At 47.4% G+C, this 72,089-nt stretch overlaps 1 long non-coding RNA gene across 1 annotated transcript; it reads left to right on the forward strand.

The window, feature by feature from the left end:
* The first annotated feature begins 11,356 nt into the window (after positions 1–11,356).
* LOC122458211 lies at positions 11,357–40,451 on the forward strand. The gene is made up of 3 exons (XR_006278126.1): positions 11,357–11,368; positions 17,934–17,938; positions 40,251–40,451. It is a non-coding gene; the product is annotated as an uncharacterized LOC122458211 (long non-coding RNA).
* Positions 40,452–72,089: the final 31,638 nt, after the last annotated feature.

Here is a 72,089-nt window from a genome sequence, read left to right on the forward strand (position 1 = left end):
CTGCATTTACCTTGCCTTGATTCTGATTCTCATTCACGACCACCTTCCTGATGAAATCGGGATTGAATATCGTATGGCTGGCCAACTCCTCCATCTTTGACATCTCCAAACAAAATCTAAGATCAAGAGAATTGGCATCACTGACCTTCAGTATGCAGATGACTGTCATTCTTGCACACACTGAGGCCGACCTGCAAAGCACCTTAAATCTTTTTGCAGATGCCAATCACAGCCTGGGTCTTTCTCTCAACATCGGGAAAACCAAGGTACTCTACAAGCCCTCACCTGCACAAACTACTCTCCGCACTCCACAAATCACCATCATCAGAGAACCCCTGGAATGTGAACCATTTTCCATGCATTGCCAGCCACGTCTCCCAAACAGCCAGCATTGACACAGAAATTGAATACAGGATCCGCTGTGCCAGCACATCTTTTGGAAGACTACTCAAATGAGTCTTCAATTATAGGGATCTACTAACAGGTACCAAGATCGTGGTTTACTAGGCAATTGTCATCCTCACCCTTCTCTATGGGTGTGAGACCTGAGTAACTTACAGATGACATCTCAAGCGGCTGGAATGGTTCCAGCAGCGCTGCCTCAGGAGGATTCTCAGGATCAGCTGGGAAGACCGACGCACTAACATCAGCATTCTCTCTGCAGCCAACATTAGCAGTATAGAAACACAGGTCATGAAATGCCAACTTTGCTGGGCTGGTCACTGTGTATGTATGCCTGACACTCACCTCCCGAAACAAGTGTTCTTCTCTCAGTTAAGTCAGGGAAGAAGGGATCACGGAGGGCAGCGGAAGCGTTTCAAAAACACACTGAAAGTACATCTTAAAAAGGAAGACATCAACCCAACAAACAGGGAGGATTCGGCACGGAACAGAACACAGTGGCACTACACTATACACCACACTGGCACCACAGCTCACTTTGAGGAGAACAGATGTGCTAATGAGACAGAGAAGCAACAAAGGAGGAAAGAAAGGGCACAACACTCCAGCCAACAATTACGTCTTCTCCCAAATTACACCTGTCACTTCTGTAGGAAAATCTGCAGGGTAAGAATTGGGCTCCTCAGCCACTTAAAAACTCACCAATGAACCCCCTTGGCAGATATCATCTTTGCATTGAGGGATAGACAAAGAAGACACCAGGAGAGAAATCTAGTTGCTGTTAGTTTTTGCTACCCTAGGCATCTGAAAAATGTATTTCCCTCAACAGAAACATGCAGCTGTTGCTGTCCATATTCCTGAAATGGTGTTGGCAAACAATTTGAGGAAGGGACAGTCTTGGTTCTGTTTGTACAGCACCTAGCATAACAGAATCCTGGTGTATGATTGGCTCTTAGGTGTTACTGCAATACAAGTAATTAATGTTAGCAACAGATGGGGTCTCTTCAGAAAGAATCTTAGTGCATGAAAGGCTGTAATGGGCAAGAAATGTTCTTAAATATCCTTCCTAGTAAAGCTATTATGTGGCTTCCCAAACTGGTTATAACTGGATGTGATGGGGTTTAAACCCTACACAGGACTGGAAGGGGTTAAGGTGGCCAGATAGGCCTATTAATTCCACAGGCTGCATGTAAAGCGGGAGCCAGGGTGTAGGGAACTGATTGAAAGCAGGTTCAGCTGGGCAGGAAAAGGCAGGGCTTATAAAGCCAGGTATCTGGCAGCTGAAGTAGGATACAGGGAAGTAGGCTGCAGTCATTTCCTGAGAAGAGGGAGTTGACAGGCTGGTGAGCCCAGAGACAGGGGGAAGCCAGGAATGTAGGAGAAGGCTTGGGGGAAAGCAGCAAGGTAGGACAGTGCAGGCCTTGGCTACTGACCAGAGAGCCTCTGAGCTGAAACCCAGAGTAGAGGATGGGATTGGATTCCCCTACCAGCTATTGGGCACATGGCACAGGCTAGGCAGAGGACAGCAGACAGCCTGGTAGTCCTGGAAAGACTTTCTTACACCTACCCCTGCCAGAGTGCTGGGTTACGAAGAAGAGGCTGCAGTTTCTAGAGTGAGATGGGTCCACAAGGAGAAAGGATGACCAGAAGGACACCACTAGAGGAGAATGCAATGCCTGGTGAAAGCTAATCCCCAGAGTGACCAAGAGGAGGAACCCCATGACATTGGGTTTTAAGTAGAGCTAGTCAAGATTTTTCCCTTGGTGTGTTTGAGAGAAAATGGTTTTTTGACAAAACAGGAATTTTTTCCCAAAAAATTTCCTTTGAAACTTTAGGTTTTCATAGAAAAAACAAATATTTTGGTTTTAAGCTGAAAATCCAAATTTTGGAGGAAAACCTCACCCCAAAAAGCCCATTTGTCAAATTTTTTCAGGGGGAATCATTTCCTGACAAGGTCTAGTTGTAAGACATTTGATCATAGATACAAATCATGTTCCAAATGGGTTTGTATAGTACTGGGGACACTGAAGCCTTGGTCCATGACCAGGGTAGAGTTGCCAACTCTGACTGAAGCTATTCCAGGAGATTTATTTTTTCCCAACATGACATAATGTGATTTTCTTAAAATATCCTATTAAAGTCTCTTGGATTGCTTTCAATAGTCACCAGGAGTGTGTGTGTGTTTGGTTGGTTGGTTGGTTCCAGGAGACTCCAGGCCAATCCTGGAGGGTTAACAACCCTAGATCTAGGTGCTGCCATAATAGAAATAGCAAACTGTCTGTAAAAGGCTTCAAACCTGGTTATAAGTACTAGTGTGGTCATGGGTTGAAGGTGTAGGTAAGAGATGACAAGGGCCCTATTCTGCCCTCAGGAGTGCAAATCCCATTGACTTTAGATGAATCTGCAAGCAGAGTTGAGCTCTGGGACTTCCAATCATGATGAGTTGAGATTGGATAAATTGATCGTGTTAACTAATTGAAACAGAAGTGCAAACAGCTATGTGGCAGTTCAGAGGCAGATGTGCCAGTCCACTTGGTTAGCAGTTGGGTCGCAGTGATGAGACCTGGTTGATCTACTGAAACTGGAAATCCAAACAAGAACATACCAACATTCGTGGCAAAACCACTTTAGCCTGCTTCCAAAACCACAGCTGTCAGATGCTGGAGATCAACCAAATTAATCTCCACCAATTTGTAGATCACTGTCTGATGTGGATGAAAAATTTCAGATTACCTCTAGGCTGTTGGCTCAAAGCCAATGCAGTAATGGAAAGCTGCGCTACCTGACATCTTCCAGACGCATATTTTCAACAAAGAAGAGCACCGTTTGCCTTCTTGCAGGCATAGTTTGGGCCTACAAAACTTACTCCCATATTTTGCCCCTACAGCAGTGAGCCAGGTGTAGATGGGAATACTTGCACCGGCAGTTCCTGAGGGGTACGCGTACTCGGGTAGCTAGAAGCGCAAAACATGTAGATTTCCTTCCATACTTCAATTACATGCAAATAATGGGTACAAATGTTGACTCCTGCAAAATGGAAGCTGCCTTTAAAAAAGAAAATTGACTTTGATTGTCTTGTACTGAAATCAGGCGATGGCCTCACTTCAGTTCTGGTGGACAATTGTGAAGGCCACAGAAATACTTTTGTGACTGGAAGTTATTTTAGAATTACCTTCTCACACCCTAGCTCTGTGAGGCATCTTAGTTGGTAAGAATGGTCTTGTGGTAAAGGAATGGGCCTGATACTTGGGGCATCTGGGTGCAATTCCTGGCTGTGCTACAAATTTCCTGTGCAAAGTCACTTACACTGTATGTCCCATTTTCTGCTTGTATGTTATACCTCCTCTCTCTGCCTCTTTCATGTCTGTCTAGTAAGAGACAGCCACTTTCCCAATGACTTTACAATCTATGTACAGCTCCTAGCACGATAGGGCCCTGTAATACAAATTAGTAACAGAAAAGTCTGCACTGAGACAATTTAGGCTGTGGTTCTGTGGGGACAAGAGAACTGTGCTTTCCATTGCTTTCAATCTGCACCTATCATGGTCTCATTAGAAAAATCAGTGTGTAGACTGATAAAACTTAATTGCATGAAGCACAAGAATGATCACAACAAATCTCATGATTTCACCAGAATTTCACTTAATGGGTCAAAATGGGATCACCACATCATTTCATGCTAAATCCCATGTGGGGTTTTCTGTAAATCTATAAGACCAGCGTTGCCTGGACACTGGAGTCACTTATGTAGCATACAACAAGCCCAGCTGGTGCAAAATAGCCTTGAGAAGATTGTATGTTACTTAAAAGTCATTGTCTCCATCTGTCTCTAATATGTTGACTTTAGCACCTTTCCATCTGCCACAGTTTGCTGCTGAAAGCAAGGCATGATGAGTACGAAAGGTTGAGTGATCCCAGCAGAATGACCCCTTTTTGGTTTATGGCCCAGGTGATGGTGTTTTGTCAGTGTCTTGGAAGAGTGATCCATTAGCAGGAATGCAGAAGAGCTTGAACTATGCTGTCAGGATGAGAAGCCTTCGTTCCTGAAATACTTAACCCCTCTGACCTCCACTCCCTCCTCCCTAGGCCATTTCAGTTCCACAGATTGAGAGGCAAAAAGCACAGCCTAAAGGTGTGTGTGAAATAGCCACTCATATTAATGCAGTCAGTGACTGAAGGTAACCTGCTGCTACTGTGCCATTTTATGCTAGAAAAATAGGTACAGTAACTATATATATATAAAATCTAGGTGTAGCTAAACATAGTGATTCAGATAAGTTTCTACACCACTGGTTCTCAGTTGGGGGTCCTCAGCCCCTGGGGGTCTATGAGCAGGTTTCAAGGGGTCCACCAAGGACTGGGCTTCAGCCCCAGATGGCTGGGCTCAGGCTCAGGGAAGGAATGCCACTTCCACCCCTGGGTCACCTCAGCAGGCCACCCAGCCTGTTTGGGTTGAGGGTGTGGGAGGATGGTGCACATCCAAAAATTGCAGGGTCACCGCAGAAGAGAGATCTCCCCCTGCCATCAGAAGGGGCTGCCTCACAGCCATTGACTCCCAAGCAGGCAGCAGCCAGCCAAGGAGACACACCACTGCTCTGCCCTGACGCATCAGCACTTCAGGGAGCAGGGCCAAATGGAAGGCAGAAAGCTGGAGGGAGGCATGTGACCCTGTGTGCCCCCTCCCCCCCATGCATTGCCTCTGGTTGGAAGTCCACAGGTTGGTCTATTTAAGTTCAGGGGTCCTGTATTAGATGCCAGGTATTAGAAACATATTTACAGACATTTTTCAAAGGAAGTCTCAAACTGGAGACCCCCAAACCTTGCACGCAAATCCTCTTGGCTAGTCAAAATGGGCACTTTCTTGTCACTCTAATTCAAAGCTGATCACTGCAGAGCTAGTGACCCAACTTACATGTCCCAAATGCAAGTGTGAGTGTGTAGGTGTGATGGGTTGGACCCCCTTTCTGGGATGCCACCTAATGTATTGGGATTTCACTGAGCCTCCCCTGCTCAATCAGCCTGGGTTCCCTCTCCCTGCTTTGCTGAATTAGCTCTCCGGCCTCTTGCAGCACACACACAAGTCGGGCGACACCCCGCTGTAGACACAGACTTAAGTCAGCTCTGTGTGAGAGGACTCCCCTAGCACTCACGTGCACACCCCTTTTGGGAGATAAACCCAAAGTAATAGTGTCTTGAGCTGCATAGAGAAATCTGCACAGTGCAAGCTCATAAAAATCCGCCCTCTTCCTCAATGTGATGAGAGATGTGCACACTTCTTGCCTCTCCCCCAATTAGAAATTGCATAAACTGGTTTTATTATGACAGGTTTCAGAGTAGCAGCCGTGTTAGTCTGTATTCGCAAAAAGAAAAGGAGTACTTGTGGCACCTTAGAGACTAACAAATTTATTAGAGCATAAGCTTTCGTGAGCTACAGCTCACTTCATCGGATGCATTTGGCATCCGATGAAGTGAGCTGTAGCTCACAAAAGCTTATGCTCTAATAAATTTGTTAGTCTCTAAGGTGCCACAAGTACTCCTTTTCTTTTTGGTTTTATTATAAACAAGAAATAAGTTTATTAACTAGCAAAGGTGGATTTTAAGTGGCTATAAGAGAGAATAGACAGAACAGAGCAGCTTACTAAGCAAATGAAACCAAACACACAATCTAAGCTAGTTTCACTTCAGAAATTAGTTACAAATAGTATTTCTCACCCTAGATATTGTTGCAGGCAGATTACAGACAGTCTTGAAAGGCTGCTCCACTGGTCTCCCTCTAGAGACTTCAGTTATTATTACTCATGAGTAGTACCCTTCCAGCTTGGGTTCAACCCTTCTCCCTTCAGTTCAGTTCAGTTCAGTTCTTGCTTCCAGGTGTTTTTTTCAGTGTCTCTTTGGGTGGGGAGGCAGAGGAGAACCCCTGTGATGTCATTCCCCTACCTTATATAGCTCTTGTGTAAGGCAGGAACCCTTTGTCTTCCAGTGGAAAACCATTGGCATTCCAAAAGAGGAGGAGGGGTGTCCAGTGCTAGGTAATTCAGCCCCATGTCATTGCCCGGCTGTTGCAGCCATTGCTCATAGGCTGTCTCCAGCATCCACAGGAAGACTAAGCTCTTTCACAGTCCATTTTCTCTGCTAATGGCCCATTAGCCCTGTCTGGCTTTTCCATTGTTGTACCTGAAGCACGGGTTGGGGTGATACTACTGGAAATACAGATACAGAGTTAATATTCCTAACTTCAGATACAGAAATGATATAGGCATGCAAATTGAATAATCACATTCAGTAAATCATAACCTTTACAATGATATCTCACACGAGCCATCTTGCGTAAAGTATATCTCAATTATGTCATATTCATATCATAAGCATATTTTCATAAAGAATATGGAGTGAAATGTCATGGTAAGGACACATGTTTCACTCACAGATGCAAGCTTTGCACATGCAAAATATGTTGGCAAATCTCAGACAAATTGGTAATTTTTATTTATTTTATAAATAAAATTTATTTATTTATTTAATTACCCCCAAAGTTTTAGATGCTTATAGATACTTTGTCCAAACTATGCAACCACTGTGGACTTGTAAAAATAGGCTGGCAATCTTGTGAGCAGTCACTTAGCATTATTGTTCTTCCTTTGTACTGCTGTAATGCCCTAGGGCCTCAGTGGGGATTGGGGCTGTATTGCACTAGGTACCATGTGGTCATCTTTGCCATCGTCTATCATGGTCTATCAGCATTTCTCCTTCTCTGTGGTCAAGGCATGTAAAAATAAATAGGGGGAAGAAAAATTATTTGTAGAGGTGGTCAAAAAAAAGTCGTTTCAATGACACTTCTCATTGAAATTCCCGCTGAAAAATCATCACATTTTGGTGAAAATTTCATTCTTCACCATTTAATCAGATACACAGCTGTTTAATTTCCTTGATATTTTGATGAAATTTTCATCAAAATAAAGTTTGTTTTTATAAAAAACTCTAACTTTTTTGGTGAAAATGTCACTTAGGGTAAGATTTTAAAGGTATTTAAGTGCTTAACTCATGGGAGGTAGGCACCAAAACACTTTAAAAATCTGTTCTTTACAGTTTGACCAGTTCTTCTAGTTATACAAAGTAGACAAGCCAGATCCAGTTACTTGTCACTATGAATTTTAGGCAGTGGTTTGGATCAGTTCTTATTTGATCCACACAAATTCAGCCATACATAGGCCTGATAAGTACTTGATACAAATGCATAATGCCACATGCATTCTGGGTAACTGCATGACACATTCATTTAATTTCAGTTTATAAAGCTAAATGTAGATGCATAACTTTAGAAACAAACAAATCTTTAATATTAACAAAATTAACTCTCTTGCCAAAATAACTGCATATCCTCCCGGCATTAATCGTTTATACACACACCACTGCTCCAGCCCAACAGCTCTATGGACTATGATCTAGTCTGACCTCACACATAACAGAAGTCATGGGATTTCATCCAGTGATTTTCATATCTAGCTCACAAGCTGTGGCTCAGCTAGATCATATAGCTTTTTGAAAGGCCTCGAGTCATGATATGAAGATTCCCCAGGGGTGAAGAATTCACCACATGCCTTAATAAGCTGCTGTAACGTTGAATTACAGTCACTGGTTGCAAAATTCTAACTGGAAATAAATGCAAATTATTTCTACTTGAATTCTCAGCCATCAAATCTTTCTGATTTGCCAGCCAAAGACTAATAAAATTGCCTCTTAAACTTACATATTCCAGTTTTGTTTGCTGCTATTTAAAAAAAGTCTCCACCCCTCTAAAAGTGGAAAGGATATAGGAAGGGGAATAAGCTATACTGGTATCAGGCACCTTTGTACCTGTATAACTGTGGCCACTCTAGGAGTTGTACCAGTATAACTATCCATAAACAAACAAAAAAAAGACCCTCACACTGCTAACTAACAGAGGGTATGTCTACCCAGCCTGGCACTGAAGGTATAATCTCCAGCTCCAGTAGACCTCCACTGGAGCTGGTCTGCTAAAAATAGCAGTGTAGCCATGGAGACTTGGAAGATGGGATGGGCTAGCCGCTCTCGTATTAGAGTTTTGGATGGGATCATACTCAGGGCAGCTAGTTCTTGCCGCTCATGGGAGAGGCCCAAAGATTCTTGGGTTTTCTTTCTTTTCTCCCCTTCCATCCTCCCTTTTTCCTTTTTGACCCTGGAAAATAAGACAGAGGAGTGGGATAGAGGAGAAATGACAAACAGAGAAGGGAAAAGACTAAACTTTTTCTTTCCTGGTTTCATTGAAAAAATGGATTTGACAGAACAACTTTTTGGTGACTATTTTCAATTTTGCAAAAAAGCCATTGGCTGGTGGAGAGAAAAAATACATTTGAAAAATATCATCTGGCTCCAGTTCCATCCTATATAGAGGTCCCTAAGTATTTATATTCAGTTGCACCCCAAATTTGCCCCGTTGTCACCCCAAAGGCTTGTCTACATGGAGACATTGACCAGCCTAGCTATAGCAGAATAATTAAATTAAAGTAGCTATGCCAGTGTATCACCCTGTGTGGATGTTTTATTCTGGAATAAAAGTGTCTTTAGTGGTATAATTATTCCACTATAGCTGTGCTGGTCAGTTCCCCCATGTAGACAAGTTTAACTCGTGGATCGCTTTGGGTAAATGTCATTTGGTCCCAGCCTCTCTGTACTTGGGAAGGGGTGAATAAAAGCAGCGCTCTGGCATGTTAAGGAGCTGTGCTTGTATTGGTCACTCCTGTGCACAGCATTTAGGGTACACCCTGAAATGGCAACCATTCTACTCCCTGGGACTTCCAAAATCTGGCACGGTGCACACAGCTCAGCCCATATGAGGTTCCCCAGCGCTCGTCCCAAAATCCAGCACTGAATGCTACTGACCTGGGAGTGTGCATATGAGTTAATTTCTTTAGTTCAACAATAGGTTTATTACGGGGGGGAATATTGGCTTTCAAATAATCTGCTCTGCATTGGAAGGAGATGTATAATGGCAGGACTTCAGCATTTCCCACCCCCAGATTCCCCCTCCCGCCCACCCTCCAACAAGGTATGTGTGGCTGGCAAGTGAAGGAGCCGTTAAGCCCATTGACATATTTATAAAGGTCTGTTTACTAGAATCATGATGGGCAGACACTTGCTAATGGCTCTTTAAAACAAGATCTCCCCAGTTAAACTAACCCAGCTTTGGCCAGGAAGCTATAAAAGGAATTCTAGTTTCCACCACAGCACAGAGAGATGATGATCTATTCTTCCTTTCTCTCCCACAGTGTCTCCTCGACAAGCAGGCATCCGATACTTTATTCAAAGCCAACGCTGTAGCTTAAATCTCTTCTTCCGTCGGGGTTGTTAACCCAATCAAATATTCATTTGCAGCAAGCTTCAGCACACCCAAGATTTGACATAAAGTAATTCCACCCCAGCATGTTCCACTCAACAGGATTATTCCTTGTAGTAATCACCAAGCTGTTCCCAAATTGAGCTTCACGTAGAGCTTTCTGTGCAGACATATGCACGCCTGTAGCTGCTATTGCTTTACCATGGGAATTTATGAAGTGGGAATGCAGGAGGCTGGATCCTGAGCTGGTGTATAACAGCAGAGCTCCAGTGAAGCCAGTGGAGTTATGCTGATTACACCATCTGAGGATCTGGTCCAGGAAATGTATCCTTTGAGTTATGCTACAGTTACTCATTAAGAAGGGGACAGATTTAAAATATTCCATGTCTTTCAGCCACACCATGTAAGGAGCCATCTTCCTCGACTGAACCACTGCTGCCTCTATTTTATATTCCATTAGCACAGAAAGGACCCATTGTGCTAGCAACTCTTTTTCTCACTATATGTTTGTACAGCATCTGCCTTGAAGTCTAGGGGGATGGCTACATGAGAAACTCTATAGTGGCACAACTGTAAAGAAGAGGTTCTTCTGTTGCTGTGGTATATCCACCTCTCCAAGAGGCGGTAGCTAGGTCAACAGAAGAATTCTTCCATCAACCTAGCACTGTCCACACCAGGGCGTAGAGCAGTTTAACACCTCTCTTGGGGTATTAATTTTTCACAGCCCTGACCAGCATAGCTAGGTCAACCTAAGTTTTAGGTGTAGACCAGGCCTCAATATACAAGACAGACACAGGGTTAGTGAAATTAAAGATTATGAATCATATTTTATAAGTGGAGAGTTGATACACAGATAGGAGTCAGGCCTTCTCCACACACAAAATTGTACTGCATTATCTAGACCCAGATAGCTAACGCAGTACAAGAACCCACTCAGTATGAACTCAGTAATACTGGTATAAAAGTGTTTGTTTAGGCAGGAATTTATTCCTGTGTGGGAAGAGGAATAAGTTGTACTAGTGTAAGGCACTGTTGTTACGATTAACTTTGTTCGGAGTAGGGGTTGTGCTGCATAACAGCAAAAAAAGCATACCTGTAATCAAACTAGTTACACCAGTAAAACACTGAGTAGATTAGGGTTCAGGGACTTGCCTATGGTCCTACAGGAAGTCTGTGGCACAACTGACAATTGGACCCACACCTTCTGTTTACTAATCCAATGCCTTAATCATGAAACCATACTTCTAACCCTGGTGACGAATGACCCCCGTTATTCAAGGTATGTCCTTCTCTTCAATCATTCTTTATCTCTGTCATTGTCCTTGGGAGCTGAAAGCTGTGATTGGGGCAAGAGCGCGAGAGTGGTTGGTTTTTATCTTTTTGAAAGTGTGAACAAGTCCTGTTGGGGTTATTTTTCTCGTTCAGTTGGAGAGAAGAAGTATACATTTACCCGCTGTAAAACAAAGCAGCCTCACTTTTATGTGCCTTTTATGTGACTCAAAATCTGCTCACCCAGCAATAGATAAAAGCGGACATGCTTGCAGCTCTAGGAGAATGCCTAGGCTGGCAGAAAACACGCAGTATGTTTGAATGTTATTTAACAGGGCAGAAGTGTGAATTTTTAAACCAATCATTTGTATCCCTGCAAAAATACCTCCTGTGGAGGCAGAGTATGTAATAAACATCAGTATCAGTAGGAGTACTGTGACCCACAGAAGGATTACTGGGCTGGAAGAACTCCTAGCTGCCCCCACCCCCGACACAATACCTTCTAGCCCCCTGGAGAGAGGTGGGGTCAGTTACCCTCCAAACCTGAATCTTCAAGGGAAAAATAAATCGCTTCGCCCAGCATATTCTTCTGTACAACTCCACCTGTCCTGAGATGTCCCTCTTACTACAGACATGGGATCTCAGCTAGACCTTCTGGGGCTTCCGAGATCTGATGTCTGTAGTTAGAGGGACTGCTCTGCCCTGGGACCAGAGGGCTGCTCTCCTATCTTGCAGATTCAGAGAATCCTCTGGGGTGAAAGATGCCACATAATGAAAGTGATAAAAAGTTTAAATTCTATACTGGGAAGATACTCAACACTGGAATGTCCTTCCCTCCTCTTTCACCAATAATAGGAGTTCAAAGATTGCAGAGAGGCAAAACTGAGATCCCTGGAATGTAGTTAACATTAACCGGGGAACAATCAACTGAAAGGCAGGAAATAGGAAATTAACAAATACTTGCTCACAGTTGGCCTGTGGAATTCATTGCCACCAGATGTCATTGAGGCTAATCACTTAACCAGATTCAAAAAGAGAATGAACACTTATTTGGTTAACAAGAGCACCCAGAGTTTATTCTGCTTGTTCCTTACTGCTTTAAGAGTTTTGCAAAGGATATCAACCCTCTGTTTCCAAGCAGGAGCCAATTTCTAACTCATATTGGTTAGGAATAAACTTACTTGCATCTTCCTTTCAAGCAGATGGAACAGGCCTCTGTCAGAAACATGATACCAGACTTGAGGGACCATTGATCTGATCCAGTCTGGTGATTCCATTAGTCCTCTATACAGGGCCGGCCCACAACATTTTGGCACCTTAGGCAGGGAGCTCAAATGATACCCCCATGCCCCCTCGCTTGGGCCAAAACTTTGAAAGGTCTCAATTCTGCCTTCCTCCTGTTCTACTCCTCTCATGGTACCGCTCTGCTACCTACCCCAATAAAGGAGAACTAACAACTTAAAATGCGTTGTTCAAAAATGTTAAGTAACACTTAACTTTCAAATGCCTGAACAGCAAATGTAACTTTTCTTGTCTGCATAGTAAACACTGGCATTTTTATCTGTTTGAATAATCAAAGTGGTGCTTTCCATGCCTTTTTGGTTGCAAAGATTTCAACTGCTTCCTGAAGGTCCACAGTCTGGGCCAGCTCATGCTCTATTGAGATGGTTGCAAGGCCGACCAGCCTCTCCTGTGTCATTGTGGAGCGTAGATGTGTTTTTATTAACTTCAGCTTGGAGAAGCTGTATTCTCCACTGGCAACTGTTACAGGAAGTGTTAGAAGCAACAAAAGCATTTGGAAAGAGGGTGGTCATCTTATTTGTGCACATATATTCCAGAACAGCCTTTGGAGTTGATCCTGTTGAAATGTATCTTGAAAGGGCTTTCAGTTCATCACCTAAATCACTTGCATCGATATCACGCATGTCATCATGTGTCAGCACTGTCTCTAGTGCGCTGCATTGCTGATGTTGGTCTTCTTCAGGTATATTGAGGAGTTTTGGAATAACATACAACATCCCAAATATACTGCTGTGTTCTTTGAGCTGCATGAAATCTTCTTCAGCTGACTGTATTGCACAATCTAGCACCTGGTTAAAGAATTCAACTTTGAATTGTTGTTTGCGGTCTCTTATTATCCTGTGCCTTGTAATCAAAATGTCTTCTTCCGTGACTCTTGTATTCTTGAATGGGTGGAAAATAGCTTCAGTGTGAAGTTCCTCTGCCAATTTCTGTGCACTCTTCAGAACGTTTTGAAGTCCCTCATCTGACAGGTAAGACTGTAGGTACGACTTTGCTTTGTCCAGTTGTTCCATTGCTCCAGATATATCAAGGTCAACACCTTGGAGTCTCTTGCTTACAACATTTATTTCAAACAGTATATCATGCCACAACACTAAGCCAGACAAAAATTTGAAGTTATATATGTTTCTGGTGATTCCATGTCATAGCATTATCCTCCATAATGGCAACTATGGCAACATCTATCTTCCCAATTTGGGGTTTGATAGGCTTTATCACCCCCACTCGACTTTCCCATCGTGTGGCACTCAGTGGTTTCAGTGTCAGAGAGGATGTTCCAAGATGTTGCTTCAAAATTTGCCATCGATGAGTTGATGCAGAGAAAAATACATAGATGCTTTGAAATACATTAAAAAATTCAGCAGCCTCACTAGAAGCTGATGCTGCCCCACTGACCACCAAGTTCAATGAATAAGAATAGCATGGGACAAAAAAAGCTCAAGGGTTTAACTCTCAGATCCGTGTCTGCACTCCTCTGTTCTTTCCTCTCATGTTGGCACCATTATCGTAGCCCTGACCTCTCATGTCAGCTATCGCAATTCCTGTATCTTCCAGCTTTTTAAGAAACACTTTTGTCATACCAGCTTCTGCAGTATCATCAATGTCAATAAATTCTAGAAAATGCTCTCTGACAGTCACCATTGCAGGGACATTTTCACTAGGTTCTGTTGTTCTTACAAAAAGCACCATTAAAGTCATTTGTTCCATATGGCTGATGTCCGGTGTGCAGTCCAGAATAACAGAGTAATATCTTGCTGACTTCAGATCTGCCACAATCTTCTGTTTGACTTTTGTTGCCAGTAACTGTATGATCTCATTTTGAATTGTTTTTCCAAGGTAGTGGTATGTGTACATTTCTTGGGTGGTGACTCTTCTTAGATGCTCCTGGAGTACAGCATCAAACTCCACAATTCTCCACAAACTCCACAGCATCAAACTCCACAAACTCCACAAACTACACAATGGAGTACAACTCCACAATTTGAAGGAAGTTTCCATTGTTTGGCACATACAGCTGATCTGAAGTGCCACGCAGGGCTAGGTTTTGGGTAGCAAGCATTCTCACAATGGCAATGAGCCTTTTCAGAACATTTTGCCAGTAAAGAGACTCTGATGCAATCTTGTCTTGATGCTGATCATCTATGGTGGCCTTTAACCTTAGTCTCATCTCAAGCTCGTTCCACCTATGGAATGCTCTCTGGTGATTTGCTGCCTTCTCATAACATTCCAGATTTCTAGCCAGATTATTCCAGTCCTTTGTTCCTGTAGAACCCAATATGGCTGGAACATTAGACTGGAAGAGTTTGCATCAAAAACAATATGCAGCATTCTGGTGTTTTGATTACATAAGCCGTGGCCTCTCCACTTTGTCACCATTGGGGATTTCACACCAGTAATATGTTGGATGGAAACTTCTATTTTCATTGTCTTTGGGGAACATGAAAGTTTTCACTTGCTGTGGCCCATGCAATACAAGCATAGGCGTGCACAGGGGTGTGCCGGGTGTGCCCAGGCACACCCTAATGCCCTGAACTCCAGCTAGGAAGGCTGCTCCTCTCCCCTCCCCCGCTGGAGGGTCAGAGGTGGGAGGAGGAGGAAGAGGAGGAGTCTGCAGCAGTTGCATGCAGGGATGGCAGCAGAACTGTGTCTACATCGCTGCTGCGCTGCTGGCCCTAGTGGCGTGGAGTGAGTGGAGTTGGCCCAGGGGCCCACCTCCACCAATATTTGGGGCCAGGTGTCCCCTCCAGCCCCACCTGCCGCCCCACACACCTTCCTGTGCCCTGGAGCAGAGCGTCTCTGACTCTGTCCTGCAGCTCCATGCTGCCTCCCTGCAACAACTGCTGCCGCAGGGTCCTAGTGCCCCCATCTCCACTGCCAGGACTCTGACCTGCCCGTCCACCTCACACCCTTCCCTTTTCCAGTGGGACCCTCCACCAGCACAGCCCCCCGCCCCGCCCGCAGTCACCGCTCCTGCCCCATGCTGGGCAAGGGGCAGCCCCATCCCTCGCCCCCTATGAGGCTCCAGGCAGGAGCAACAGCAGGGGAGGAGGTGCACGCAGCTCCCCTGGCACCCACCACGGGGGAGGCAAGGGAGATTCCTGGACCTGAGAGGGGCCCTAGGAGCACATGCAGTGACAGTGGTGGGGGTGAGAGTGCTGCTTGGGGGCGAGAAAGGGGGGCTCCTCCCACAGAGCTTGCTGCTGCCAGCAGAGAAAGGGCTGGGGGGAGTCCTCCTCTCTGTCCCCTGTCCCGGAGCAGCCTGCCTGCACCCCAAACTCATCCCCAGCCCTGCCCCACCCCAGAGCCCACACCCCCAGCCAGAGCTTTCACCTCCCCACCACACCCTGAACCCTCTGCCCCAGCCCTGAGCCCCCTCCAACACTACAAACACCTTATCCCCAGTCCCAGCCAGAGCCCTCATCCCCCCACACCCCAACCCTCTGCCCCAGCCCTGAGCCCCCTCCAACACCCCAAACACCTTATCTCCAGTCATAGCCAGAGCCCTCATCCCCCCGCACCCTAACCCTCTGCCCCAGCCCTGAGCCCCCTCCAACATCCCAAACCCCCAGCTCCAGACAGAGCCCTCACCCCCTGCACACCTACTCTCACCCTGAGCCCCTCCCATATCCAAACCCCTCATCTACAGCCACACCCCACAGCCCTCACCCCAAACCCCTCACCTCTGCACCCCCTCCCATCCCCAAACTCTCTCCCAGAGCCTGCACCCTGCACCCCAATCCCCTGCCCCAGCCTAGGGCCTGCACTGCAGACCTCCCCCACCCAAACTCCCTCCTAGAGCCTTGGGCAGGTGGGAGGCAGAGTTTGTTGGGGCGGAGTTTGGGCGTGGGCAGGTTCTGGGCACCACCAAAATTTCTACAAACCTGCCACCCCTGATTACAGGGTCTCCCCCGCCCGCCCATGCAGGGTGTATTTGTTGCCTGTACAAACTTCCCCAGCAGCTTCACAAAGTTGTAATTGTGTCACACAGCAAATCCCATGCTGCTACCATGACCCGCCTTGGCCCCCTGCCCACCCCGGCCTGCCCAGCCAATCACCACCTCCCCAGCGCTACACGTGACCTCTGTTGACTTAACGTCAGTCATAGCACTCTTCCACCACTGCGCTCCAGCTTGGTTGGTGCTCTTTGTGCACGCTACATAAGTGCCATCATGTCATTGGTCAAGGGGATGTCCAGGGGGTGTGTCATAACCATACAGCTAAGGGTAGCCTAGAATTCCTCCTTACCTGTAAGGGGTTAAGAAGCTCAGATAACCTGGTTGGCACCTGACCAAAGGGACCAATGGGGAAAGAAGATACTTTCAAATCTTGGGCGGGGGAAAGGCTTTGTGGTGTGTTCTCTAGGGAAAGCAGAGAAGCATCAGGTCAAAAAAAACCTCCTTCTCCTATAAACCATCCTGTACAAGTCTCTGATATTACAAAAAGAGTAAGTAAATAATGCAAGGAGCGTTAGATTACCTTTTGTTTTCAACTTATGAATTTTCCCTTTGCTAGAGGGGGGTTTATCCCAGTTTTCTGTAACTTTAAAGTTTTGCCTACAGGGGAATCCTCTGTGTTTTGAATCTCATTACCCTGTAAAGTATTTACCATCCTGATTTTACAGAGGTGATTCTTTTACATTTTCTTTAAATAAAATTTTTCTTTTAAGAACCTGACTGATTATTCCATTGTTCCACTACCAAGGTGTTTGGGTCTTTGATCATTTTGTAACCAATTGGTTAGGATATTATTCTCAAGCCTCTCCAGGAAAGGGAGTGTAAGGGCTTGGGGGGGGGATTGCTGGGGGAAGAGGAACTCTAAGTGGTCTTTTTCCCTGGTTCTTTGTTAAAATCACTTGGTCTCTTGACCATGAGATGCTTTTCTTAAAGTTCTAGCTCCTGGAGTCATGTGATTAGAGGAGAATCTCAGACAACATTTTAAAAAAATAATAATAACAGTTTCTAGCCCACAAGCATGTGGAGAAAAGCTTGGAAGTGTGACCTGATTGCAACCTTAATGGCTCAGAAGCTAGGAGGTCATCAAAAAGAACCCAAAGTTTATTGGCTTAAAACTCATGAGATTTTTGAAAAATGCTCTCATGTTTTGGGGGCCCCCTGACTCAGAACTTTTGAATACTTGGGGCTGGCAGCACTGCATGTCTGTCTGCAAACTAGTGCCACCGCATTCCTGTGCTGTCTGGGGGAGTTGGTGTTGTGACGTTGTACCCCATAATGCTTTATGGGAATATGACATAATTGGAATATGTTTTATGCTACATGTGCCATGTAACTTATCTCTATAAAGGTTATGGTCTACTGAATCTATTCATCCTATTTGTATACATATATCTTTTTTCATTCAAAGTTATGAATATTGGCTGTATACTTGTCTGATTCTAAGTAGGTTTTAGTGAAGCAGTTGCTCAGCTTCCTGAGAAAAGACTATTCACAGTAAGTGCCCAACCAAGAAGCCCTTAAGCCAGCAATGAACTTGGAAATGCAAATCCACATCTGAGCTTTCCCAGGAATGTGGCTAGTCTGGTAAGGAACTCAGTCATGCATGGACATGTGACTTGCCCAGGCTGGGAGGACAGGGAAAGCAGGGGCAGACAGAGTCTTGGCACATCAGTTGGCAGCCTCCAACGGGGTTTCTGTGATTGTCTTCAGCTAGCCAAAGAGAGACTCTCCACCTCCAAGGATACCTGAAAGAAACTGGAACAAAGGACAGTAACTACAGGGGGTGTGAGTGATTGCTGGACCCAGAGTAGAAGGAGACTAGTCTGTAAAACGAAGCTTACTGGAACTGGTGAGGTTTTTACTTGTATTCAGTTTTATTACCAGACTAGACTTAGACTTGTGTGTTTTATTTTATTTTGCTTGGTAATTCACTTTGTTCTGTCTGCTATTACTTGGAACCACTTAAATCCTACTTTCTGTATTTAATAAAATCACTTTTTGCTTATTAATTAACCCAGAGTATGTCTTAATACTTGGGAGGGGTGGGGAGGCAAACAGCTGTGCATATCTCTCTATCAGTGTTATAGAGGGCGAACAATTTATGAGTTTACCCTGTATAAGCTTTATACAGGGTAAAACAGATATATTTGGGGTTTGGACCCTATTGGGAGTTGGGCATCTGAGTGTTAAAGACAGGAACACTTCTTAAGTTGCTTTCAATTTAGCCTACAGCTGTTAGGGGACGTGGTTCAGACCTGGGTCTGGGTTTGCAGCAGGCTAGTGGGTCTGGCTCAAACCAGGCAGGGCAGTTCTAAGCTGACAGGGCAGGAAAGCAGGAACAGAAGTAGTTTTGGCACATCAGGTGGCAGTCCCAAGGGGGTTTCTGTGATCCAACCCTTCACAAGTTTTTCTTGGCTCAGCCCCTAAATGGCAGCATGTTTCCACACAGATGATACGTAGGCCCCTGTGGCAGGAAGCAAGACCTGGAGAGGGGATACTACTTCCTGTCAGGGGAGAGAAGAGCTGATTTCTTTTCAAGATTGTTCCTACTCTTATTTTTTACTGTGCAGCTTCATGTTGCCCTTCTCTAAGCTGTTCAGGGCTCTCAGAGCACCTTTGCCAATATGCATTAGTCTCACCATGCCCTAAAGAAGGTATTAGGATAAAATTGAGGCACAGAGAATAAAAGCATCTTGCCTAAGGCCAGACAGAGTCTGTGACAGAGCTGGGATTAGAACCCAGATATTTGACACCCATGAGCATGAGCTGCTAGACCATGCTTCCTCTTCAGAATGGTGACTAATGAATTACTAAGGACTGCATTACATTTCTGGCTCCAATGAGTCACAATCCTTCGTGTACCATCAAAACATGGGAGGGAGCAATCCCTCTTGACCTCTCGGGGATTGGTAATGGGCTTCAGAGTCTTTTGTGTCTTCCAATTGTGACCGTAGATCAAGCTGGGAGTTCTATAACATTGTTCTCACAGCTGCTTGGGGACCCATGTGATAGGAGCTCCTGTTTCCTTTATCCTGCTATTTTATTTCTAGTTGTTTGATTTCCCCCACCACCACAAAAATCATCATTACAGGCAATCTTTATTGGCAGGCTTAGTAACAGGACCCCAAGGACTTAATCCTCAGCTTTGGCTGCTCAGTGCTGGACCCAGTGGCGGAATACGAGGGAAAAATGGTTGTGTCACCTTTATGTTGTCCTGTTCCCTGGGGCTGCTGGAGGCTGGTTTGGCTCCCATGGTAAATTAAAGCAGCTTCAGGGTGCTGACTTCCTGAGCTTGCAGGCAGCTGCTGTGCCTCTGTTGCTGCTTAGGGCTCTTTCACACAGAAATTAATAAGTGGAGGATGGAGAAGGGACTAGGTAATGAAATCCCACCAAGAGGCTCTGGTTAGGGGAGAAGATAAGTTTCTTATCACTGCTAGCAGCTAGAAGGGTGACACTCCAACTGTAAGGCCCAGCACCAGGTAGCAATCCCAGTGCTCTCTTGTTTTCTCAGCATCTGTGATGGGAAAGTCATACTCCCAGTCTGCCACCAAAGTCTCTGCATGATAGGTTTCCCTTTGTAGGCAGCTCTTAGGGGAATTCTCTGTAAGCCATGCCTGCTCTGTGTGGCACTCTGTCTCCCTCTAATGGTGGGTAGGTCAGATAGGGATTGATGATCCTGATACAGCCTTGGCTAACAGAGCAGCATCTTTTCACACAGGCAGTAGAGGTTCATGCATTCAAATCAAGAGGTCCCAGGATCAATCCCTGCTGCCCATGGCCCACCCAGGGTCATCAGCATTATATCTCAAGTTCTCATCCCATAGTAGGGAGAATGTTAGCTAAAGGCCCCAATCTCTACACAGGCCTCAGGAAATTCTTGCTTCTCTACCACCTCAGAGGGTTAAGGCAGCTCACAAAGTCTTGGTGGTGTGGCTTCTATACCTAGCTCCAGCCACTGAGTCACAGCCAGCACACACAGTCATCCTGGGATGGGGACTGCCATGGAATGGGTGAATACAAGCCCAGAGAATACACAGAACATGCACTTTGGCCAGGCCACTGCTGGGAAAGACCTAGGCTGAAGCTCTTCAGCAAAGGAGAGAGAAAGGCAGAGTCGTTTTCCGGATAATATTGCTCTAATAGAATTCCTTGATGAGCGTAAGAAGAGAGAGACTGTGATTCTTTACCATTGTCACACCAGGGTGGATTGTCATGGAGATGCCAGAGAATGTGCTTACATCACTGTCACAAACAGAGTTAGTGATAGGAAAGGAGAGGTGGAGGGGGTGCTAATGATTCTTGCTCATCATCATCATGACAGAGCCACTCAATGCCATCCAGAGCCACTGCTAGCTAGCTTAAGACAGTCTGGCAGGATATTTGGTTTATGTCCATCACTGGCAATCAGATCATGCCACCAAAGCTTATGGCAACCATGTGCACACCTGCTATGTTGTGGCATTCCTTGGTAAACGTGCATTGGAATTTGTTGTTCTTCCATCCTGAGCCAGCCCCTGAAACTGAACCAATGAATGCTAATTCCTACAGCCTTCTTGAAAAGCCAGCTTTCAAAGCGAGCACCCCTCTTTTTACCTCCCCTACCCCCCCTATCCATGCTTTCACTCGGCTAAGCATTGCTTGTCTCATTTGAGTTCTTCCTTGCTAGGCTGATGCTGACAAAAGGTCCTAGATGACACGGTGTGTTTAATGTGATGTCAGCTAGGATGCTTGGTGACATCCTCTGCACAGCTGAAGAGCACTCCCTTCCTTTCTCGCTCCCAGCAATCCATGTTTAATGATGACTTAATTAGCAGAAGACAGGAGTAACAAGTTCCTCCTCCCTGTGCTACAAGCTTTCTTTTGTTAGTCATCGATGTGTCCCTATTAGTTCTTGCTAGCAGCAGAAGGCACTTTTCTTAGCAGGAGAGAAGCTGCTGTGATCAAAAGGTCTCTGGAAAATATCTGTTGGCAGAGTGAGTTCAATAGGGAAAGGCAGGGGGTGTACTCTGAAGAGGGGATAGGGGTGACTATCTCTAACATAGGATCGGCTTCCCTGCCACTGCTATAAAGTCACTTTCTTCTAACGCTGAATAAGGAACTCCTTTTGGAACAGCAGTATTATCCCTAGTACAGAGTGTTGCCTTTCTGCAAATGTTACTTCAGCATGATAGCTCCATCTCTAAAATCCCTAGAAAATGCTGTATTGTTAGATGTAATATAAGGGCCAAAACCCAGTTACTGTCTGGCATTCAACAGCATTAAATAAGGTCTGAGGTTTGATGTACAGAGATCCCAGCCTGCCTAATACCATGGCAAAAACACTATTAGACATAATTTTTAACCTTTTATTAAAGATACAGAAGCAAAGGAAGAACAGTTAAAGCATTTGAAATGTAAAGTATTAGGTAACGCTTTCATGTTAATGACAGCCCGGGTTTTCATTCCCTTTAGTTGGAGAGAGTTAAAAAATGTCTTTAAAAAAAAGTTCATGTCAAACAAATGTTATATGTCCATTTCCAACATTTTAAATTTTCTAAAAATAACATTAAAGGAAATTTTGAAACCAAGTTTTGAATCAAAACACTTTGTTTTTAAAATGTCAAAATGAAACTGTTTTTTTCCCTTCCTTTTTCCAGCTGAAACAACTTTTTGTGACTTTGTGTTGCGGGGCATGGATCAGCGCTCATACTGTGATCCCCGTCAGTGCCTCGGCTGGGCCGGGGAAGCTGACGCTCCAATCAGCGGACCACATTCGGTGATGGCTCCCGGTCACTGGCCACCTGAGGCACCTTGCACATGGGCTAAGATGACGACTTCATTGTGCGGAGTCCACCAATGTTTTGTCATCAAATAATCTGAATTTTTCAGTCCCCCCAAAAAGTCTTGGTTGAAAAGCTTTGCTCAACTTTAGTTGCAGCATTGAGAGAAATGAGTTAAAAAAATAAATCTCTAGTCTTCAATATGTTACTGTCCCAAATCAAAATAACCAAACTGAAATTTGCTATTAAAGTCTTCAAAACAGAAAACTTTCACAAGCATGAATTAAGGTTTCTTTATCCGACTAAAGTTTACCTCCATGGTATCTTCTAGCAGTGAGCTTCACAGGCAAATTATGCATTGTATAAATTATCTCCTTTTAATGGTTTTAGATTAAAATTTTAAGTTTAATTACAGTGGTTGCCTTCTTGCTCTTTGTCAAGGTTCCTTCCCCACTCTGAACTCTAGGATACAGATGTGGGGACCTGCATGAAAACCTCCTAAGCTTACTTTTACCAGCTTAGGTTAAAACTTCCCCAAGGTACAAACTATTTTACCCTTTGTCCTTGGACTTCCACTGCCACCACTAAATGTTTGACTGAGTTTACTGGGAAAGCGTTATTTGGAAACGTCTTTCCCCCCAAAATCCTCACCAAAACCTTGCATCCCCCTGCCTGGGGAAGGCTTGATAAAAATCCTCACCAATTTGCATAGGTGACCACAGACCCAAACCCTTGGACCTTAAGAACAATGAAAAAAGCATTCAATTTCTTACAAGAAGAATTTTAATATAAGAAAAGGTAAAAAGAATCACCTCTGTAAAATCAGGATGATAAATACCTTACAGGGTAATTAGATTCAAAACATAGAGAATCCCTCTAGGAAAAACCTTAAGTTACAAGAAAGACACAAAGACAGGAATATTCATTCTATTCAGCACAGCCTATTTCCTCAGCCATTTAAAGAAATCATAATCTAACGCACATCTAGCTAGATTACTTACTAAGTTCTAAGACTCCATTCCTGTTCTGTCCCCGGCAAAAGCATCACACAGACAGACAGACCCTTTGTTTCTCCCTCCCTCCAGCTTTGAAAGTATCTTGTCTCCTCATTGGTCATTGTGGTCAGGTGCCAGCGAGGTTAACCTAGCTTCTTAACCCTTTACAGGTGAAAGGGTTTTTCCTCTGGCCAGGAGTGATTTTAAAGGTATTTACCCTTCCCTTTATATTTATGACACTCTTGCATTATGAGAATGTAAACAGGAGCAGCTAACTGACCACAATTGTCTGTATTATGGTAGTGCCTAGAGGCCCCATCCAATTGTCCTTATATACACACACATTCTGAGGGATGGTCCCTGTCTCAAAGAGCTTAGAATCTAAATAGATATGGCAGGAAGGGATACAGAGACCTACCCACAGTTATACCGCAAGTCAGCAACAGAGCTGGAATAGAACCCAGGTGTCCTGATTCACAGTCCAGTGCTTTAGCCCATGTTGTTTTCCTGTCCTCTTTGATGTATACAGCTCTACCATGTTACTATTTATTGTCTTGTCTAAATGAAATAGCGCTAATATTTTTATTCTCTCCTCATAGGCAAGATTTTTCCAAACCTGTATTTTTTTGTTCCCCTTCTCTGGTATTTTTTCTACCGCTTCCATGTCTCTTTAATAGGGAGCTACACAATTCAACATGGTACCACTGATTTATGCAATGGCATGGGAATGTTTTTGTATTAGTCTGTCACCTGTTTTGACCTGAGTGACTAGCCAAAGTTCAGGGCCGTGTGGATTCTTTCTGTTACGAGGAAGAATTGATGGTGGAGTCAGGTATCTCTGGTATATTCCTGTTTATTTAGAAAGAATGTCCACCCAGTCTGGTTTCCCTTATCACAGCAGGACTTAAACAGTGGGAGATGGTTTCTTTGCTTACAGTTCCAAGCCCCTCTCCAGCCAGCACTCAGCTCAAAAAGTGCTTGTTCAGGCTGTGTCTGGAGCTTCTTCTCACCATTCTGTGTTCTCCTGTGTTTTCTCCTGCTCTCTATCACACACACACACCTCTCCACCAAACAATACCTAGCAAAAACCCTTTGTCCATATAGTTCTAATTCCTGAACAGACTCGCATGTGCCTTCTGTTTCGGGCGATGACATATACCTGGGTTTTGGTGCTCTGATACTACAACAATGAGCGTGGCTGTCCCTGATTGTTTTACATTTACCCCCAAAAGAGGGCGGCTGTCATGCCTACCTGTTTCAATGACATTTTGTCCTACTCACAACAAAACTCTCTCTTTCCTGATCCAGCCTAGTGGGCTGTCTGTCCGTTGCAGCTGCTACTCACTGAACAGAGGTTTTCATTGAGCTGCCTGCACTGGAGTGGTGACAGTTAACTTAGAACTCAGCAATGTGTCTGAGCAGAGCAACTTGTTCCTTCCCGTATTCATTACCAGGTTTTCTCTGTGATGGATTTCATCTGCCATTCTGTTAACTAAGGGCCCACTGAGGCCCATGGAAATACTGTCAATGGGCTTTGGAAAGTGCATTGTATCAGCCCCCAGAAACTCCTCCTGTTGTAATGGGGTGGGATCCAGACACAGGGAAAATTCCACTAGGATCTTCCCATGGAGTTTCCCAAATCCAAATGAATGGCAATCACATTATTTGTCCTGAAGTCCACAGAAAAACAGGGAATTTCAGTCAAAACAGAACACCTGCCCCATGTGTTCTTTCCCTTACCCACCTAATTTCTTCTCTTTCCTATCTCTGTCCTTTTGACTTCTGTCCAGGTGCCACTGAATATTCTACAGCACCACTGTAAGCCTGTGCCAGAAAGGCAGGTAAAAGCAAAGCCCTAAACAGCTCGATGCTGATCCAAGGTTGCCAGGCCATGGCACTAAGCTGGCTAAGGCCCCTGGATATCAAACCCCGAACCTCGGTTAATATTGGACAGGTTCAGGATCACATTAACACTTTCGACTCTTTGAGCCCTTTCTTCCCTCTAAGGTGATGGCTACAGCACCTCTATGGTGCTGCAGCGGCACCGCAGTGCTTGAGTGTCGGAAGGGATTTTTCCATTGATGTAGGTACTCCACTGCCCTGAGCCGTGGTACCTAGTTCAATAGAATGGGGTTAGATCAGCTTACCTCACTCTTGTCACACCCTTGAGCAACACAGCTGTGTCAATGGAGTGATGACCTAATTCAACAGGTCTCTGACCACTGGCACGGGTTAGCAAGGGGGATTTGTGACGGGTTGGATCACAGAAACCCCCTTGGGACTGCCACCTAATGTGCCAAGACTACTTCTGCCCCTGCTTTCCCTGCTAACTTGAGACTCCAGCCAGTTTGCTCCAGCACAGACCCAGGGTCTGAACCACGTGCCCCAAAGCTGCAGACTTAGCTGAAAGTAACTTAAGAAGTGTTCCTGCCTTTAACACTCAGATGCCCAACTCTAAATCAGGTCCAAACCCCAAATAAATCTGTTTTACCCTGTATAAACCTTATACAGGGTAAACTCATAAATTGTTTGCCCTCTATAACACTGATAGAGAGATATGCACAGCTGTTTGCCACCCCACCCCCCCCCCAAGTATTAAGACATACTCTGAATTAATTAATAAGCAAAAAGTGGTTCCAAGTAATAGCAGACAGAACAAAGTGAATTACCAAGCAAAATAAAGTAATACACACAAGTCTAAGTCTAGTCCAGTAATAAAACTGAATACAGATAAAATCTCACCCTCAGAGGTGTTTCAATAAATTTCTTTCACAGACTGGACGCCTTCCTACTCTGGACACAGTCCTTTCCCCTGGTACAGCCCTTGTTCCAGCTCAGGTGATAGCTAGAGGATTTCTCATGATGGCCACTCCCTTTGTTCTGTTCCACCCACTTATATATATGTTTTGCATAAGGCAGGAATCCTTTGTCCCTCTGGGTTCCCATCCCTCCTTCTCAATGGAAGGTTAAAGATGGATTCCAGGTCAGATGACACGATCATATGTCACTGTAAGACATCATTACCCATTTGCCAGCCCACAGGTATACAGGAAGTCTTACAAGTAAAACAGAGCCATCTACAGTCAATTGTCCTGGTTAATGGGAGCCATTCAGATTCCAAACCACCATTAGTGGCCCACATTTTGCATAACTACAATAGGACCTCAGAGTTATATTTCATATTTCTAGTTTCAGATACACAACTGATACATTTATACAAATAGGATGACCACACTCAGTAGATTATAAGCTTTGAGATGGTTCCTTACAAGAGACCTTTTGCATGAAGCATATTCCAGTTACATCATATTCACACTCATAAGCATATTTTTATAAAATCATATAGAGTGCAACATCACAGGATTCTTCACTACTAAGGATCTTTAAATCAAGATGAGATGTCTTTTGAAAAGAGCTGCTCTAGCTCAGCTAGCAGGCAGGAGTGCCTGGGTGGAAGTCTCTGGCTTGGGATGCAGGCTTTGATGATCATTCAGGTCTCTCCTGGCCTTCAAGTCTATGAATTTCATTCTAGAACTGGGGCAGCATGAGTCATCCTAGCTCTTCCCCCAGGCTGCCACCGGCTTCCCCAGAAAGCTTGGAGTTTAAACCTTGCTGTAAACTGGTTCTGTGCCTGTCACTGGTCTAATGTGTCAAATCCACCAGGCCCTTTGGCTTTCTTATTGAGCTGTAGATTTATGCATGGCACACTGTCAGCATTCGTGGTTTCCCATCAGCCTGCAAAGAAGACTTCCCCCGGCACCTGATATTTGAGAAAGGTTCATCCAACCAAACAAGGGGTGAGATGGTAAATGACACACCGTTCCTGTGAACTAACCGCTGTGATCACTGAACAGGGTGGAAACTAACAGGGGCCAGGTCTGTACCGGGAAAAGGTAGTCTGTAAGAAAGGATGTTAATGAGCCCTGTGTTTAACACAGCTTTGCACCTGGTGGAGACGGGGAAATCCTGTCCACTAGTGGGCTCGCAATCAGGTTGTGGTCAGTCCTAGGGTCCCTGCCACTGAAGGCAATGGGGTACACCCCACAGAGCAATACCTGAAGCAATGATGCTTTGGGTACCCATTTCTAGGCAGGCTGTGGGAGTATCCTTGATAGAGACCTTTAAATCTCCAGTTACAGCATGACTCTCCTAGCCCCCATCCTTCCTGCTGAACACCAGAGGTCAGAAGTCCCTTTGGAACTCAGTAATGCTGCTCCTTCTTTAACCAGCCGGGATACTGCAAGGCAAAACCCTCCTGGCAAGCTCGGGAAGCCGGGGACGGAGCCTCAACACCAAGTCTTCCACACACAGGCTTTCAGGCTCTCTGTCTCCCTCCTTCTTCATTTTTATTTTTCCCTACAAGCAGCCTCAGTAGCAAAGGAGCCAACACCAGTAACTTATCATTTTCGGAAATGAATGGGTAGCGAAGCTGAGAAATCCAGCTGCACAATACCACAAAGGAAGCTGCTTCCTGAGCCACCAGAGACAAATTACAGACAAGCTAAGCTTGCTCCGAAAGGTACAGTGGAAAGCTGAACATTACTAGAACCTGCCTGATGCCACCAGGAAGCCTGTTACCCACATCCTGTGTGTGTTCGTCACATCCTTTTGAAAGCTGCTAACTGGAACTTTTCAGCTGTTGAAGGATTGTCTCTGAGCCGCTGAAAAAGCTGGGCAAAGAGAGAACAGGGCCAGCTTGGCTTTTTCACTATTCATTCATTTTAATACAGGAAAAGCAGAGTGAGTCATCTCGAGTGTGTATCTCCCTCTCCGCTGTTCAGTCCCTCTGCCAGGATTCTTATTGCTGATCACTGACCTAATGCTCCTGTTGATCCACAATAATTTTATTGGAGCACTTTTATTGTATGAAATGTGCCCCAGAGTCACTCACAGGCATCCTGCCGGCTGTGTGCTCCAAACGTCCTGTGTGTACCAGGAAGCATGTGGATAGCTGGAGGGGGTTGGCTGATTTCTACTCACATGAGGGCACAGGATTCTTGGGATTTCACTTGGAAAACCCATCCCACTGAGGGTGCAGTCCATGGCCACCTACCATAGGATAGAATCCACCCAGGCCAGGGGTGTGAACACGAGCAAGCAAAAGAGTCCTTCTGGGCGGGGTCAGTGACAGAGGGTGGCAGAGGTCAGACACTGATTGTGCCTACCAGGAGCTATGCTGCGGGGGCTGTGATGGCTACAAGCGCCAGGTGCTCCAGGCAATTCCAAACACACTGGAGGGGGTGAGAATGAACAGGCCACTTGCACCAGCATCTGCACAGAGCACAGGAACTTGCTCCTGCAGAGAGTATGTGCCAGCAGCTGTGGCCAGGGTGTCTGGCACTGGGGAAAGCAGGCACAGACCCGGTACAAGCTGGTAATAAATAAGGCACCCATCAGCTGGAGTGTGAAAAACAGTATTAAGTACAGGTAGTAGGTATCTCATGTCTACTAGGGGGCAGGTAGCATGGCCTGGGGATAGAACACTGAACTAATATTCAGGTGACCTAGTTCTAGTCCCACCTCTGCCAGTGACTTTTTTCTGGGTGACCTTGGGCAAGTTACAGCCCCTCCCTGTGCCTCAGTTTCACCAGCTGTGATAATGATACTGACCACCTCGATAAAGTGCTTTGAGATCTATGGATGAAAATCACTGCATCATGTTATTACTATGCTCTACTGCTAGCCACCCTCCCTGCTGCATTCCTATTGAGAAAAGTGGCCCCAAGTGGCTTGTGTCTTTGAAAGACAGAAGGCCCATGGCCCAGCAGAGGCCAGCATTCATGCTGTGGAGGACAAAGCAGCTGGCACCAGGGTGTAAGATAATGCCCCCACCCCTGCTTCTTATTGTAATTCTCCTTTCTGCCCACTTGGCCAGGGCTCGATTCCACAGGACATTCAGGTGCCAGGCCCCAGCTCCCACAGTATGTGATGGAAGCAACATCTGCACTTTCATTTTAAAAAAGAAATGGGTCTAGTTATGTTTGCAGCAGAAGCTCACAAATGTGAAGCAAGCATAAGCTCACATGATGCCATCTGCCTGAGTTTGCAGGTAGCCTCCAGTGGGGAAGGAGCAGCGGCCAGATAAGGAGCCACCAACCAAACAGTAAGAGTGAACCTGTTTTTGCCTTCCCTGGCTTGCAGCAGGTTGTCCTGTTGATGGGGGCCTCCACTTGCGGGGTGGGCCTAGGTAGCCCATCCCATCCAAATCTTGCCCTGTGCATTTTGTATATGTTACACTCATTACTGCCAGCGGGGGTGTGGGGGGAGTATAGTTTAGTGGAATGGGCACTGGGCTGGGAGTCAGGAATTTTGGTTGCTTATCCCAACTCTCACTTGGCTTGCTTGGGTGACCTTGGGCAAGTCTCTTCACCTCCCTGTGCCTCAGTTTCCTGCCTGTCAGTTGTGCAAAGCAAGCATGAAATGCTGCCTCTCTGAATGGGGACCACTGGAGATCTATACGTGTAAAGTGCTAGATAAGAGCTGGTGGTGGTGGTGTTCACTGCCCTGTATCTTGTGTCATCATTCATCCCCCCTGCAACCTGGCAATAAAGTGCCCCCTGAATTTTCTCTACCACAGGCCCATTTTACTCCATCTTTACCTTAGGCTTATTGCCTCTACTAGGGCAATGTCAGGGTTCCTCTGCTTTGATCCATCCTGGGCCGTTTCCCCAAGCTCTGTTCTGTGTGTAAGTGGACAAAACTCCATCCCATTTATGGGATTATATAAGAAGAGGACCCATTGTTAATGGCTCTTGAAAAGGGCTGATCCTAACCCCATCTTCTGTTTTAAAACACCCCTGGCCTCTAATTTAGTACAGACCTCACACTGCTCCCCTCTCCTTCTGAAATGCCACTTGGCATCCTTCCAGGGTGGGGCACCAGAGGAATGTCCTGAGTTTAGTTCTGGAGGGCAGCTACTCATAACTGGCCCCCTGGAAAGGAATGAAAAGGTCACAGTTCCCTGCCCCCGTATAAGGTAGGCGTCTCCTGCTGCTGTTTCTCTGCTCCTGCGTAAACTGTTTGATTCCTGAGTTACAGCTGGAGGTTCTTGCAAGTATATATGGCAGAGTCATGGTGTTGGATCATATTAAAGAAGTTCTGTATTAAAATTACAAATGAGTTTGATTCCTCATAGTTTAAATTTCAGGGTATTACTAATTAAAAGGTCTCTTGCTTTTTTGACTCTTGTTTTTACTGTTTCTCTCCCTCTCTGTGTGAAATTTGCAAGCTGCTAATATAGTACATCCTAAAACACAGTCTGTTCTCAAAGCAATACTTTGTAACAACAACTACTCACAGAGACTCAAAGCGATACTTTGTAACAACAGAAACAGCACACAGAGACTCCCCGCCCTTTTGTTGTATTTATCTCGCTTTGTTAACAATTTTGATTAAAATATAGATAGAGGATGTATGTGGATGGATGCTTGGTGTGAATAAATGAATGATTAGGGAGATGCCAGCCTAAGAATCCAGTGTTGATCGGCTGAAGAAGGCATCAAGTGGAAACAACCAGAGGACTCCCAGAGAGCAGACTGGAAGCCACCCAACAGTCTCAAGGATGGGAGAACCGAAGAACTTTGGGGCTGATTCTGCAAACCAATTTCCAGGAGCATCAGATGAGCATCTGACAAGGCCCTGCTCCCTCCTCGTATCCAGGCCACCTGGCCAGTGGCTTGGCACGAGCAACTCTTAGACTGGTAACTATGATACCAACCTTGCAGAACCTGTGTGTGTGTGTATGAATGAATGTGTGAATAAATATGAAATTGAATGGAATGTTATAGCTTTAACTAACTGCTTACTATGATTCTTTCTGTTTTCAAAATAAATGTGGCATTTTGCCTTATTCCCTTTAATAAGATCCTGCTGGTTTTTATTTTATTGGTATAACAATGGTAATAAATATGGCTAAAATCATAGCCTTTTTTACAACCAGCAAGCTCCTTTGGTAAACCCAGCCTGGCTGGCAATGGAAAAGAGGACAGTTCTCTTGGGGAAATTAAAGCTTTCTCCTGTGCTGATCCTTATTCAGTTCAGAGTTTCTTCTTTGCAGCTCTCCCATCTGTGACTGACATTTGTCCAGCTGTAATCAGCACAACCCCTGCCCTGATGACACACCCCTATTTCCCACCATGTAGCTTGCAAGTTTCACACAGAGAGGGAGAGAAACAGTAAAATCAAGAGTCAAAAAAGCAAGAGACCTTTTAATTAGTAATACCCTGAAATTTAAACTATGAGGAATCAAACTCATTTGTAATTTTAATACAGAACTTCTTTAATATGATCCAACACCCTTTCCTCCCTCCCTAGCTGACTCATCTGAGCTCGGCTCCAAGGGGCAGTCATGCAGTTGGCTGAGTATGGCCTAGCCTCCGCCTTTGGTGCCTTGTGTCAGCGCCACTGTACAAGAGAGAATTGCTGTGTGTGTTTATGCTTTTAACAGTCCAAAGCATTGATCTGCCATCATTCAATAAAACCTGCACCCGTCTGCTCAGCCTTTGATGCACTCTGCCCCCTGAGGGGCTAGACCAATGCAAGGGTTGCCAGGGGGACACATTAAAGCCAAGACCTCATCCCTCCCCTTCAGCAGAAGCACCCCAGAGAGGACCAGTTAGGAGTTAATGGAAAAGGCAGCTCCTCCATCCACTGCTCCTCTGGAGGAAGCAATACTCTCTCCCTGCTCCTTCCTGTCATGAGCACTCCACACCCTGTTCCAGTCCAGTTCTCCATGCAGCTTTCTCGGAATTATGTCTCCTGTGGGTTGGAATGCCACCTGCTTTCTGACTGGTTGCTTCTCTGATGCATTCCTTGTTGCTTTTCTAGCTTATCTTGCTTCCTTGTCTCTTTGGCACATTTTTCTCATGCACTTTAAGAGAGACAAGAAGCTGAAGGAAGGATGGTTCAATAGATAGGACGTGAGCCTAGGACTCAAGAGCCAGGTTTGATTCCCTGCTCTGCTGTGCTTTGAAGTGGGAGCCTGGGCAAGTCACGTAGTCTCTGTGCCTCAGTTCTCCATCTGTACAATTGGAATAATAGCAGGGCCCTAATTCACATGTGTGCTGGAAGGGTAAATATAGTACAGCTCATGAGATACTCAGATAGGATGGATATGGGCAGCCCCTATGAGAGTCTTAGCTAGATAACTTCCCTTCCAGTACTATCCCCATGTTCTTGGGGCAAAGAAGCATTGTAACCAGGGTAAACCATGCAGTCTGAGACCTGACAGGATCTGACATCCCTGGGAATAGCAAAGGGAAAGGAAAGAAAAATTCTCTGTAAAAACAAAGACCTTTCTGGAGCACAAGCAGGTAGAATTTCAAAGTGATTCTACTGAGAAACATCAATTACCAAATGAGGTCATTTATTTTCTGCTGCGGTATTTAAAACTGGTGTCAGGCGGCTCTGGATTGTCCCTTTCCATTAGTTGGGTGCGAACATCTTATAGTACGTCTACACAGGGAACAGAGACCTATAGTATGCCCACGACTGGCCCGGGTCAGCTAACTGAGACACTCAGGCTGTGGGGCTAAAAATCACTGTGTAGATGTTCTGGCTCGTACTGGAGCCTGGGTTTCGGAACCTTCCTCCTCGCAGGTCCCAGAGAGACTGAGACAGATGTTTAGCCCTGCAGCCCAAGCCCTGCGAGCCTGAGTCAGCTGACCTGGGCCAGCCATAGGTTTTTTTATCCCTGTGTAGATGTAGCCTTAATGGTTAAATAACCTCTTTTTCAGGTACTGCACCATCATTCCCAGCTGCAGATGCATTGTCTTCCTTCCCTGCCAGGAACCATAATGCCTGCAGAGGGGCTGTGTCATGGAGCTTTGTTAAAATGATTTTTCAACTGAGTTGAGCCTGGCCACACAAAGAGGACAATTAAGTCGGTTCCAGGTGGAGTTGGTTTTGACACCCGCTATCACCTGTGTATGGAAACCATCCACGCATTTGGGAGCCACACCCATGAGACACTGACAGGAGCAGATTTTAGATTCCCGTGGAGTGTCAGGGATGGCAGAGGGAGGAGAAGGAGGGAAGAGAAAAAAAGATGGATAAAAAAATGGTCTGCATAGACTCAATACTGCTGCAGCATAGGAGGGCTGGACTAGGTGACCTCTTGAGGGCATTTCCAACCCTGATATTCTATGATTTTATGACACAATTCAGCACTTACTGTGCTGACTCAGCTAAGTTTGGCACATTTTTCTCAGCACATTGTGTCATAGAATATCAGGGTTGGAAAGGCCCTCAAGAGGTCACCTAGTCCAACCCCTGGCTCAAAGGAAGAACAATCTCCAACTCTCCCTCTGTCCCCTTTCCTTTCCCTGTTGGTGGGATTCTGCTGGCTTCACTGGGTTCCCTAGGTGGTGGAGAGGCTGCAAGGACTCCATCCTGCCCCCGGCAGCTCTTAGTGTGGGAAGGGGTAGCTACATCCAGCATGCTGTGGCTATTTTTGACATCTGGCCTTTACAAACCAGCATTGTTCTATGTTGAGCTAGGGACCGAGCAGAAACTGGAAGAGGGGGTGAACTAGGGTGGATTAAAGCCCCCTGTGCCAAGCAGAGGAATGGCACTATGGAGAATCTGGCCCACGGGAGTCCTGGGGCAGTGTCATCCCTTATGTACCATGTGCTACATTAAGGACATTGTCTAGAGGCTACACTGGTCAGAGATCATTAATGAGGAGTCAATGGGGAAATTCTGAATGCAGGACAGTTGGTAACTTTATGAGCAATAAAGCATCCTATGGGGTCGTGTGACAGCCAGTCCAAAGCAAACATGACTGTGTGGCTCAAGTTTGGCTCTGTCCCTTTAAGCCCTAAATTCTTCTGACGAGAGCTGATGAAAGCCACAGAGAGACCAGTGCCAGCAGCAGCTGTTGCAGAGAAGCAAGCCCCAGGCAAAGAGGCATGAGACTGAGACAATGGTGCATTGTGAGTGGTATTTTTAGAAGTTCTCTGACCTGCTGACAAGTCTGGGACCAGAGGGCTAGAAAGTGGGAAATGTAACACCACCAATGTGGGAGGTACAAGAGTCAGGGTATGGAGTGGGGGGGGGCTGGGTATGTGTGGGGGGTGCAGGAGTGAGGGCAGGGGTCTGGGGTGTGTGTGAGGAGGGTGCAGGAGTCAGGGCATGGGGTGTGGGGGAGCTGGGTTTGTGTGGGGAGGCTGGAGTCAAGGCTGGGGTCGTGGTGGGGTGCCAGGGTCAGGGCAGAGGCTGGGAGTGTGTGTGTGGGGTGTAGGGGTCAGGGCAGAGGGCTGGGGATGTGGGCTAGGGTCATGGGGGTACCCCCAGCCTCCTGCCCAGAGCTGCTCAGTGCACCAGGCCAAATCTAAAGCATATTAAGAGGGGATCTGAATGAAAACCAGTTGGATTTCACTCAGTTCTGCCACTGATCAATCAAGGACACGAGGACAGTGCAATACAGAGAGCAGCACAACATACAGCTGTGGGAAACAACTTAGGGATTCAGAAAGAGAACTACATGGAAGGGACCAAATTGAGCCAGGAGCAACTAATTGGATTTGGGGTGACAGTGTCACTTATTGTGTAGTAGCACTAAGAGGCAATGCACAGACACTCTCTGCTCAGAAGACCTTAATCTACATGGACAAAGGGTGGGAGGAGAAAGAGACTTGCCCAAGGGTCATTCAGCAGCAGAGCTGGGACTGGGACACAGGTCTCCTGACTTCCATGCTAGGATCCTATCTACCTGATCGTGCTGCCTCTTAGTTGAGAATGGGAATTTGCTTGATTAACTTCTCAGGGTGCCTTAGCCCTTGACTCAATGGCAGATCACAGCCATTCAGTGGATATGTGTAAATAGGGGTAGCTCCCTTGACAGTGTCAGGGGCTTGGGAGAAGCAGCTCCCACAGATGAGTTCCCAGAAGCAGAGCATGGAACTGTTGCAGCAGCTGCCTGCTTGAGACACACCCAGCCTGCGGGGCCTGGAACAGGAGCCTGATAGACAAGCAAGGCAAGGAATAGCAGGCTAAGGGGAGCACGCTTGGACAGACCCCATGTTTGGGTGGCAGAGGAGGAGGCACTAGGGCTGGAGCTGGCCCCAGGGAGCCTGCACATGGCAAGGAGTCCCAGGGAGGAGGAGGGACAGCTCTGGCGGAGAGTGAGCTGGCTGCAGGGAGTTGGGTTAAAAGGGGCTGCAACTCCTGCATTGCTCCCAGGCTTTATTTTCTCTCTCTCGGCCTCAGCGGACCAGCTCCCTCACCCACCCTGGAAGCAGTAGTGCAAGTAGGGCAGTACTCTTGCCGGTACTGCATACTGGAGAGATTTTTAGCAGGTACAGGGTACCAGAAAGACTTTGGGCTAGCCCCCACCTCTGGGGGGGGGAGAGCGGGCTGCGCTCTGCTTCTTAAAGGAACGGAACACAGCTAGGGAGGTCATTCATTCTTTATATGGCGTTAACAGCACAATATATATGCTAACTGTGGTGGGGTGATGACTCACTGGTGCGGCACCTCCTGCTGGTTGTCTAGGGAATCAGCTCTTTCAGAGCAGAGTGCCCTCTGCAGGCTGGTGTCTCACCCACTGCTGGCCCCCCAGGTCCCTCCCAGACCCCGATGCCTGCACTACATCTGGGTTCTGCCCCCCAGAAACAACCCACAATCAGGGTCTCCCCATCCAGAGGAACCCCCAACCCTCTATCCTCACCTTACCTCAGTGGCTACTGCCAGTCATCATCTAGCCCGTGCTTCCCGGGCAGACTGCAGTTTGTAAACCACTCATCATGAGCAAGGCGGGTTGGACCTTTGCAGCCTGAGTACCCTTTTGTACGCCTTTGACAAGGCCTGCGGCCAGGATCACGGCTGGCATGGGGCTGGCAGCCAGAACCCCATACTGGCAGCAGGCTGAGCAGAGCCAGCAGCCGGGACCCCAGACCGGCATTGGACTGAGTGGCTCAGCTCGCTGCCATTCAGCCCACTGCCGGTCTGGGGTTCCATCCACAGGCTCCTGCCAGCTAGGGTCGCAGCTGACGGCCCCGCTCAGCCCGCTGCTGGTCTGGGATCCCGGCCCTGCCCACATAGAGTGGGTACCTACCTACTCCCTGGTTCCAGCCCATTCTCTTCCTCTCTCTGCACTGAGCTGAGGGTGAGAGTGCACTGAGCACAGGGCTGGGAGTGAAGGAGCAGGTTGGGGTGTAGGGTCTGGCCAGGAGCTAGAATGAAGGAGGGGGCTCAGGGTTGGGGCAGGAGGTTTGGGTGTGGAGTGCTTACCTGGGCAGCTCCCATTTGGTGCAAGGGGTGCAGTTAGGAATGTGGGGGGGGGGTGCAGGAGCTCCCGTTTGGTGCTCAGGCTCGGGGTGAGAATGTGGGGGGTGCAAGAGTCAGGGCATGGGGTGGGGGGGCTGGGTATGTGGGGGGGTGCAGGAGTGAGAGCAGGGGTCTGGGGGTGTGTGAGGAGGGTGCAGGAGTCTGGTCATGGGGTATGGGAGGCTGGGTATGTGTGGGGGGGCTGGAGTCAAGGCTGGGGTCATGGGGGGGTGCCAGGGTCAGGGCAGAGGGCTGGGAATGTGTGTGTGGGGTGTAGGGGTCAGGGCAGAGGGCTAGGGATGTGGGCTAGGGTCGTGGGGGTGCCCCCAGTCCCCTGCCCAGAGCAGCTCATGGCAGGGGGCTGGAGGGAATATGCCCTAATTCCACCCCCCTTCCCCAAGGCCCCGTCCCCACCTCTTCTCCGCCTCCTCCCCGAGCAGTGAGCACGCTGTGGCTCCACTTCTCCCCCTACCTTGCCAGGGCCATCAGCTGATCGGCGGCAGGGAGGTAGAAGGGGAGGGGCAGGACCCCAGCACAGTGGGGGAAGAGGTGAGAAGGGGGACCTTGCCTGCCCTGAAGCAGCCGCCGGCATGACCAAGCTTTTTAATCTTTCTCCCCGGGGGTGGAGAAGAGCCGGCCAGGGCGGGCAGGATTTTTCATGGCTTATTGCTGCCTGCCAGGGTCCCAGCCAGGGTTCGGCATTGGGCTGAGTGGGGCCGGCGGCTGGGACCCGGCAGGCAGCAGTGTGCCATTAAAAATCAGCTCACATGCCGTCTTTGGCATGCGTGCCATAGGTTGCCAACCCCTGGTCTATATAAACACCCATTTCATCACTGTACTGGAAAATATAGCGGAACTTAATTTTCTATGGAATTTGAAGAAAGTTTAACAGCCCCAATTGTTTTCTGTGTTAATCAGTGTGAACCTGAAAAAATGACATGCCTTCTGGGAGAAAAGAATCAGTCCATACTTACTGAAAAAAAATTCCTTCCAACTGGTGTTCAGAAGAATGCAACAAGACACAAACACAACCTCATGAGCAGATGGCAAAGAGGATACCCTCCCACATTATGACAAGCAAAAATAATAATAATAATAATAAATAATAAAATCTGAAAGAAGCAGAGGTTCACAGATTTGCAAACCTAAAAACCTGTGTTATGCTATAAACCACCTCAGCACATACCAGGTTGATGAACATTAAAAAGTTAACTGCAAAGGAACACTGAAGCCCATTATCCTGAATGTGTGCAGCCAGTATGCCCTCACCGACTAAAAGTGCAGTCACGCCTGAACAGCTAAAAATTAACCTTGCCCTTTTAGACTAAACCGAGTTATGTCACTGGCTCCATCTCTGTTGTTACATAACAGCCTTGAGTGGGCCTGACTGTTATAAAAAGCCAGTCAGCTGCAAACCAGCTGAGCGGTGAACAATGGAGAGGCTAACAGTTGCCTGGGGAGAGCCCACTGAGGTTTTCCTCTTGCAGGCTTCTCTGAGTAGTTACTACAGCACTGAGGAAGTTCTTAGAAGGAAGGTAATATGGATGGTGAGCGTTCAGCTGTTGTTACCTGCACAGGAAGTGCCAATGTTTGTCTTTCTTCCATAGGTCAGAAGTGACTTTGTTTGTACAAAGTGCAAGTTGGTTTCCATATTGGAAGAGAAGGTTCACGGTCTGGAGAAAACAAGTATTGACCCTGCGCTGCATAAGAGAAACTCAAGATTTCCTGGACAGATGTCAGGATATGCTTCTACAGACACAACATTCTGAAGATTCAGAGCAGGCTGTGCAGTGGGGACAGAAGGACGGTGAAGAAATTTGGCAGCATGTGACCTTCAGAAGAAGAAAGGGGAGCATTCATGTATCAGCAATGCAGATACAGGTAAGCAACCATTTTCATGTTCTCTCCACAGGTACTAATGTGGAGAATGGACTAGCTGATACATCTGAGGGAAGAGAGCAGAAGGAGATTCCACCGATTGGAAGGCATGAGATGCACTGTCTCAGGGAAGGGAGTTCCACGACCACTGCTCCCTAGAGAAGGAGGCGGGTGGTGGTGGTCGAGGATTCCCTCCTCAGGGGGACTGAGTCATCTATCTGCCGCCCCGACCAGGAAAACTGAGAAGTCTGCTGCTTGCCAGGAGCTAGGATTCACAATGTGACGGAGAGACTGCCGAGACCCATCAAGCCCTCGGACCACTACCCCTTCCTACTTCTCCACGAGGGGACCAATGATACTGCCAAGAATGACCTTGAGCGGATCACTGCAGACTACGCAGCTCTGGGAAGAAGGATAAAGGAGTTTGAGACACAAGTGGTGTTCTCGTCCATCCTCCCCGCGGAAGGAAAAGGCCTGGATAGAGACCAACGAATCGTGGAAGTCAACGAATAGCTACACAGGTGGTCTCAGAGAGAAGGCTTTGGATTCTTTGACCATGGGATGGTGTTCCAAGAAGGAGGAGTGCTAGGCAGAGATGGGCTCCACCTAACAAAGAGAGGGAAGAGAATCTTCGCAAGCAGGCTGGCTAACCTAGTGAGGAGGGCTTTAAACTAGGTTCGCCGGGGGAAGGAGACCAAAGCCCTGAGGTAAGTGGGGAAGTGGGATACTGGGAGGAAGCACAGGCCGTAGAGCATAAGAGGGGAGGGCTCCTGCCTCATACTGAGAAAGCAGGACGATCAACAGGTTACCTTAAGTGCCTATACACAAATGCAAGAAGCCTGGGAAACAAGCAGGGAGAATTGGAAGTCCTGGCAAAGTCAAGGAATCATAGATTCATAGATACTAAGGTCAGAAGGGACCATCATGATCATCTAGTCCGACCTCCTGCACAACGCAGGCCTTCCTCAAACACTTTTTGTGATGCCACAGAGGAGCCCCTACAGATGAAAGCTGCATGGGGTAAGGAATGTGCTGCACAAGCTCCCCACAGAATCCCAGCTTGAAGCTATACTGGTTTTCATAGAATCATAGGACTGGAAGGGACCTCGAGAGGCCTAGTCCAGTCCCCTGTATGTATGGCAGGACTACGTATTATCTAGACCATCCCTGAGAGGTGTTTGTCTAATCCGCTCTTAAAAATCTGCAGTGGTGGAGATTGCACCACCTCCTTAGGCAATATATTCTAGTGCTTAACCACCCTGACAGTTAGGAATTTTTTCCTAATGTCCAACCTAAACCACTCTTGCTGCAATTTAAGATCATTGCTTTTTGTCCTATCCTCGGAGGTTAACAAGAACAATTTTTCTCCCTCCTCCTTGTAACGACCTTTTATGTACTTGAAAATTGTTATCATGTCCCCCCTCAGTCTTTTTGTCTCCAGACTAAATAAATCCAATTTTTTCAACCTTCCCTTACACAATACTCCAGTTGAGGCTTAATCAGCTTGGAGTAGAGTGGAAGGATTACTTCCTGTGACTTGCTTACAACACTCCTGCTAATACATTCCAGAATGATGTTTGCATTAGGTATTGTATTTCCCTAGTTTGTTTATGAGAAGGTCATGTGAGACAGTATCAAAAGCCTTACTAAAGTCAAGATATACCACATTCCCCCATTCACAAGGCTTGACACCCTGTCCAAGAAAGCTATTGGAATAACAGAGACTTGGTGGGATAACTCACATGACTGGAGTACTGTCATGGATGGATATAAACTGTTCAGGAAGGACAGGCAGGGCAGAAAAGGTGGGGAAGTTGCATTGTATGTAAGAGAGCAGTATGACTGCTCAGAGCTCCGGTATGAAGCCGCAGAAAAACCTGAGAGTCTCTGGATTAAGTTTAGAAGTGTGAGCAACAGGGTGATGTCGTGGTGGGAGTCTGCTATAGACCACCACCAGGGGGATGAGGTGGACGAGGCTTTCTTCCGGCAGCTAACAGGACTAGATCGCAGGCCCTGGTTCTCATGGGAGACTTCAATCACCCTGATATCTTCTGGGAGAGCAATACAGCAGTGCACAGATAATCCAAGAAGTTTTTGGAAACTGTAGGGGACAATTTCCTGGTACAGGTGCTGGAGAAACCAACCAAGGGCAGATCTCTTCTTGACCTGCTGCTCACAAACCGGGAAGAATTAGTAGGGGAAGCAAAAGTGGATGGGAACCTGGGAGGCAGCGACCCTGAGATGGTCGAGTTCAGGATCCTGACACGGGGAAGAAAGGAGAGCAGCAGAATATGGACCCTGGACTTTAGAAAAGCAGACTTTGACTGCCTCAGGGAACTGATGGGCAGGATCCCCTGGGAGAATAACATGAAGGGGAAAGGAGTCCAGGAGAGTTGTCTGTATTTTAAAGAATCCTTATTGAGATTACAGGAACAAACCATCCCGATATGTAGAAAGAATAGTAAATATGGCAGGTGACAAGCTTGGCTCAACAGTGAAATCCTTGCTGATCTTAAACACAAACAAGAAGCTTACAAGAAGTGGAAGATTGGCAAATGACCAGGGAGGAGTATAAAAATATTGCTCAGGCATGCAGGAGTTAAATCAGGAAGGCCAAATTACACCTGGAGTTGCAGCTAGCAAGAGATATTAAGAGTAACAAGAAGGGTTTCTTCAGGTATGTTAGCAACAAGAAGAAAGTCAAGGAAAGTGTAGGCCCCTTATTGAATGAGGGAGGCAACCTAGTGACAGAGGATGTGGAAAAAGCTAATGTACTCAATGCTTTTTTTGCCTCTGTCTTCACGAACAAGGTCAGCTCCTAGACTACTGCACTGGGCAGCACAGAATGCGGAGGAGGTGACCAGCCCTCTGTGGAGAAAGAAATAGTTCGAGACTATTTAGAAAAGCTGGATGAGCACAAGTTCATGGGGCCAGATGCGCTGCATCTGAGAGTGCTAAAGGAATTGGCGGATGTGATTGCAGAGCCATTGGCCATTATCTTTGAAAACTCATGGCACTTGGGGGAGGTCTCGGACGACTGGAAAAAGGCTAATGTAGTGCCCATCTTTAAAAAAGGGAAGAAGGAGGATCCTGGGAACTACAGGCCAGTCAGCCTCACCTCAGTCCCTGGAAAAATCATGGAGCAGGTCCTCCAGGAATCAATTCTGAAGCTCTTAGAGGAGAGGAAAGTGATCAGGAACAGTCAGCATGAATTCACCAAGGGCAAGTCATGCCTGACTTATCTAATTGCCTTTTATGATGAGATAACTGGCTCTGTGGATGAGGGGAAAGCAGTGGACGTGTTATTCCTTGACTTTAGCAAAGCTTTTGATACGGTTTCCCACAGTATTCTTGCCAGCAAGTTAAAGAAGTATGAACTGGATGAATGGACTATACGGTGGATAGAAAGCTGGCTCAATCATCAGGCTCAACAGGTAGTAATCAATGGTTCCGTGTCTAGTTGGCAGCCGGTATCAAGTGGAGTGCCCCATGGGTCGGTCCTGGGGCTGGTTTTGTTCAATATCTTCATTAATGATCTGGAGGATGGTGTGGATTGCACCCTCAGCAAGTTTGCAGATGACACTAAACTGGGAGGAGTGGTAGATATGCTAGAGGGTAGGGATAGGATACAGAGGGACCTAGACAAATTAGAAGATTGGGGCAAAAGAAATCTGATGAAGTTCAACAAGGACAAGTGCAGAGTCCTGCACTTAGAATGGAAGAATCCCATGTATCGCTGCAGACTAGGGACCGAATGGCTAGGCAGCAGTTCTGCAGAAAAGGACCTAGGGGTTACAGTGGATGAGAAGCTGGATATAAGTCAACAGTGTGCCCTAGTTGCCAAGAAGGCAAATGGCATTTTGGGCTGTAAATAGGAGCTTTGCCAGTGAATCAAGGGACGTGATCGTTCCCCTCTATTTGACATTGGTGAGGCCTCATCTGGAGTACTGTGTCCAGTTTTGGGCCCCACGCTGCAAGAAGGATGTGGAAAAATTGGAAAGAGTCCAGCGAAGGGCAGCAAAAATGATTAGGGGACTGGAACACATGACTTATAAGGAGAGGCTGAGGGAACTGGGATTGTTTAGTCTGCGGAAGAGAAGAGTGAGGGGGGATTTGATAGCTGCTTTCAACTACCTGAAAAGGGGTATCAAAGAGAATGGATCTAGACTGTTCTCAGTAGTAGCAGGTGACAGAACAAGGAGTAATGGTCTCAAGTTGCAGTGGAGGAGGTTTAGGTTGGATATTAGGAAAAACTTTTTTCCTAGGAGGGTGGTGAAGCACTTGAATGCGTTACCTAGGGAGGTGGTGGAATCTCCTTCCTTTGAGGTTTTTAAGGTCAGGCTTGACAAAGCCCTGGCTGAGATGATTTAGTTGGGGATTGGTCCTGCTTTGAGCAGGGAGTTGGACTAGATGACCTCCTGAGGTCCCTTCCAACGCTGATATTCTATGATTCTGTGATAACAGATAACAAAATTCCAGTGGGGCATGGTGCTGGCACAGAGGGTCTCAGGTACGTGATAAGAAAAGGAGTACTTGTGGCACCTTAGAGACTAACAAATTTATTAGAGCATAAGCTTTCGTGAGCTACAGCATCGTAATGCATCCGATGAAGTGAGCTGTAGCTCACGAAAGCTTATGCTCTAATAAATTTGTTAGTCTCTAAGGTGCCACAAGTACTCCTTTTCTTTTTGCGAATACAGACTAACACGGCTGCTACTCTGAAACCTGTGAGGTACGTGATGTGATTTTTCAGAATCTCTTTTGGGAATAGTCATGTAGGTGAAATAACTTGTACTTATGATTATGCTATTTCTATGCATGTATATTCATCTTGGTATCTGAAGTTATGAATATTAGTTATGTTTACTACATGTTTGCTCCTGTGGTAATGCCCACAAAAGTATTTAGCCAGCAAATGAAGGAACAAGTCAAGTTGAATGGCCCATTAAGGAACACTTAGCCACAGTGGACCCTGGAAAATGCCTACATTTACATTTAAATGTCTACACTTAATGGACTTTTCCTGTGAAATTTCTAACTGGAATATGGGTGGGGGTGATGGACATTTAACTTGCCAATGTTACTCCAAGCACCGTCTTTCACAGTAAGGACAGATTTCCCTTTACTTGGCACTTGGCAGAAGCCAAAAGGCCCTAGCCTGGAAATATCTCCATTTTGCCTCTTTCCTGCTCTGGCCTCTTTCCTGCTCTACCCTCTGGACTATGAACATATACTAATGGGAGTATTCTAACCAAGGAACTGAGGACTTTAAGGTAATCTGAAGCCTTCATATTTCCTTGATGCTTTGCAGATGGACTTATAAGTTGGATATGGTACAGCGACTGTTCTAGCCTCATTGATTGCTGATTTCTCCCTTGCAATGAACAAAGATCAGATGTCTGCTGACTTTCTCACATGAATCAGCAGCATTTGATACCTGTGGTATAAGCAACATAGCCCTTGCTTGAGTGGTTTTGTTCTTTCCTCTCCAAATGTCAGTCTGTTCCCATTGAACTCAATAGCAAAACTTCTTTCGATCTCAATGAGAACCAGATTTGGCCCCAAAAGATCAGCGAATGTGATTTTGATCCATAGCTAATCTGTCCAGAGACGTTCCTCATGCATGTTCTGCCAGGCTGATTTTGATTGCCCCTCCTGTATTTCATGCTGAAGAAAATAAGAAAACAATTTGGGCTGTAGTTCTATCAAGATGCACATGGCACACACAGTTCTATGCCTCTTTTCCACCAAACCCAGATGGCGCAGCATCTTTGCTTTCCTAGTGCCTGGTGGAGAGCAATACTTAGATAAAGGTAAGCTGGCAGAAGCTTAGTTTGGACATAAGGGAGGCACTGATAGTGTGTTAAGGGAAAGTAGCGTGATTGTCCTTCCTATCCTTCTTTCATTTAAGAAGTTTTCAATTTGAGGTGCTGCTGGATCCTCAGTGACACCTGGAAGTACCGGTGGCACCAGGGGCCCAAAGCATCATTTTAGTCAAATCTTAGACATGTAAGGGGAATGTCGGTGGGGATGGGGAGAGTGTGGGGACCCCGGGCTGGGGACGGGGTGAGGAGGAATCACATGCAGGGTCATGTGGGGCGATCAGATGCCCTCCCATGTGTCCCTCCTATGACTGTCCCAGCAAGAAATTATTTCTACTTACGGCACTGGCTGGAAGCCACAGACAGCCAGGAGCATGCTGCTCCACAAAGGAGATCCTGAGAGATGGCCAGGGCTTGAGGCTGGCAGAAAGGAGAGCTTCCCACTTCCCAGCGAGGGATGCCAGCCCTTTACATTGACCTCCACCTCCACAGCCAGGTAATGCTGAGGGGAGGCTTTAGAGGTGTTCTTGTTGTTACAGCTGAGTTGTAGGCTTTTGAGTAATTCAAGGAGGCAATGTGTAATTGTTGCTATGGGATCAGTCACCCCTTTAATTCATTACCACTGATTCTCTTGCTCCCCCAATTCTCTTTTGTCCTGGGTTTCTGCCTTTTTCCCTCTGTTGTTTGTTTATCCTTTATCTGTTGGACCTTGATTTCCTGTACTTATAAAATGTAGTGGCTGAGAGGTCCTAGTGTTTGTCTGTTTGTGCTCCCAGCAACTAGGTGGGCACACTGAGCACTAAGAACCCAGGGCCCATTGGTCGTAAGGTGGCGTGGGAAGTGGGGCTGCTCTTCAGTGCCGCCTTTGGGGACACCCATGGTACTGCAGGTGCTCTCCACCTTAGTCTGCAAGATTTGGCGCCTGCAGGACTGGGTTAACCACTAGGCTAATAAGGCTATAGCCTTAGGCCCTCCTATTTTTTAGGTCAGGCAGGAGGGCACGGCTGGGGACAGCTGAGGTTTTCTTTTACATAATAAAAGCTGGCTGCCTCCCAGGTTGCAGTCAGAGTGAGATGTGGTGTAGAGGCCGTAGTTTGGGGGGAACACTTGCAGGGCTTGGCTTTGCACTGTGCCTTGTGAAGAGCTGAGGGTAGAAGCACAAAGTGGAAAGAGGTGAGCAGTGTTGCAGTGATCATCCTCATACAGACGAGCACTCCGCTACCTTGGAGGAAGGAGGCCTAAGAGAAGGACAGCGGAGCATCCCTTGTGCTACCTCTTACTCAGAAACATCTGTTTGGAGAATTGAGTGTTGCAAGAGTAGAATAAACTTGTTAATTTTACATAAATAATATGTAAAGACATATGTAGAGAAATATTTGATGACTTCGTAATTTCTTTTGCAATATGTCATTCATACTTAGGCCCTTCCCTCCCATTAGCCTTAGGCCCCTCATAACCTTAACCCAGCCCTGGGCACCTGCATGACACCAGTTTGGTATCAGCTTCTGACTATCAAGTCCTATTGCCCCACTGTTTTGTTTGTAGAAGTATTTGCATTGAGAAACGCAACTGGAAGTCCATTTCTGATTAACTCTTGGTTCCTCCCAGTTTGGGAATCTTACACTCATTTTTCCATCCCAGCAGGTCTCCCCTGTTCATCTTTACACTGTCCCCTGAGCTTTCATAGAATCATAGAATATCAGGGTTGGAAGGGACCTCAGAAGGTCATCTAGTCCAACCCCCTGCTCAAAGCAGGTCCAATCCCCAACTAAATTATCCCAGCCAGCTTTGTCAAGCCTGACCTTAAAAACCTCAAAGGAAGGAGATTTCACCACCTCCCTAGGTAACTCATTCCAGTGCTTCACCACCCTCCTAGTGAAAAAGTTTTTCCTAATATCCAACCTAAACCTCCCCCACTGCAACTTGAGACCATTCTTCCTTGTTCTGTCATCTGCTACCACTGAGAACACTCTAAATCCATCTTCTTTAGAACCCCCTTTTAGGTAGTTGAAAGCAGCTATCAAATCCCCCCTCACTCTTTTCTTCTGCAGACTAAACAATCCCAGTTCCTTCAGCCTCGCCTCATAAGTCATGTGTTCCAGTCCCCTAATCATTTTTGTTGCCCTCTGCTGTCAGCCAGGAACCCTGTTTAAAGATGCCCATGGGCTACTCTTGGCTGCACGAGCATTGCCATGCCATGCTGCCAGGGGGTGTGCATGTGTATGGGGGGTTCAGAGGGGTGCCAGGGACTCAGTCCTCTCCCTAGCTTTGTGGTGCAAAGATTGTATCCTCCTTTAGCTGCATGCCGTAAGCTCCACTATGTGGGGTGTTGAGTGCCCGTGCACCCATGGGGATTGTGATAGGCCCGGTGTGACGGGCTCCTTGCCCATTCCCCTGGGCAGTCCTGTAAAAGCCAGACCCAGCCTAACCATTCCTGCGTAGTTTGGTCTCAGAACAGAGCCCATGGCTGGAGCCTGGGGAACGTGATTAGTTGCAAGAAGCAGCAGCAGCAGGTAGTTTGCTACTCATGGGTCATCCTGCGCCATTGGTATGTATCGATATTTGCCCTTCTCATCCACCAGCCTCAGCCATCCCATCAGTTAGCTCTTTGGGGAAGGAAGGGACCTGTATTTACCATTGCCTCCCCTCTCACATGCTGAGGCTTCATTAGGGAATACGAGGGAGGCCCCCTGCTGCCTTTAGCACCACGTGAATCCAGGAAGCTCCATTAACCTCTCTGTAGTAAAGAGCCTTTCTAGTGCCGTTACACAGCCATGCCTGCTTCCCAGACACAGATCTATGGGCAGAACAAGCCATTAGTGCCCCAGAGTTGTTCAGGTGAGGGCCTGTGAAAGGACCGGTACAGTAACTAGACCAGATACTTCGGACGTCCTAATGCTTCAAACTCAGCTGGAAGCTCCCTGTTCAAAGAACACTGTCTTTTATTGCTGCTGTCCGGTGTGTTTCTCCAGCAATTGGCTCCTAGACAACGGCAATGATCAGCGAGTGTAGTAATGAGAGGTGAGCCTTGACGGTGTGAGCTCATCAGGCTGTCCCTCTTTGCCTACAAGTGTGTTTTCAAACCGGTCTAGTCCAATCAGGGGCAGGCCAGTCTGTGACCTATCTGTTTACACAGAGTTCCTATCGATTTGCCAGTACAATAATCCGAACTGGGAGAAGCTAGTTTTAATCCAATATAAAACCAAGCCTACATACAGAGCTTGTGCTGGCAAAACTATTTCAGTTAGGGGTGTGATTTCCCCCCCCTATATATTTAATCCAGCACAGCCTCTGAGTCTAGCCTGGACTCAGTTATACTAGTATAAAGGATTGGTATAGCTTATTCCCCTTCCCATACCGAATGAATGGGGTTGTGGAACTGCTATGAATCTCACCCCTGGCTCCATGCTGCTCTTAGACTCTTGTGATCTTTCTGGAGCACTCTGTTTCGGGCGGGCCCAGGCTCCCACTCTTGTCTAAATATTTGGAAAGGGGAGTGGTGCTGGTGGGAACGAAGGAGGCTGCACTTGTAACTAATAATCCTCCATCCAGCCGTGCCAGGGGCAATAGCACAGTGGGAGCTTTCAAGCCGGCACTTGCAGCAAGGTCTGGAGGTGTGGGGGAAAGTCTGGCAAGATTATCAGATTTCTCTGCAGCTGACTCATCCCTGGGAAAAATTCCACCTTGTCTGGCAGCTAGGCAGGGATAAGGTGGCTTAATTGGGCTCGGCTGCCCAGGCCAAGGAGGAGTTGTGACGCAGTTTGTAGGGGGAAGGGCACAGCACCCTTTGATACCAGGTGCTCGAGCCTAGACAGAACAGGTTTGTCCTTTCACCCATCCATGGCCCTTCACGTGTGTCCCAGCAGGGAAACTAAAAATGAGGCTCTGGGCACTTTGGGCTCTGCGACCCTTTCATTCAAAGGACTAAATGCCCATCAGCCTCAATAGGAGCAGGATTGATCTCAGAGCTCCTACTTCAAAGGCTGAGAGAGTTTCTCCCCTTGCCCCAGTCCTGATCTAGGGCATGCTGCTGAGTGATGTGAAACTGTCTTTTCAATCTCTGCAGTTTATGACTGTGGTAGGATAAAACTAAGGCACATCCATAACCCCAGGGGCCACATTCATTCTTGCACAGGAACTAAGCCGGAGCGCCAGAGTGGGGTGGCCAAGGGGGTCACGGGCTCATCACTTTTTTACTGGCAGTAAGGGTGAGTGATGAGGGGGTGGGAGGGAGAGGAGAGGAGAGGAGAGAGCAGGGGCGGGGCTCAGGGAAGAGGCAGTGCAGGGGTGGAACCTCAGGGAGAAAGGGTGGTGCAGGGGTCGGGGTCACGGTTCAGGCACCGGTGACCCCCCCCCCGCTTTTAGAGAGCTTTCACTGCACCTGAAGTGAGTTCAGCATGGGCTTGAGGGGAGGGGGAAGGCAGCTTTAGACCACATTTGCCTATCTCTCATCCTGGGGTGCCCAGGGTCTGCATCAGGTTAGAGCAAAACTGAGGTCTGTGCAGCTATGCCGACTTACACCAGTTGAGGACCTGGCCCATTATCAATAGCTCTCCCAGCTGGCTGGCAGGTGTGGGGAGAAAACATCACACACTGAGTCCTGGGCACAGGGGAGTGGGGCCTATTTCACTCACAAGGGCCCAGGCACCTGGGGACACTGCCCCTGACCTTACACCCGGTCGATTTAAAAGCTGAGCTGTTGCTGTCTGTGCTAACAAAGCCCATACTGTGGCATACAGGCAGGAGTGGACCCTAAACCTCGGGCCTGGTTGAGTCACTAGCAGGGGACAGAAACCCACAGTGGGAATGTGGGTTATACGTCCAAGGACACAGTGCCCCCCAGATCATGCTGGAGTGTTGGCTCGGGGAGAGCTAAGGACCTGGGCTAGATCTCTGTGTTGGAGCGATTCCTGGCTAAATTCTGCCTCCCCAGTGATTGTAAGCGTTTGGCACAACCTAGCCAAGATGGGCCACGCCCCTCATCCTTAACTTTTGTTTTGTCTCCCACCCTTTGTCTGTCTTGTCGATTGAAATGGTACACTTTTTGCCAGGGACTCTCACATACTGTAGTGTGATGGCAGGAGTCACCAGAGGGTGCTGCCGTTGTCCAGAGACTCTTTTTCTCTGTGTGCTAGCAGGGTGCAGACATTGAAAGAATTGTCATTCAGTTTGATGATGCCATTTCATTGGGGCTGTCACAGTGTCTGGAGTGGCTCAAGCCCGAGAGTGCCCACCTCAGGTCAGACTGGCAAAGAGCTGGGAAGAACCCCCAAACTGGTGGGATGATCTCTAAGGAGATTTCAGCAGCCCAGTAACAAATGTGAATCTCCAAAGTGCTACAGATGTCTCATAAAGGTGTCACAGAGTATCCTTGGGCACTCCAGTCTATCCTGCCACCCAGGCAAGATGGATTATGTGATAAATGGTCACTTACCCCCAAAAAATCACAAAAGATTCAGGTTGCTTCCAGTCTCAAGAGACCAGTCACTTACCCCAGGTCAATTTGTACCTTAAATCTCACACCAAAGACAACCCTGGTAGCCAATCCTGTAATAAACTAACTAAAGGTTTATTAACTAGGAAAACGCAATGAGAGAGTTTTAAAGCAGGCAACAGATACACATGTGAGCTCAGTCTATGGTTTCAAAAACTGACCGAGATGAAGCAATCTTTCATCACTGAATGTCTTTTTAGGGCTAACCTGAAAGCATGGGGATCTCTTGATTATGTCTAGGAATCCTTGCCCCCTAGAGTCCACACACTCTCAAAGAAACTGCGGAACCACATGATCAACATCCTCTACAGCAAACAGGGAAAGATTAAGAATGAACTCTCAAAACTGGATACTCTCATAAAGAACCAACCTTCCACACAAACTTCCTCATGGCTGGACTTTACAAAAACTAGACAAGCCATCTACAACACACACTTTACTTCTCTACAAAAGAAAAGGGACACTAAGCTATCTAAACTACTACATGCCACAAGGGGCCAAACAGTGGTTCCCTTAACCCACCCAGCAATATTGTTAATCTGTCCAACTATACTCTTAGCTCAGCAGAAGAATCTGTCCTATCTCGGGGCCTCTCCTTTTGCCCCTCCACCCCCACGAACATGATACAGTTCTATGGTGACCTAGAATTCTATTTTTGACGTCTCCGACTCAAGGAATATTTCCAACACACCTCTAACCAACGTATTAACCCACAGGGACCTTCCTACCAACACTACAAAAAGAAGGATTCTGGGTGGACTCCTCCTGAAGGTCGAAATAACAGACTGGACTTCTACATAGAGTGCTTCCGCTGACGTGCAGTGGCTGAAATTGTGGAAAAGCAGCATCACTTGCCCCATAACCTCAGCCGTGCACAACACAATGCCATCCACAGCCTAAGAAACAACTCTGACATCATAATCAAAAAGGCTGACAAAGGAGGTGCTGTCATCATCATGAATAGGTCGGAATATGAACAAGAGGTTACTAGGCAGCTCTCCAACACCACTTTCTACAAGCCATTACCCTCTGATCCCACTGAGGGTTACCAAAAGAAACTACAGCATTTGCTCAAGAAATTCCCTGAAAAAGCACAAGAACAAATCCGCACAGACACACCCCTAGAACCCTGACCTGGGGTATTCTATCTGCTACCCAAGATCCACAAACCTGGAAATCCTGGACGCCCCATCATTTCAGGCATTGGCACCCTGACAGCAGGATTATCTGGCTATGTAGACTCCCTCCTCAGGCCCTTCGTTACCAGCTATCTTCGAGACACCTCTGACTTCCTGAGGAAACTACAGTCCATCGGTGATCTTCCTAAAAACACCATCCTGGCCACTATGGATGTAGAAGCCTCTACATCAACACTCCACACAAAGATGGACTACAAGCCATCAGGAACAGTATCCCCGATAATGTCACGGCTAACCTCGTGGCTGAACTTTGTGACTTTGTCCTCACCCATAACTATTTCACATTTGGGGACAATGTATACCTTCAAATCAGCGGCACTGCCATGGGTACCCGCATGGCCCCACAGTATGCCAACATTTTTATGGCTAACTTAGAACAACGCTTCCTCAGCTCTTGTCCCCTAATGCCCCTACTCTACTTGCGCTACATTGATGACATCTTCATCATTTGGACCCATGGAAAAGAAGCCCTTGAGGAATTCCACCAGGATTTCAACAATTTCCATCCCACCATCAACCTCAGCCTGGACCAGTCCACACAAGAGATCCACTTCCTGGACACTACGGTGCTAATAAGCGATGGTCACATAAACACCACCCTATATCGGAAACCTACTGACCACTATTCCTACCTACATGCCTCTAGCTTTCATCTGGATCACACCACATGATCCATTGTCTACAGCCAAGCTCTACGATATAACCGCATTTGCTCCAACCCCTCAGACAGAGACAAAGACCTACAAGATCTCTATCATGCATTTTTACAACTACAATACCCACCTGCTGAAGTGAAGAAACAGATTGACAGAGCCAGAAGAGTCCCCAGAAGTCACCTACTACAGGACAGGCCCAACAAAGAAAATAACAGAACGCCACTAGCCATCACCTTCAGCCTCCAACTAAAATCTCTCCAACGCATCATCAAGGATCTACAACCTATCCTGAAGGATGACCCATCACTCTCACAGATCTTGGGAGACAGGCCAGCCCTTGCTTACAGACAGCCCCCCAACCTGAAGCAAATACTCACCAGCAACCACACACCACACAACAGAACCACTAACCCAGGAACCTATCCTTGCAACAAAGCCCATTGCCAACTCTGTCCACATATCTATTCAGGGGACACCATCATAGGGCCTAATCACATCAGCCACACTATCAGAGGTTCGTTCTCCTGCACATCTACCAATGTGATATACGCCATCATGTGCCAGCAATGCCCCTCTGCCATGTACATTGGTCAAACTGGACAGTCTCTACATAAAAGAATAAATGGACACAAATCAGACGTCAAGAATTATAACATTCAAAAACCAGTCGGAGAACACTTCAATCTCTCCGGTCACACAATTACAGACCTGAGAGTGGCTATCCTTCAACAAAAAAACTTCAAAAACAGACTCCAACGAGAGACTGCTGAATTGGAATTAGTTTGCAAACTGGATATAATTGACTTAGGCTTGAATAGAGACTTGGAGTGGATGGGTCATTACATAAAGTAAAACTATTTCCCCATGTTATTTCTCCCCCCCACCCCACCCCCCACTGTTCCTCAGACGTTCTTGTTAACTGCTGGAAATGGCCAACCTTGATTATCACCACAAAAGGTTTTCCTCCTTCCCCCCTCCTTCCTGCTGGTAATAGCTCATCTTAAGTTATCACTCTCCTTACAGTGTGTATGATAAAACCCATTGTTTCATGTTCTCTGTGTTTGTATACAAATCTGTCCACTGTATTTTCCACTGAATGCATCCGATGAAGTGAGCTGTAGCTCACGAAAGCTTATGCTCAAATAAATGTGTTAGTCTCTAAGGTGCCACAAGTACTCCTTTTCTTTTTTTCCCTAGAGTCCAGACAGCATACAAGAGATTCAGTTTCTCACAATTCAGTTTCTCCTTGAGAAACAACATACAAGAGATTCGGTATCTCCTCCCCTCCAGAGTCCAAACTGATGGGGTAAGTTCATGCATAGTCTCTCCTGGCTGGAGGGAATTAGGAATGCAATCAACAGGGCCTCTGTCTTTTGATGCATCACAATATTTTATTTGCCTTCAATGGGCCATGGACAAGCACTTTATCTTAATCAGTGCTTCTTTCCTGTTTGGCGAGTTACACAATGCAAACACTCAGTATAACTTTATACCATGGGCTATAGAGGTTATAAACGCATTCCTATCAACTTAACATCTACTATCTATTTTGATGATGCTAACCCACAGGTGAGCAAGACTTGTTTCCACCTGTGCATTTGTAAGTGTTCAGTGAGGCCTGGGGCCTGGGTATGAGCTGGCACCCTGTCTGCCAGCATCATAGGGGCAACCGTTGCAAACAGCAAATGTTTGCTCTCTGCTGTAATTTCTCCAAGTAGAGTCGATTCTTGGGGTGATTGCTCCCTGGGGACTTGGGCTGAGGTTTCAGAAAGAGGGGATGACAGATATGATGAACACAGGCAGATCCTGAGATTGTTGTATCCACTATATAAATGTTCTGTGTATCTCTGGGATCCAGGGGTTGCATGCTGGGTGAGTGGGGAGGGTCACTGAGCTCCAACCAGCAACTAAAATAAGTGCATAAGGAAATGACTGCAGATGCTGGGACAGGTACCACCCCTGGAGGGAATTGCAAAGACTGGTTCAGACCAGGTTCAAGAGACCCAGAAGACAAAGAAAGGCCTTTTGGTACAAAGCAGTAGTCCCCAAATTGTGGGGCAAGGAGCATCCGGGGGTGGGGGTGGAGGGGAGGCACAGACACATTCCATTACTGATGGTGTGGTGAGGGGGAGGGGTGAAAGGAAAAATTTGGACATCACTGGTATAAAGGATGAGGTTAACATGATTTGAGGCCCAAGGTTTGGAGTTCACAAATTGATATGAACTTTCTCCAAGAGGAAAAATCCTGCTGAATGGTTTGAGGGACCTGCCAAGGGCTCCATAGGAACAACGAGGGAGCACTGGTAAGCTTAAGTATGTGTATGTGATGGGGTGCCCACCTCCCCACTTGCTGCTAGGGTTAATGATGGCCAAGAAGGACACTAATTAATCCAACCAGCCACAGCTCAGGGGAATCAGACAATCATTAACTCAAATTGGAGTGCTGCCTGGCAGGGTTCCGTGACTCTCCTTTCTGGCTTTAAGATTAAACTCAATAAGTTTACTGAGGAGATGGGATAATATGATTTTGGCAATTAATTAATCTTTAAATATTCATGGTAAATAGGCCCAATAGCATGTGATGGGATGTTAGATGGGGTGGAATCTGAGTTACTACAGAGAATTCTTTCCTGGGTATCTGGCTGGTGAATCTTGCCCATGTGCTCAGGATTCAGCTGACCGCCATATTTGGGGTCGGGAAGGAATTTTCCTCCAGGTCAGATTGGCAGAGGCCCTGGAGTTTTTTTGCCTTCCTCTCTAGCATGGGGCACGGGTCACTTGCTGGGGGATTCTCTGCTTCTTGAAGTCTTTAAACCATGATTTGAGGACTTCAATAGCTCAGACGTAGGTGAGAGGTTTATCGCAGGAGTGGGTGGATGAGATTCTGTGGCCTGCATTGTGCAGGAGGTCAGACTAGATGATCATAATGGTCCCTTCTGACCTTAATATCTATGAATCTATAAGTAATCCTCTGAGTGGATAAGGGAGCCTAGTTGTGGAGGAATGAGTTGGGCAGGACATAGGAAGACAGGAAATTGAAAGCAGTCAAGGTTGCTGGGAAGAAATGGACACTCCCAGGGGAAGCGGAATGTTCCCTGGGAAGAGGGAGGAGGCTTTGGGAACTGGTGCACCTAGTGAGAGAAGGGGAACCAGTGGTAGGAAGCAGCCTGGGAAAGCAGTGAGGGCAGAAGAGAAAAAGCCTGGACTGCTGAGCTGAGGGTCCCTGGACTGGAAGCCAGGCTAGAGGGCAGGCCTGATTTCCCCTACCAGCCACTGGGCAAGTGGCACAGAGTCAGTGAGTGAGTGTGAGCACTGCTGAGCAACTATACCCTAGAACAGGGGTGGGCAAACTTTTTGGCAAAGGGCCACATCGGGGTTGCAAAACTTTAGAGAGGACCGGGTAGGGAAGGCTGTGCCTCCCCAAACAGCCTGGACCCTGCCCCCTATCTGCCTCCTCCCACTTCCCGCCCCCTGGGAACTCCTGACCCATCCAAACCCCGCCCCCCGCTCCTTGTTCCTTGACTGCCCCCTCCCAGGACCCCACCACCATCCAACTACCCTGCTCCCAGTCCCCTGACTGCCCTGACCCCTATCCACACCCCCGCCCCCTGACTGCCCCCCAGGACCCCACCCCCTATATAACCCCCTTGCTCCCTGTCCCCTGACCGCCCCCCCGAACCTCCACCCCATCCAACCGCCCCCTGCTCCCTGTCTGCTGACTGCCCCCTGGAATCCCCTGCCCCTTATCCAACCCCTCCCCACCCCCTTACCACGCTGCTCAGAGTGGCATGAGCTCGCAGCCACACCGCTGCACTGATTAGCCGGAGCGGTGGGCCAGAGCGCCAGCGGTGCAGTGCGCTGAGGCTGCAGGGGAGGGGAGACATCGGGGGAGGAGCTGGGGGCTACAGGCCGGATGTGGCCTGCGGGCAGTAGTTTGCCCACCTCTGCCCTAGAAGGAGGAACTCTGAGTGACCTGGCTGGAGGGCTGAGTCATGGGGAGGATGCTGTGGTTCCTGAAACACAGAGAGGCTGCAGGCTGGACAGAGAGTTGGAGCAATGGTGCGCAAACTACGGACAAGGGTGTTGACTGAATGAGCTAATTCCCAGAGTGACCAGTAGGAGGTGCCGCGAGTGGTGTGTCCTGTGACACCGTGTAGACCTTTTAGTTGATTGTTTTCTCTGTAACGCTTTTGTTCTCAAATAGATGTATTGTATGCTGTGAAAGGCTGTCTGGTCTCTGGGAAACCACTCCCTAAGCCTCTGAGAGAGGGCTAAACTGCAGGGGCGGAGCTAGCTCAGACCTGCTGGGATAAACACAGTGAATTGCAGCGGGTTGCAGCCTAAAACTGGAGGCAGAGGCTAGAGGCCTGTGACCTAAAGGGCATCCTTGAGCAGATCATGGAGGGGGCCAGAGGCTCAGTTACCCCAAACTGTGACAGAGGGGTTTGCCTCCATGCCATTTGTGACCATCTCTGTTATAGGACTAGTGTAAACTGGGTAAAAAACCAAGTCACACTAAGAAAACACCCAGAGGCAGTTTTACTGATTTCTCCTCGTTTGCTACCCCTTGACAACATGAATGTACAACCCAGCCCTTAGGACAATGGGGCTCTGATCTCAATAGAGGCTTCTAGGTGCTACTGTAATACAAAATAATAATAACTGTGAAAATCAGAGATGGGGTCCTTCGCCGTTGATGTTTCCCTTAGAAAAGATAAATGAGACTTTATCTACATTAGTCTAAAGCAGGATCCAGTCCTGGTTGTGTCAAATTAGTTTGTGAGCTCTTTGGAGCAGAGACAATCATCTTGTGTGGTTTGTCCTGGGCCTAGCACAAAAGGAATTGAATTCTAACTGGCCTTTGGCCACAACAGCCGTACCAAATAATAACAGTGTAATCCTAGTCATGTCATCTGCTCTTTGTAGCAACTGCAGATGGGGAACAGATAAAATAACATGCTTTCGCAGACTCAGTCATGGTGAGTAGACGTGCTGGGCCACCTCCCCAGCAGGTGCAAACTCAGAGTTCCACAGGAGCCGCTATGACCATTTATACTTGCTGAGGGTCTGGCCTAAGATGTGACTGATCTCTTGACTTCTCCTATCGTTTTACCAACCAAATAAAGTTCTTAAGGTTCAGTTTTCAAAACAAACGCTCCAGCATCATTGTGCCCCAGATTTCCCATCACCTCAGAAATAAATAAAGCCACCAGACGTGCTCAGGGCATGTGAACAGCTTCCTTCTCAGATGGAACCACAGAACTTTCAGATGGAAATTCCAGCTGCTTTCAGCTGTTTTCTGTCAGCCCCAGGCCTAACGGAGAATGTCTGGGAGGTGCTCACCATGGCAGGCCACCAGAGCTCACGTCCCTGGCAAACACCATCTCTATGAGGAGACAGTTGAGTCTCAGAAGGGAAGTGGTTTAAAGATATAACCTTAAATGGAGGTTTTGGTGGGATTTCTGCACTTCTGCTTTTGGAGAGAATTAGGAAGTGCAGAGGCATAGGACAATGACATTATATACGCTCAGGGTACAAAGGCTGGTGCATGTCCACTTTCCTATGAAGAAGTGGCAAACTAGGTAATGACCTTACACTGGTCAGACTTCTGACCAATGGAAGACTGTACAGTTCTGAGGTGTAAGACCGGGGAGGTGGGGGAATTGGGTGGAGCCTCTCTATTGTTGGTTAATGAGTGGCTGGGAGACCATTCATGTAACTTAGTTGGGTGTGTCTCTGCCTGTAGAGGTCTGTGTAAGTGCAGTGCCTGTCAGAGACTTGTAGCTTGACATCAGCATCACAGTGTGAGGAATACCCGGCTGGTGGGTTTTGGAGGGCTCAGCAGTCCCACAGTCCAGGTGGCATTGGCAAGGCTTTGCACCTTCAAAATATATCTGACCTTGGGGATTCTGAAACATTTCTGGCTGTACAATGGGTGATGTCAGATTTTTTTCACCAGGGTTTGCAGCTGAAGGTAAATTTCCATATGAGACACCTACACGGTAGCTATTAGTCATCTGCAGATAGGCATTTAACTGTGTTCCATATGCACATAGGCGTGATGTTATGGAGCTGGGCAGTGAGGAACTGCCTCTGTTCCCTACTACTCATATTCCATCTCTCATAATCCTGGGTATTGGATCTTCCAAACTAAAAAGTGGACCAAGGAAGTGCTAGAAAGAGAGGCATCATTTCCTCAGTTTTACAGAGGCAGAGAGATGAAGAGACTTGCCTGAGGTCAAAAGGCAAGTGAGTGGCAGAGGGGAGAACAGAATCCAGTAGAGAGGGCTGCCCATTGGCCCATGCTGCCTCTACAGCTGGCCAAAATATCTCACTGCCTTGTATGACTGGGAACTTAATTTCCACCCCCATCCCCTCACATGTAGGCCACATTTGAGGACTTCAATAGCTCAGACATAGGTGAGGTTTTTCGTAGGAGTGGGTGGGTGAGATTCTGTGGCCTGCGCTGTGCAGGAGGTCGGACTAGATGATCAGAATGGTCCCTTCTGACCTTAGTATCTATGAATCTATGAATCTATATGAGCTAACTGGAGATTTGTTTTTGAAGCTTTCAAAAAAAATGGGTTTGGTTTAGGTTTTAGGCTAAGCTTTGGGTTGAATCTGATTCTAGTTCAACTGCTTACCCATTGAGTCAACTTCTGACCCTATTGAAGTCGCTGGGAGTTTTGCTATTGACTTCAGTGGGGCCAGTGTCTCACCCATTCTGTGGCTGCTAGCGCTAAGCTCTGGGTAACTGGATCCAAACAGCATTAGCGAATGACGGTTAGATCAAATGTGATTTTTGTCACTAGGCCTTGCACAGACATGGAGTGACTGGGCCTTAGAGTTGCCAACCCTCCAGGATTGGCCTGGAGTCTCCAGGCATTAAAGATTAATCTTTAATTAAAGATGAGGAAACCTGCAGGAATATGTTCAACCAAAATTGGCAACCCTACTGGGCCTGATCCTCCAGGCCTCGCTCAGGGGGGCCCTTAGTGAATGGCTCTCCCCTCTCCTGGGTGGAATGAGGCAGCCTGCTTCAGGGACAGTGTCCCTGCCTTCCGGCAGCCCCACAGAAGATTCTCCCTGGCATGCAAGCTAGGTAGGCTCTTCACAGGAGGCCCAACAGCTGCAGGCACCTCCATGTTAAGAAACGCTCCTTTAAGGGGAGTCTTGGGGCAGCTGCAGCCAAGATCCCTGTAACACAGCTCCACTGGAGCTAGTGAGCAATAGGGGACCATCTGCACCCCAGGGCCCATGCTCACGGACCCATCCCGTGCAGATGCCAATCTACAGCTTGTTCTATGGGGGAAGCCCCAATGCTCCCTGGTGGAGAGTTCAGGAGGATTGCATAAGGGAATCCTGAATTCTCCTCCCAAGTCCCCGCCTGTGGGAAAGCTGAGGCTCTCCCAGACGTTGTCTGAGTGACATCCTGGGGATTTGGCCTGTTGCCCATTCTGTGGGGCTGTGCACTCAGGAAGTGGGGTTGAAGCAGCTTTTCTGTAACTATTACACTGAGCTCACCATGTAGCCCAGAGTGACCCCCAAATAAGTCCTGTCGATTCCCCAGTCTGGAAGGTGGGCGTGCTTTCCCCTTCTACGGTGTATGCATGGACCTGCTGCTGCTCACAAAGCCTGGGCAGGCTTCCACGTCACGTTCATTCCAGCCACCAAGCCCGTTCCTCTCGCCACTGACTCCCCACCGTGTGGAAGACACACCCCCATCAGGATATACTGCTTTGGCCTTTCCCCAGCCTACAAGGAATTTACTGACTGTTTCAAGCAGAAGGGAGAAAGCCCCTGGCTTTTAAATGAGCAGCCAGAATTGTAGCTGTTTGCCCTCTATGCGCTCTGTCTAGATGCTGCCATAGAGTGCTGCTTCCCTGGCACAGTGTGAAGGGCCCTAAGTGGGGAGCACCTCCTCTCTTCCCCGGGCAATGCCCCAGCTGCTGAAGGAAGCATCCAGGCTGGAACTGCATTGATGGCCCTGCTGCTGCTCCCAGATCTTTGACAGTGCAGACCCCACCTGCCAAGAGATCCCCCTGCTGGATGGAAGGGGGATGGCTGGTCTGCAGTGGGCCAGTCCTACTGCCACCAGTGGTGCAAGGAAGCAGCCTGAAAGGGGCAAACCCACCCTGCAATGTCCTGGCTGATGTCAAGAGGCGGGCAGCTGGACAGCAGCCACACGTACAACTTCAGAACCCAGCGCAACCATCCACGTCCCCTACCCCTAAAGCTGTCTCTGTCTAGACTGCATTGCAATTGGGATTACACGGACACGTATGTGTGCCCTGGGACCCTATAATGAAGTTCCATCACTCCTTTAGCACTGGTTGGAGGAGATGGGGGACGCCTGTCATAAGGCACTTTTGCAGTCCTATGATTTGGGACAGTTTGCAACACACAAACACACACAGAGGACAAATAAATGCTGGTCTCCAATAAGGGACAGAGCTGAAGACTCCTGCCCACTCCAGATCTATAGAAAGTGTGACAGATTCCTGCTGCTGCAGCCTGCTCAGAAAATGTTACTGTCGCTTGGCAGTTCTACACAGCTCTAATTAAATTAAGAGATTAGAGCCAGCTCTCATCCCACTCATCTGATGCCAGATGAGAGTTCCCAGGGAGTGTCCCATGTTGTACTCTGCCCCACTATAATGCGCTCTGTGTGCCACAAAGTCATTCCTTTAATGTACTGCATTGCCAACCGCTTGTGTTGGAGGGAGTGATCTCGCAAAACTTTGCTCCATTTTACCAGGTTAAGTCAACTAGGCTTCTGGGTTTTTAATTGCTTCCTTGTTTAACGCAGCACAATATTTTGACCTCTCATTGTTCTTTCAAATGCAATTCCATTTGCCTCTGGCAGGAAGACAGTTGCTAACGATAAGTAAATTGCCCAGTGTCCTCCCACAGCAGATTTTCAGTGCAATTCCCATCCACCATCCATTCCCCATCTGTATCCTTTAGCAGCCCTTGGGAGGCAGGCTTGCAGAGAGATGGCCCTTTATTAGCTGCACCATGATTCAGCTCAGGATGAGTCAGCTCAGGACTTTGGAAATACCCAGTTCTCGTTGGCCATGCTCAGAGACTTAATGCAGGTATTAGCAAAGTTACTGCATAGTGTGTTGTTATGAATACTTGCTACTCTGGTAGCACTCAATCAAGATCAGAGCCCTAGTGTGTTAGTTGCTGTATAAACACACAGTGAAAGACAGTGCTTGCCCTAAAGGGTTTACAATCTAGATAGATAAAGGGACGGGAGGGGAAACAGAGGCACAGAGAAGGAAAAGGATTTGCCCAAGGTCAGAGGTGGAGCTGGGAATAAAACCCCAGTCTCCTGGCTCCCAGTCTAGTGCCCTATCAACCAAACCACACTATCATCTTATTTGCAGAGTACTGCCCATGTGTGTAATGTGATACCTGTCCTTGTGCCATCAGGTTACATTGTGCTGCACTCAAGAGATATGGGACATCTGGGAAGCCAGCCCCTTGTGTGGTGCTATCTACACCTTGCAGCCCCTGGGGGTGGAATACAAATAGTGAGATCAGAGATGCTAGGGAGGGAAGGAAGAAAGGAAGATTTATTGGTAGGTAACTGGATCAAAACAAGGATGTAGCAAAGTTGCTGTATAAATTGTACCATCAAGCAAAGAGGGGAAACTTTAGAAGTGGGTATTGTAGCAAGTTCCCCTTGACAGCTGGTTTGTAGGGAGGGGATGCCCGTTGTGTCAAAACTGCATATTATGGAATCAAAATCAATTGATTCTGGCAACAGAGTAAGTGGTGAGAAACAAAGCACAGTTCACTGACCTTTTACTTTAATTTGGTTCTGTTCTTATTAGCAACTTCAGTTCCCTCTTCCAGGCAGCCCCTAATAGAGCGATTGCAAAGGAACTCTCTCTGGACCCAGGTTGCTGACTGACAGAGATCTGGGTGACTGTTTGTTTTGCAATTCCAAATCCTCCTTCTGTTGCATTACAGCAAAGGATCTGGAGCAATATACAGCTGGAAGCGTTCTCTGCCTTCATCCTCCAGCATACAAAAGGCCTCACCATTTCCTAGAAGGGCAGATTACCACCGCTAATAAGAGACTCAATCAAATTGCAGCTCTTTGAAGCAAGAATGAAAACACCATTTTAAAAAGAGCCAGTAATACAAGAGTAGGGCTGACGAAGCCGCTGACAAACAACTGTTCACAGGAGCTGAACCCAGACTTGGGAGCTCATTGGCAGCTGAAACCAGAGTGTGCAGCAGCATTGCCCTAGTCCGAACAAAACAGAAAACCCATCTCATGCACTTGGCCTGCCTGTGATAACCTCTCATGCTTCCTCTGTGCTTTAAAAATAATCCCAACAATATATCTCTAAGTTTAGTATGGTCAGATTGACTCATGGAAAGCTCTGCATCAGAGCAAGGTGGTGTCATAATTATTGCTGCCAGCATAGCTGGAAAAAAAGAGAGATTTGTATTTACGTTTCATGGAAGCCATTCAGATAAGAATGGCCATACTGGGTCAGGCCAATGGTCCATCTAGCCCAGTAGCCTGGCTTCCAACAATGCCTAGTGCCAGATGATTCAAAGGGAATGAACAGGGCATTTATTGAGTGATCCATCCCCCATCATCCAGTCTCAGCTTCTGGCAGTCAGAGACTGATGAGTGATTTTACAGGAATACATCGGGGCGTGTATGGGAGGGATGGAGGTATAGATAGCAAAGTGTGTATGGGGAGGGATAGATAGTACTGGTTTGGAAACTTTCTGCTGCAAACATTTCAATTTTGTTTGAATTTTTCGATTCTTGTTGTTACTGGTGGGGAAAATTGAAATAAAATATTTTGCTTCAAGTCAGGTCGACCTGAATTGAAATATTTTGGTTTGTCGAATGAAATCAAAATGTTTTATTTTGGGTTAGTTCAGAGTTAATCTGTGCAGGCCTGAACTGCCACATAGCCTCAGATGAGTTGTAGTTCTGGTGTCCTAAGTCCCCATTCTCCTCTATGTGTTGGGCTCCCCAATCAAACAACATCTCCCATGATGCATCATGGTCAAGTGACCCTCATACCTGGCTCAACAAGAAGGGAGACCACGGTGCATCATGGGAGATGTAGTCCAGCTGGAGAATGGAGACATGAGACATCATGAGAGTAAGGGGGACACAGATTAATGTCAAACCAACTCAAAAAGAAATATTCTCACATTACCGAATCAAAAATGTTAGACTGTCCATTGTGGGGGAAAAGATTGACGTTTCAACTTTTCCTTACAAAAACAAAATCCACACTACTGGAATTTCCTATGGGCTAGACATTCTGATTTTTTTTGACCAGCCCTGGATTTAACCTGAAGGCAAGTCAAGGAGTTCTACAGCGGGAGAGAGACAGACGTGCTCTGGAATCTTGTAGACTGAGCAACACTGCAGCAGTCCAGTGGAGAGGGCAGGAGTCAGGAGCCCTGTGTTCCTCGTCAGGCCATTGACCTGCTGCTTAGCTTTGGGCAAGGCACCGCACCTCTGTTTCCTCACCTATCCTTTGTCTCTCTGTGGGGTAGTGCCTTTGAAATTGGTGCAACTTTCTTGTGTGGATAACCTTAGTTGCTGGGTTTTTAAAATAGGAGTAAGCCCCATTGAAATAAAGCACTCTGATACTCAAATGAGTGCGTCTACACACAAATGGGCTCCACTTGAATTAAATCAGTTTAAATAGGTGCAACTTGTAACATAGACAAGCCCTGTGTCTCCAATGGTCCAGGCATCTGGAAGGCAGGAAAAAGAGGGACACTGACCATGGGGCATTCCCAGTTTGAACACTCAGATCCTTCACGGCACCCGTTTCTCTGGGACACTCCAACCAAGTGGTAGATCCAGGCTATCCTGAGGGGCTGGTTTACAGTGAGTTTACCTCTTAGTGCCAGCTGCAGAGGGAATGAAGTCCCTTGTTTGGATTCAAGGCCTTTCCACTCCTGCTGGGAGTTAATCAATGCCCCTTGTCTGTTTACCTTTGTAGACCATTTCACACTGTGGTGTCCTGCCATGTGCTGTGCTAGGATTCCTTGGGCTAGTTCACTCTTTCCACGTGGAGAGTCTCTCACAAGCCGGAACAGGGTCTGGCCGATATTAGAAATGCTGAGAAGTGTCACAACACCAGTTTTACAATGGAATTGATCCAATCTTAAGGCAGCTGTGGAAAGTGGTTTGGGGTGGCCAAGTAGGACCCAGAATTCAGGTGGTGAAAAGGAGGCTGAGACATACAGCTCAGCATTTGGGCCTGTAACTCTGACCTCCTTCCCTATACTGCTTTTGGTTCCCTTGCTTCTTCTTGTCCCACTCTTGGCTCTACACTGTCTGTCATGCCCCATCTGCCCAGAAATTGCCCATGCTCCTATCAGCTGTGTCCTCCCTTTCCTCTTTCACATCCCAGTTTTAAACCTATTCCCCTCCAAGTAACCTGCCAGTGCTGGAGCTAGATTTGGCCTGTCCCTTGTAGAGGAGCAGGGGCCAGGATTGGCCTTAGGGGAGGATGCCATAATCAGGGGGCGTTGTGGTGCAGAGGCAAGGGGCTCGGGTTCCCCCTCGCTGCCTGTGGGGTGCAGTCCTGCTTGGCAGGAGCAACTGCTTCCCTGCTCCAGAATGGCAGCTCCCTGCTTGTCGCCCCACCCAGTTTCACAGTGTGGCTCCTAGTCCCGCCTCCACACTCTGGGAGCTGGTGTGCTCTCCTTCCCACCCCCCCCCCCGTCCTCTCTGGGACTATCCTTCCATGGGTGGCCTGAATGGGTGGCATTGATTTCAAAGGAAGGCAAGCGTGGAATCCCAGCCAGCCAATGGGAGCTGGAAGTTGTCAGCCTCTTCCAGTTTGGGAGGAGAAGGGAGCTAAAACTGTAGGGCAAACAGTAAGTATGGGTGGGGGGGAGCCCTCCCTGTACCCTAGCTGCCAGATCCCCTCCCTGCCCATTCAGCTCCCAGGGGACCCCTCCCTCTGTCCCACAGGTCCCAGTTTCCCGGTTCTCAGGATGTCCCTCAGGTCTTCAAGGTCCTCCTCCCACATCCACACTCTGAACCCCCCCCAGTTCTTCATTCTCCCCAGTTCTCAAGGCTCCCCATTTTTCCTGTTCATCCCAAAGGGAGGTATCAGTGCAGGGTGTTGGGGCTATTTCAGGAGTGAACCTTCCACCATCACCACTAACCCTAGCTACCTTCAATGCTCTAGAGCATTTGCATTTTAACTTTCCCCCTGCCTCAATAACCAACCTTCCCTGGGACTGAAATATTGGGGATGCTCGATATTGGGGTGTGGGGAGATCTGCCCTGCTGGAGCCCCCAAGTCACTGCCCCCTACCCACATCCCCACACCAGTGAAACTCTATCTGTACTCCTCTGATTCCCTTCCTCCCAGCCCCTTTCTGGGGCTCTCAGGTTACCATGCTCTCCTGCTACCACCACCTTCTGGTCCCCTTGGGCTGATGACCCTCTGGGGCTTTGGCAGAGGAGCTGGATGCCATGCAGACAAGGAGAGGTATGACTCTGCCCCAGTGCCTGCTCCCCCATTCAGAGTGCAGCAGACCACCTGCTACATCATCTTTGCTGTCCTGCTCAAGTACCAGATGAAGGGATCCCTGAAGCACCGGCTGGGGAGGTGAAAGTGTCTGCTGTGGGGTTTCCTGTGATGCCCATCACTGTGGCAACCAGATGTGAATCACTGCAGCACAGGGCCAGCCCTATGGGTGGGTGATGTGTTCGGGAGAAGGGTGCTGTGGTCAAGAGGCAAGGAGCAGGGGTGGGGGGCCTGGGCTGCAAGGCCATGGAAGGGAGCTTGGGGCAATGGGGGGGGGTGGGGCGGCAGCAGGGACCAGGATGATTGAAGGTGAGTGGGGAGCCCAGAGAGGCTGTGGGGACAAGGGGTGCCAAAATACAAGTTCACCCAGGGCGCTATTTTCCCTAAGGTTGGCCCTGGCAGGGGATATGGGCTGTTAGGAGCTTCTGACCTGCTTTCACCAATGCCTCATGCTGGAGCAGAACACAGTGGTGATCTTTGCCATCAGCACAGAGCAAATTGGTGCAAGCCTATTGACATTGGACACCCCAAAATGGGAGGAGCTAGAGGGATGGCCCCCTCTCCCCCTGCACTGGCTAATGGAACTGTCTGACCATAAAGGAATATGTTTCCCCCGCATACCAGAAGGATGTGTCGCTATGCCTGCTGATCTAAGGGACAATCCAGTGCTTGATCTCCAAGGGTATGTCTTCCCTGCAGAGCTAACCTGGGTGACTGGCAAACACGTTTGAGCTCCTGGGTTAGCCTAGTCTGGGGATGAGCAGCCACACTGAAAATCTCTACCTATCTTACCATGTTCACACTGTTTCTGCACTGACTTGGGTACATCTGGGGGCATAGCTCACTGTTCTTTGTGCTGAAACACTTTAGGGTTTGTGACCCAAACATCTTAGTGTCACCTGGCAAGGGGCACAGAGTGGGTTCATGGGGGCTACAGGGTTCTCCTGGGTCTGGTATGTACACTCTACATGCTCAAGGTGCCACTGGACTCCTTGTTGTTTTTATGTACACTGTAGTTCACCAAAGAGTGTCATGTGAGATCTCAAATAAAATCTGGTGTCACACTGGTGATCAGTGTAATTACAAAACTCAAATACAGATGTTGTGTAAAGACATAAGTATAGATATTGAAAATTGTTTTTCAAGTCTGTCTAGGGACTGGCCACCAGCAAAAACAGGTTTTCTATCAGAAAAGAAATGTCTGCCCGTTCGCATGTAAGTTTAAGTATTTACTCCTGAGGGAATTCTGCACCACTGTGCACAAGTGCATAATTCATGTGCCATGCCTAATTTTTTCCCTCACAGAAAATAACTTCTGCTGGAAAGTTGCTGCCTTTTGCCCACCAGGGGCTTTTGTGGCACTAGAACAGAGCAGCCACTCCTGCATGAGCCCCAGCTGTGATAGGTAGAGCCCTACCAAATTCACAGTCCATTTTGGTCAATTTCATGGTCATAGGACTTTAAAAATTGTAAATTTCATGATTTCAGCTATTTAAATCTGAAATTTGTTGTAATTGTAGGGGTCCTGACCCAAAAAGAGTTGTGGGTTGGGGGGGGTCACAAAGTTATTGAAGGGAAGGTTGCAGTACTGCTATCCTTACTTCTGCACTGCTGCTGGCAGCAGTGCTGCCTTCAATGCTGGGCAGCTACAGAGTGGTGGCTGCTGGTTGGGAGCTCAGTTCTGAAGGCAAAGCTGCTGCCAGCAGGAGTGCGGAAGTAAGCATGGCATGGTATGGTATTACCACCCTTACTTCTGCACTGCTGCTGGCAGGTCACTGCCTTCAGAGATGGGCACCTGGCCAACAGCTGCCACTCTCTGGCCACCCAGCTTTGAAGGCAGCACAAAAGTAAAGGTGGCAATACTATGGATCCCCCCCCCCAAAATATCCTTGTGACACACCTCCATAACTCCCTTTTGTGTCAGGAACCAACCCCAATTTGAGAAATGCTGGCTCTCCCGTGAAAACTGTATAGTTTAGAGTAAACGCACACAAAAGACCAGATTTCACAGGGGACACCAGATTTCATGGTCCGTGACAGGTTTTTCATGGCTGTGAATTTGGTAGGGCCCTAGTGATAGGGAAAGGAAGAGGCTGCCTTCTTCACAGAACTGGTGGGACCAAGTCAGGAGATGGGGGATATGAGGGGGAAGACAGAGTGGGGAACATGTGGCTGCTGGGGGGGTCACAAACTGGGGTTTATAAGGGCTATTGGGTGAGGCCAGACTGGGGCAGGGACTGAATGGGAGTGGAGGTGTAGGGCCACATGGGGAGGAGCTGACTAAGGGGGTGCAAGGCCACATGGGGGAAGAGGGTGGCTGATTGGGAGCACAGACATGTGGGGGGAGGGGGTGCAGGGCCACATGGGGATGAGAGGAGGGGGCTGGCTGAGGGATGCAGGGACACATGGGGACGGGGGCAGATGTGCCTGACTAAATGGGAGAGGCTAAGAGTCAGCCAGGGTCTGCATGGGGGAGGCTCCCTAACAATCCGTCCCTGCCCCCCAAAAGACTGTTCCATATTTCTCCCACCACACCCAACAACCCTCCAGGTTCACTCACAGGTTCCTTCCCCCTCCCTCAGCTCCTCCATTACCTGACTTCCCCCAGGTATTTGCACTGTTTCTGATGGGGGTGGGTCATACAGTTCTGTACTGTAGTTTAAATGAATTACTCAAAGTTCTGTATTTATAGGCCTAGTAAGGAACCTATTTGACAAAAAAAAAATTCCTGAATCTTTTTCATTGTCTATATTGTTCCAGACATGCTTGCTGACAGGTATTTTGAAATAAATTGCCAAAATAATTGAAACTGATATGATTCTACTGTGTTATTTTGACAAATAAAATATGCAGAATTTTAAAATATTGTGTGCAGAATTTTTAATTTTTTGGCATAAAATTCCTCCAGGATAAGTATTGTATGGTTCACCAGTCTGAAACAAATGCTAATGAAGGACTATGAGAACTTCAAAGAGAAAAGTAAGAGGAAGAAGTAAACAGCCAGGGGGTGAGGAGAAAGAAAGAAGATACCCTGTCTTCATCTAAGAAGTAAATGGACAGTAAGTTTGTTTCATGAAAGGGGGGTCTCACCCAGGCTGGTTGAAAACCGCGGAGAAACCCTCCTGTCTAAAGAAGATTCTCACCCAAAGTTAACTTAAGTTTAGTCTCTAGAAAGTGTGTAATGATTTTGTATGTGACCATTTTTCCCCTGGTATTCTTACTCACTGTTCTTTGATAAACGTATTCTTGTTTTCACTATAAATGTATCTAAGTTCTGTGATGTTAATCAAAGTTGTGGTGTATCTTACATCTGCTGTGTCCTGTTTCTTTGGCAACAGCAGACCTAATGAGTGTTCAGTGGAGAAGGGGCTAGACACTGGAGGAAATTTCCAAGGACTCAGAGGCTGGTGTGTGGCTGTCCAATCAGAGTGAGGCCTGGCAGGCAGTGCTTGTGTTGTCAGCGGCTGGTGGTTTCAGGGAGCTGATCCACAGTAAGCTCAGACAAGACTTCCTCACACTAAGGGCAGGTGGTGGAGAGGTGCCTCTCTGGGTACCCCTGGGAGTTTCAGGATTATTTCCCAGTCAATTGTGGGAGAACTTGCTTGTCCTGCAGAGGGAATTGTGGAAGGGGCATTAGAAAACTTAGTACTCCAGTGATTTGTCTGTGTCTTCACTGCAAAGTGGGCAGGTTCCAGCCCAAGTTAAAGCAGATCCTGGACTCTAACCCACCCCACCTGCTGCTGGGTCAGCTAGCCTGGATTTACAGCACCTCCAAACCTGGGTCAGAAATTCTGCTGTGTGGATACGGGGCGGGGGGGCGAGTTGGGCTGAAACCCAGGTAAGAGCCCGAGTTAACAGTGCAGTGAACACATACCCTAAACTGGTGTAGTCTCCTCAGCATCTGTTTGCATGTCCATCCCGTGTATTGTATTAGTCTGAATGAACAGGATCTTTGGTGCCTTGAACAGGGGTTGTTTCTCTGTGTGTGTGGTGAGGTGTCATGTCTTACTATGCTGCATCAATATGAAACACCACTGTTCATAAAAGAGCCCCTGATTCTAATTCCCAGAGATGCTGGTTACAGATTCTGGGCAGAGCCATGCCTCCTATTCTGTCAAATGCACAACAAACTGACAACTGCGCACAGGGAGGGCGAGGGCAGCACTGAAGGATGTAATGTCGGTAACCAAATATTTATACTGCACGCTGCACGTCCAAGGCAATTAATGTAGCTCAGCCAAAAGTGGAGTGATGATAGAAGCTGTTGGCTTTCAAAACTGGTCAAGCAAGTGCATATTAAATTACCTGCATGGACGATAATGTTTATCCACAAATCTTATTAACAGTGCACTGCAGTAATCCAGATGTGAGGGAATCAGAAACCAGCAATTTCTGGATAATAAAGGAGGAAATAAGCAAATGCTAGCCGAGAGCTCAGGGGTAAAAAGGAGGTCACAATCAAAGAGTTTATATGTAAGGGCTTGCCTATGTGGAGAAATTGACCAGAACAGTTATTGCAAAATAAACTATTCAGGAATAGCTATTGGGGGAATAACTCTTCATGTGGAAACTCTAATCCAGAATAAGTGATTTCATTCCAGAATAATTACTCAGCCTTAGAAGCACACAAATTAATCCATAATAAAGCAATTTTTATTATGGAATAGAGTCCACAGGGGGAGCTGATCTACAGTAGCTATTCCTGAATCGCTTATTCTGCAATAGCTGTTTCGGTCAATTTCCCCATGTTGACAAGTCCTTATTCAAAAGAGAGTCTTGAATTTTAGCATACCACCCATGGCTGACAGGAACACCATCAAGGATTTGTAGCCTAAAATTTTCTTCAAACTGAAGTTATTGTGAATCAAGTGTCAGATACTTTGGGGGTTAAACAGCTAACGTTTAACTTTATGGTTTTGGGTCAGCTCTCTGGCAGGTGTAAATAGTTCCATTGAAGGCAATGAGATAATACCTAAATGTATGTGACGGGCTCAGATACCACACGGATGGCAGTTAGAGAAATGCCTAGATAGGAAAGAAGGATCTAGCTCTTTATTTTCAAGCAGCCCCTGGCTTGTACACCGAGTGTGTGGATAATGGAGTGACAGATTTGCCCCAATGCCTTGTGCTCCGTCTGCAACATCAGGAGCAGTTAACTAGTCAATACGAGAACTGCAAGCTAGACCAAGCTTCATGGATGGACAGCCACACCTGCCCAGGCATGATGACGCCTTTGCATTTCCTGCAAGTATTCTTCATGAGTTGGCACAGCATGCCAGGGCTGGCAGCCACATGACGTGGACACACATACAAACCAAAGCAAAGCCAGCAGCTCTAATGATGATGTCTGCAAGTCCTGACAGCGCGTGGCTTTAGAGGCTTTGCTTTTTACAGTTTGCCTATGCAGTGGCGGATTTAGCATTAGTGGGGCCCTGTGAGCAGCTTCATTTTTGGGTTCCCCCCCCTCGGGACCCAGCCAAGAAAAAACATTTTCTCTTATCTTCGCCCCATTTTTCATGCTTTTTTTCTTCATCCTCCTCCTATAGTATAAGTAATGGGAAGTAAATGAAAATAAAGTGAGGTACCTTGATTGGAGCAGGGGATTGGGGTGCAGGAGGAGGTGCAGGGGTCAGGCTCTGGGAAGTTTGGGTGTTTGGGTGCGGGGTGCGGGCTCTGGGCTGGGGCAAATGTTGGGGTGCGGGAGGTGGTCAGAGCCCTGCTGCGCCACCGGCCGTGACTCTGCGGCAGGTTTTCAGGTGAGATTTGTCCTGCATTTTCGGGGCCCCATGTCACCGCACAGTTTGTTTCATGGTAAATCTGCTCTTGTGCCCATGGGCTGTTGCTCTTCCCATCCTGATGGCTGATCTGGATGGGAACCTCATTCCCTGAGACGTGGGTGTGGAACTTGGGTGTGGAAAGGTGTATACTTGGGTGTGTACTAAGCTACCTTTCTGCTCCCCAGATCCTGGGACTGGCTCAGCCCACTAGTATAATTTAGAGCAGCTAGGTTCTGCCAGAAGGAACAGTGCCTTGGCCTGTGCTATTGGCCAGGCATTGCTGGAGCACAACACACTCCAACCATGCCCCCCCAGGAATGGCCCTATACCAGGAGGAGCCAGGAGTAGGTGGTGTAGTGTCAGGACAAGGCAGCTTTCTAGCCCTGAGCACTGCAAAGGCACTGGGACCTGGCCCTACATATTTAACCCTTTCCTCCCTTTGGTATGTTCTCCCTACCCTGTCCTCTTCCGTAGTGGTAGTCTGGGAGTCGGTCCTATGCAGCCATGCTGAGGAGGAAGTGGGAGGTACTCTTAACCCACTTTTCTTGTTGTTATGTCTCTTTAGATCATAGAATATCAGGGGTAGCAGGGATCTCAGGAGATCATCTAGTCCAACCCCCTGCTCAAAGCAGGACCAATCCCCAGTATCTGCCCCAGATCCCTAAATGGCCCCATCAAGGATTGAACACATTTGATGTACCATGTTTTCTTTCCCAAATTTAATAGCTGCTGGTGAAACAGAGCTGAAGGTGGAAGGAAAGAGAGATATGCATGCATCACGCTTTCACTTTAGTGGTGTTGTTCACAGCACATTCAGTTTGGAGGTCTCACATGCATCATTGCTCGCTGGGTGACCTTGCCTAAGTAAAGCCATCTTGTTGGTGTACACCTCACAGCTTTTTAGTGGCTCAGTATCCGCCTGCAGAGAAATGTGTTTCCAATGGGTTCTCTGAATGCTGGAAGGGAAATGGCTGTGGGAAAAGGTCTCTCATCTTCATTTGCAACTGATGCTCCACTTAGATCAGCTGCTTGACAAAGCCAGCAACACCTTATGTCTTTGTTTGGCACAGATCAGGGCTGTAGCTAGAAATGTGATGCTGGTACAGGGACTGACCCCTGCCCTTTCATATATGGCAATAATTTACCGTGACAGATGGGCCATTGCACATACAATATGATTACTGATGCCATGATCGTACATCACCTGTGTGACATTGTACGCAATACAGACATCCTCATAGGTCAAGACATCTAGCAGTTTGTTAATAAGGTTGGGTGAGTGGACGGGACACCTGCTTACTCCAGGAATGGCTTTCAAGTTGCAGCTGCCCTGCACATCCAAACACCTGTGTTTAACACAATTATGGCTATGTGGATATTTATTTAGGATGAGGTTTTCAAAAGCACCTCGGTGA

This window comes from Dermochelys coriacea, chromosome 11 (genome assembly GCF_009764565.3).
Source record: "Dermochelys coriacea isolate rDerCor1 chromosome 11, rDerCor1.pri.v4, whole genome shotgun sequence".
Lineage (NCBI taxonomy): Eukaryota > Metazoa > Chordata > Testudines > Dermochelyidae > Dermochelys > Dermochelys coriacea.